Source organism: Bombina bombina, chromosome 5 (assembly GCF_027579735.1).
Source record: "Bombina bombina isolate aBomBom1 chromosome 5, aBomBom1.pri, whole genome shotgun sequence".
NCBI lineage: Eukaryota > Metazoa > Chordata > Amphibia > Anura > Bombinatoridae > Bombina > Bombina bombina.
In genome coordinates this window covers 300,136,554-300,208,642 of record NC_069503.1, presented here as the reverse complement: position 1 = coordinate 300,208,642, position 72,089 = coordinate 300,136,554, and positions in this window count along the sequence as shown.

The window sequence follows — 72,089 nt, the reverse complement described above, 5'->3', positions numbered from 1 at the left end:
TATAATGTAACTATTAGTTATATTGTAGCTATCTTAGGGTTTATTTTATTGGTAAGTATTTAGTTTTAAATAGGAATAATTTATTTAATTGTAGTAAATTTATTTTGTTTAATTTAAATTATATTTATGTTAGGGGGGGTTAGACTTAGGGTTAGACTTAGGTTTAGGGGTTAATAAATTTATTATAGTAGCGGCGACGTTGGGGTCGGCAAATTAAGGGTTAATAAATGTAGATAGGTGTTGGCGATGTTAGAGACGACAGATTAGGGGTTAATAAAATTTAACTAGTGTTTGCGAGGCGGGAGTGCGGCGGTTTAGGGGTTAATACATTTATTAAAGTGGCGGCGATGTCCGGTCAGCAGATTAGGGGTTAATAAGTGTAGTTAGGTTGCAGCGACGTTGGGGGTGGAAGATTAGGGGTTAATAAATATAATGTAGGTGTCGGCGATGTTAGGGGCAGCAGATTAGGGGTTCATAGGTATAATGTAGGTGGCAGCGATGTCGGTTGGCAGATTAGGGGTTAAACATTTTTATTATAGTGTTTGCGATGTGGGGGGGGGGGGCTCGGTTTAGGGGTTTATAGGTAGTTTATGGGTGTTAGTGCACTTTGTAGCACTTTAGTTAAGAGCTTTATGTTCCGGCGTTAGCCCATAAAACTCTTAACTACTGACTTTTAAATGCGGTAGGAGTCTTGACAGGAGAGGGTCTATAGCTCACTTCTTCCAAGACTCGTAATACCGGCGTTAGGCAAGTCCCATTAAAAAGATAGGATACGCAATTGACGTAAGGGGATTTGCGGTAGCCTCGAGTCGCGGAAGAAACGTGAGCGGTACACCTGTACCTGCCAGACTTGTAATACCAGCGGGCGTTAAAAAGCAGCGTTGGGACCTCTCAACGCTGCTTTTTATGGCTAACGCCAAACTCGTGATCTAGCTATTTAATTCTACAAAATTGACAAAGTCCATTAACTCCCCTTACCCTCCTCCTCAGGGGCGGAACTACCATTGGTGCAGCAGGCGCCAGTCTTTATATAAGCATGTGCAGACTCTGTAATTTCCTAATACTGGGCAGCAGTTACATCTATCTATCAATTTATCCTCAACATAATGTTAAAGAGCAGCATATATATTATTACTATTGTTTACTACTGAGTTACCTTGGGGGGGGGAGCACAAACATTTTTTGCACAAGGGCCAGGTCAGCTACTGCCTATTCCTGTTTGACTGCAACTGATTCCCTGTATGAGAACAAGCTGTGCGCATTAACTAGGTGTATACTCACTCTTATGGGGGTGAGCTGTCATTTCTGGTAATTCTACATTATGCTGCTGGGTCTTTGCAGAGCAACATCCATACAACTTACTCTTGGATGTAGGGTGAGTAGCCTCATAAGGGACATAAGCAGTTCTAGACCATCAATTTTGGGAGGACTGATACTGACAAATGCATGTATATATAAATACTGTATTTATATTTTATATATATATATATATATATATATATATATATATATATATATATATATATATATATATATATATATATATATATATATATATATACACAGTCACATATACTATATATATATATATATATATATATATATATAGTCCAGAGCAAAAAAGCAATACTGAGCCCAAGCTTGATGCTAGAAGCAGTTTATTCAACTATTCCAAGTGGTGGAGAAGGAACATTCAAACAAACGGCTGAAGCCTTTTCAAACAAACTGAAGCCTTTTGTTTAATCAATCCCTAATTGGTGCAGACCGTCTGAGAATACCCATTCCCACCTCCTACGCCTATTGCAGGCATGGCACGCACTGACGTCACTGATCCAGAAACCCACGACGGAGACATCACGCCCACGGTGGCGGAGGATCCGAGCAGCTTACTTGAGACATTAACTGCGGACAAGACTTGAGGGCTCCCTCGCCTGACAGGCTTCACCGGTAGAAATTGTTCCACTTGATACGCTCGCTAGTTTCTGATGGATATATATACTGTATATTATATACAGGAATACCTCGTTTTATTGCGCTTTGCAGATATTGCTCTTTTTACAAAATGAAGGCTTGTGGCAACCCTGTGTTAAGCAAGTCTATTGGTGCTATTTTCCCAACATATATACACACATAAATACACATGAACACACATATATACATACCTAAATATACACATCACCAGCAAAAAGATTATGATTCACTGAAGGCTCAGATGATGGTTAGCATTTTTTAGCGATGAAGTGTTTTTTAATTAAAGTGTGTAAAGTATTCTTTTTAAACATAATGCTATTTCACAATTAAAGGGACATGAAAGCCAACATTTTTCTTTCATTATTCAGATAGAGAATATTTTTTTTGTAACATGTGCTATTCGTTTTACTTATTTTGGCTACTTAGGTTATTCTGCTTGTTTGTTGGTTATATGATTACTGTATCAATGTAATTGCAGTGCATTTCCATTTTTAACATTGCTTTTAGTTTTTTGTCCTAGTGCGGCCACTTGTAGTTGTCTCTGCGCATGTGCAGTTGCGCACGAGTGACGCTACAGGTGTTCCGCATTCACTGTACACTGTGGTGGGTATTTAAAGGGGGTAAGTAGCACCATATGTCTGAGGAAGGGGTTAACAACACCTAAACGTCACAGTTTGAGAATTTATAGCGGAGTGTGCCGGATCTGTTTATTTAATTTATCTTCTTTACCCAGAGCACCCCAGAAGTTGGATGATTCTTTGTGTGTGCAGATCCCCTGCCTGAAAGTCTAATATTGTTATTTCTGGGACCAGTGCATCACTCCATCTTTTGTCATCCCCTGTACTTGGACATATATGCTGACTACATGGTAAGCCAGTCATTATTATTTTTTGCATTTCTTGTGTTTTTATAAGTATGGAATAATGCACCTTAAAGTGATTTGACACCTGAACAAACTGAAGAGGAAATACAGGGGTCTAATGTTTTTCAATTCTCTGATGATGATGATGCTGTTAGAATAAAGTTTGATGCAGTAGCTATCAAAGAAAAAATAGAACAACCAGCATATCTTTTTACACACTTGGTTAAACTGAAGAAGCTTTGTATTGATCTAAAACTACACGGGGGTACCTTTCAGAGTACCACCTTAAACGCTTTATTCCAAGGGGGTTCCGCATCAAAAACATCCCTACAGTTGGAAGAAACAATATTAGTTTTTGTAACAAGTGGTGCGGAATTTTAAATAAATGTTCCTTGGATTTAATATTGTTAGTTATAGAAGAAACCAAAAGCCAGCTTAATCTATGTAAAATAGAAATCTCTCAATTCGAGCAACAGAATTTACTGATCCTTGAATCTAATAAGGATGAGGACTGGCTGGGGAAGTTGAAAACCCAGCGAGTTGAATACGAGAAAGAATTGGTAACATTCACAGAACGTAAGTGGGAGGCGGTCATCTCTGATTACAGAGACAAAAGACTATATAAGTTGTCCTTGGGGCCTGAAGAGAGAAGATACACTAGACCCAGAAGACAACAGTTATTCAAACCTAGAACTCGACTAACCACAGACAGTTCTGACACTGGTTCAGAGGGGGAGACCAACTTGCATAGTGCACCCTCAGGTAATACACAGGGCATCACCACCAGATTGTCAAAAAACTACGGGGGAGAAGGATATGCTGAGGGAAACAGAGGAATAAGAAGGAGAGGGAGATGACCATGGAGGAAGTAGAGGATAACAGTATTAACCTGAGTAACCATACTTTGACCAATGAAGAACGTATGGTATTATGGAAAGGGTTTTCATTTATACCTACTACTAAAACTGATCCCTTTGAATTGGATATTGCAATCTATAAATCTCAAAGAAATTTAAGATTGAAATAATTCTTTAAAGACAGCAATATGGTGGGCAGCATGCTGAAAAAGAAGAGTGATTTGGATCCCAAGAGCCATAACGCTAGCATCAATACATTCTCAAGACTGATGAAACATGATCTTACAACAGCCATCCATTTAAATCAACCCCATTTGCATAAAAATCTTTCTGGAAAAGAATGGAAAGCATTGATGGACTTAAGGAACAATCCTAAACTGGTTTTCAGAGAAGCTGACAAGGGGGGTGCTCTGTTGGCTATGAACTATGATGATTACAGGTCTGATATTATGTTACAATTGAATGACAGCAATACCTATAGAGTCTTACCTGGGGATCCTATTAAGGGCTTTAATAAGGAGATTGATGTTTACATACAATCTTTGGAACAGCAAGGTTGGATTGAAAAAACCCTAGCCTCTTACTTACACACTGATTGTCCAATAACTCCTATCCTCTATACCTTATCTAAGGTCTACAAAGATCCATTGAAGCCCCCAGGGTGGCCATTTGTCTCTACTCGTGGATCAGTATTACAATCCCTTGCCATTTATGTGGATTCTATACTACAGCCTATAGTGAAAAACATCCCATTGTTTCTATTAGATTCTATCAAAATGATAAGAATTCTAAAACAAGATGACATGACAATCACAGACACTGATTTCCTGGTGACACTGGACGCCACCAGTTTGTACACTGCTATTCTTCATACAGGTGGCCTGGATGCCACAAGACAACATTTGAATTGATACCCTTATGTAGGTCCACCTGTTGAGGTAATATTACGCCTTCTTGAATTTTGTCTGGAATTTAACTATTTTTGTTTTGAACGGAAATATTATTTGCAGACCTCTGACATGGTGATGGGGTCGAATATGGCCCCATCTTATGCCAACATCTTTATGGCTGAATTTGAGCTATTTGACACTGAGCTCTTTAGGAACGCGAACATCAGGATGTTCAAGAGATATTTAGATGACTTGTGCATCATATGGACAGGAAATAGACAAGAATTGGACAACTGTTTTATCCAACTAAATGGATCAAGTGAACATCTAAAATTCAAAATGAATGCTTCTGATACCTGCATAGAGTTTTTAGATTTATTAATCTTTAAGAATAGAAATCGCCTGGAAACTACTCTATATACCAAGGAGACTGATAGGAACTCCATTTTACGAGCCAAGAGTTGCCATCCACCAGCCCTAAAGAGGGTATTGCCCATCTCCCGAGTTTTACGGAACATCAGCATGGAAAGCAAAAAGCTGGAACAACTCTAGGAGAACATGTCTATACAGAGGGGATATAAACGTAAAACTCTCCAAGATATCAAATCTACCATGTTTAAATTAACACAGGCTGAAGCATTGATCAAAAGAACCGGTGATGGCATACATGATGCAATTCCAAGGATGACTTTTGTCACAACGTATTCTCCTGACAAATAGTAGGTACCTGGTATCCTACAAGAGAATTGGCATATCATCAACACATATGAACGCTTACCTTTCAAGAATATGACCCATCCCAGGGTTGGATATAAACGTTCAAGATCATTGAGGGATTATTTGATGCGCCCTGATAATGTCCAAAGTTATAACAACAAGACTTAGTTAGGGAATCATAAACAGGGTTGTTTCAAGTAAGACACCAATGTTAACCTAATTGTAACTTAGGACCCTCCCAACATCATGTGATACCAATTATGATTAATTAGATGTATGATATATATAGCAAGTGTTCCTCAAATGTTTTATGAAGCCTGATGAAACAGCTTGTTGCTGAGAAACGCGTCGTCTTGTTTTTATCATTTTAATAAAGCAATTTTTATCTGGAACACTTGCTACCATCTTCTTTGTCATATTTCCCCTCTGATAGAGAGGGAGATATATTTTATTGGGTCTTGTTTGACCATTGGTGTATCCTGGGTCTATTCTGAACTTTGGAATATCCGGAATCTTCATCTGTGTCCAGCTGGCCTTGATTAAGTCTGGTGGGTGACCACATTGATCCCATCCTGCCTCTATAGCATCAAAGGAGATGCTACAACTATTGTGAGTACCATTCATATCGTTTGCATTGGTTTACTTGTGCTAAGGCAATACTAGGCCATATAGGCACCTGTGTTTCTTTTTGTTGTTCTGATACAGACATTACATCAACACCATCAATACCGGCAGTTGGTCTTCTGGGTGACTGTTATAGATCCCAGACTGTCTCCATAGCACTGACTGAGGTGCTTTCACAAATGTGAGTTCACTCCCTTATATATTAAGTTGTTTGGACCAAATAATATTGGGCCATGTGGCGCTTCTGTCTTCTCTTTTCTTTGTAGATTGCTGCTTTGGATCCTGGCCTGGATCTCCACAGATAGCTGCCTTGATTCTCCTACCAGAGACTTTATATTCCCTCCTGAGACTCCTCACTTATCACTATTTGGTCATTGGTATTTGTATATGTATATGTATACCATTGTTTGATTTGCTATTTTTACATACTGCATCATATATTGTTCTGCAATACTACACTGCAATTTAGGTCTTGGTATTACTAAATAATAGTTTGATATATTCATTGTTCCTCATACTCACCAGAAGTATTACTATTTGAGATATAGCTACATATATACCTTTTAGCATTATTACCATATCTTTCTCATTTGAGGTACATACACTTTTATCCGGCCACGTATTTACTATTTAGTATCCTACCACTTCTTTCTCGTTTGAGGTATAAGACTGGATTGGTTTAACTATCAGGTGTATTGATTAATCACAGTAGGGCGCCCCCTCCTTTGTTGTTGACATTTTTTGTCTGCCAAACATACTGTGACTGATCTGAGATATGTGATCAATGATCACGTTCCACCCCTACCGAGGGGTGGAAATAGGGCCAAATTGTTGTTGCAAAAAGAGACCAGGTGGATTTACACCTTGGATACTCTAATACCTAGAGGATTGAATACTCATTTTAACATGCAATGTTTCTTGTAATTGTCATGTTGCTTCCTGTTATATATATATAACAATTTATTGGGTAGTACAGTTAGTCTTATTATTACCCTGATCTGACAGTCATATTTGCAGCTTGTTTTTTATTAGATGGTATAGGGATAATTAATTAACAATTATTATGTCCTTTGACATATTCCTTCCTATTTAAAGCAAGGTTTGCGGTAGGTTGGTTTAATTTTCCCCATGTTATATCTAGTTACAAGATATCATCTTGTAGATATGTTCCTTTTTGATATCAGTACTCCAAATATATGTGTTACCTGTTGCTTGCAGTGAATGCCTTGTACTATTGTTGTCCAATATGTTTGACAATGATCTCTAGCCATTTGTTTTTGTGTTAGCCTATGGTTGATTTACTTTTTATTTTTGTAACATGTGCTTTTTGTTTTACTTATTTTGGCTACTTAGGTTATTCTGCTTGTTCGTTGGTTATATGATTACTGTATCAATGTAATTGCAGTGTATTTCCATTTTTAACATTGCTTTTAGTTTTTTGTCCTAGTGCAGCCACCATAGTTGTCTCTGCGCATGCGCAGTTGGGCACAAGTGATGCTACGGGTGTTCCGCATTCACTGTACATTGTGGTGGGTATTTAAAAGGGGTAAGTTGCACCATATTTGATGTCTGTCTGAGGAAGGGGTTAACAACCCCGAAACGTCACAGTTTGATTAAAGAAGTTTGTGAATTTACAGTGGAGAGTGCGGGATCTGTTTATATATATATATATATATTCTGTAGAGATAGGTGCACTCCTACTAACAAACTTCATATCCCAGGGTGCAAGGAGTGGTAAATAGAGCTAATAGATGAAGCACTCTCTGGTCTTATCAAGTGTATAACACAATTTTATTACAGTGATGTTTCGGGGGAATTCACCCCTTCATCAGACCAACAAGAGTGAGGAAAAAAATTTTTGTAACTGTTTTGTAACTATTTTGTAACTTGCATTTGACTTCTGTTACAATTGATCAATGTCTGATAACAAGCACTTTGGTATTCTCACATATCAACAATGATTGTTTGTATTTTGGTGGGTGAAGTTTTGTATCAACATTTGCATCACTATGGTAACCCCTTTTTTGGCGCAATTTGTTTTGGGGGAGGGATCTAATTGTGTTTATAAGCTTGCATGTTTTTCCTCACTCTTGTTGGTCTGATGAAGGGGTGATTACCCCGAAAAGTCACTGTAATAAAATTGTGTTATACAGGGAGTGCAGAATTATTAGGCAAGTTGTATTTTTGATGATTAATTTTATTATTGAACAACAACCATGTTCTCAATGAACCCAAAAAACTCATTAATATGAAAGCTGAATATTTTTGGAAGTAGTTTTTAGTTTGTTTTTAGTTTTAGCTATTTTAGGGGGATATCTGTGTGTGCAGGTGACTATTACTGTGCATAATTATTAGGCAACTTAACAAAAAACAAATATATACCCATTTCAAATATTTATTTTTACCAGTGAAACCAATATAACATCTCAACATTCACAAATATACATTTCTGACATTCAAAAACAAAACAAAAACAAATCAGTGACCAATATAGCCCCCTTTCTTTGCAAGGACACTCAAAAGCCTGCCATCCATGGATTCTGCCAGTGTTTTGATCTGTTCACCATCAACCTCCTTGTAAATCTCACATTTGATGATGGACCACAGGTTCTCAATGGGGTTCAGATCAGGTGAACAAGGAGGCCATGTCATTAGATTTTCTTCTTTTATACCCTTTCTTGCCAGCCACGCTGTGGAGTACTTGGACGCGTGTGATGGAGCATTGTCCTGCATGAAAATCATGTTTTTCTTGAAGGATGCAGACTTCTTCCTGTACCACTGCTTGAAGAAGGTGTCTTCCAGAAACTGGCAGTAGGACTGGGAGTTGAGCTTGACTCCATCCTCAACCCGAAAAGGCCCCACAAGCTCATCTTTGATGATACCAGCCCAAACCAGTACTCCACCTCCACCTTGCTGGCGTCTGAGTCGGACTGGAGCTCTCTGCCCTTTACCAATCCAGCCACGGGCCCATCCATCTGGCCCATCAAGACTCACTCTCATTTCATCAGTCCATAAAACCTTAGAAAAATCAGTCTTGAGATATTTCTTGGCCCAGTCTTGACGTTTCAGCTTGTGTGTCTTGTTCAGTGGTGGTCGTCTTTCAGCCTTTCTTACCTTGGTCATGTCTCTGAGTATTGCACACCTTGTGCTTTTGGGCACTCCAGTGATGTTGCAGCTCTGAAATATGGCCAAACTGGTGGCAAGTGGCATCTTGGCAGCTGCACACTTGACTTTTCTCAGTTCATGGGCAGTTATTTTGTGCCTTGGTTTTTCCACACGCTTCTTGCGACCCTGTTGACTATTTTGAATGAAACGCTTGATTGTTCGATGATCACGCTTCAGAAGCTTTGCAATTTTAAGAGTGCTGCATCCCTCTGCAAGATATCTCACTATTTTTGACTTTTCTGAGCCTGTCAAGTCCTTCTTTTGACCCATTTTGCCAAAGGAAAGGAAGTTGCCTAATAATTATGCACACCTGATATAGGGTGTTGATGTCATTAGACCACACCCCTTCTCATTACAGAGATGCACATCACCTAATATGCTTAATTGGTAGTAGGCTTTCGAGCCTATACAGCTTGGAGTAAGACAACATGCATAAAGAGGATGATGTGGTCAAAATACTCATTTGCCTAATAATTCTGCACTCCCTGTACACTTGATAAGACCAGAGAGTGTTTCGTCTATTAGCTATATATATATATATATATATATATATATATATATATATATATATATACAGTACACACACACAGAGGAATACCTCGTTTTATTGTGCTTCACAGATATTACTCTTTTTACAAATTGAAGACTTGTGGCAACCCTGTGCTAAGCAAATCTATTGGTGCTATTTTTCCAACATACAGTATATACACACACAAATACACATGAACACACATATATACACACCTAAATATACACATCACCAGCAAAAAGATTATGATTCACTGAACGCTCAGATGATGGTTAGCATTTTTTAGCGATGAAGCATTTTTTAATTAAGGTGTGTAAATTGTTCTTTTTAGACATAATGCTATTGCACAATTAAAGGGACATGAAAGCCAACATTTTTCTTTACAATTTTAAACGACTTTCCACTATAATTCTATTATAAAGATTCCTTCAATATTATAAGAAAAACAAAGAATAGGACCTACAACTGTTAGATAGTCCTATAAAAAGACAGGGAATACAGCACTCCTTTTAAAAGTCAATAAACACTTTTTAATTTAGTTAATACAGTTCTATACTCCTGAACTGAGACAAAGAGGCCTATTTATCAAGCCGTCAACCGCAAATATGCTGGAATTCCGCTACGTAATTGTGGCGAGCTTAATTCCCCTTATTTATCAAAGCCTACAGACTGGCAAAAGTTGAAATTTGTGACGTAACATATGATCCACCGGTCTCAGTCCGACATATATCGATGCTTACGTCACTACAGATGTTCAGCACTATCTGACTACTTTTGCTAGTTAACAAATATCTACCAGGTACGCTCGCCACTATTCTGGCCCAGCGTACCTGGTTTTCAATCCGCTGCCCTGGAGGCGGCGGATGCCATAGGAATCAATTGGAGTCTGAAAGCAGTGAAAGCTATGTTCACTGTTGCCTGATATCCCATTGATTCCTATGGTAGAATAAAAGTTATCTTTACACCTAACACCCTAATATAACCCCCGAGTCTAAACACCCCTAATCTGCTGCCCCGACATCGCTGCCACCTACATTATACTTATTAACCCCTAACCTGCCGCCCCTACACTGTCGCCACCTACATTATACTTATTAACCCCCAATCTGCCGCCCCCTACACCGCCGCCACCTACATTATGTTATTAACCCCTAATCTGCCGCCCTGACACCGCCACCACCTACATAAAAGTATTAACCCCTATCCCGCTGCTCCCGGAGCCCACCGCAACTAAATAAAGTTATTAACCCCTAAACCCCTGACCTCCCACATCAGTACCACTTACTAAACCTATTAACCCCTAAACCTAACAACCCGCTAACTTTATATTAAATATTAACTCATCCCTATCTTATAATAAATTTAAACTTACCTTTAGATTTAAATTAAACTATATTAAACTAATTATTAATCTATTCTAACTATTATACTAAAATTGCATTAAACTATATTAAACTAATAATTAATCTACCCTATCTATAATACTAAAATTACATTAAACTATATTAAACTAATAATTAATCTACCCTAACTATTATACTAAAATTACATTAAACTATATTAAACTAATAATTAATCTACCCTAACTGTTATACTAAAATTACATTAAACTATATTAAACTAATAATTAATCTACCCTGTTATACTTAAATTACATTAAACTATATTTTATATTTAAAAACCTAACCCTACTCAAATTATTTAAAACTACTATTACAAATTACAAAGTTACAAAAAAACTAACAACTAAGAAAAAAAAAATAAACACCAAGATACACAAAATAAAAAATAAATTATCTAAGATTTAAACTAATTACACCTAATCTAAGAGCCCTATGAAAATAAAAAAGCCCCCACAAAATAAAAAAAACCCCTAGCCTACAATAAACTACCAATGGCCCTTAAAAGGACCTTTTGCGGGGCATTGCCCCAAAGAAACCAGCTCTTTTACCTGTAATTAAAAAATGCAAACAACCCCCCAACAGTAAAACCCACCACCCACACAGCCAACCCCCCAAATAAAAACCTAATCTAAAAAAACCTAAGCTCCCCATTGCCCTGAAAAGGGCATTTGTATGGGCATTGCCCTTAAAAGGGCTTTTAGCTCTTTTTCAAAAGCCCAAACCCTAATCTAAAATTAAAACCCTTCCAATAAACCCTTAAAAAAGCCTAACACTAACCCCCGAAGATCCACTTACAGTTTCTGAAGAGCCGACATCCATCCTCAATGAAGCGGCAGAAGTCCTCATCGAAGCTGGCAGAAGTCTTCATCCAAGCGGGCCGACGTCTTCATCCAGCTGGGCAGAAGTCTTAATCCAGACGGCATCTTCTATCTTCATCCATCCAGCGCGGAGCGGCTCCATCTTCAAGACATCCGTCGCGGAGCATCCTCTTCATTCGACGTCTTCTTTAACAATGAATGTTCCTTTAAATGACGTCATCCAAGATGGCGTCCCTTAGATTCCGATTGGCTGATAGAATTCTATCAGCCAATTGGAATTAAGGTTGAAAAAATCCTATTTGCTGTTGCAATCAGCCAATAGGATTGAGCTTTCATCCTATTGGCTGATCCAATCAGCCAATAGGATTGAGCTTGCATTCCATTGGCTATTCCAATCAGCCTATAGAATGCAAGCTCAATAATATTGGCTGATTGGATCAGCCAATAGGATGAAAGCTCAATCCTATTGACTGACTGCAACAGCCAATAGGATTTTTTCAACCTTAATTCCGATTGGCTGATAGAATTCTATCAGCCAATCGGAATCTAAGGGACGCCATCTTGGATGACGTCATTTAAAGAAACATTCATTGTTGAAGAAGACGTCGAACAAAGAGGGTGCTCCGCGTTGGATGTCTTGAAGAAGGAGCAGCTCCGCACCAGATGGATGAAGATAGAAGATGCCGTCTGGATGAAGACTTCTGCCCGGTTGGATAAAGACGTCGGCCCGCTTGGATGAAGACTTCTGCCAACTTCGATGAGGACTTCTGCCGCTTCATTGAGGATGGATGTCGGCTCTTCAGAAACTGTAAGTGGATCTTCAGGGTTTAGTGTTAGGTTTTTTAAGGGTTTATTGGGTGGGTTTTAATTTTAGATTGGGTTTTTGAAAAAGAGCTAAATGCCCTTTTAAGGGCAATGCTCATACAAATGCTCTTTTCAGGGCAATGGGGAGCTTAGTTTTTTAAGATTAGGTTTTTATTTGGGGGTTGGTTGTGTGGGCGGTGGGTTTTACTGTTGGGAGGGGTATTTGTATTTTTTATTTACAGGTAAAAGAGCTAATTTCTTTGGGGCAATGCCCCGAAAAAGGCCCTTTTAAGGGCCATTGGTAGTTTATTGTAGGCTAGAGGGTTTTTTATTTTGGGGGGGGGCTTTTTATTTTCATAGGGCTCTTAGATTAGGTGTAATTAGTTTAAATATTGGATTTTTTTTGTGTGTAATTTAGTGTTTATTTTTTTTTTGTAACTTAGTGTTTGTTATTTTGTGTAACTTAGTTGTTAGTTGTTTGTAACTTTGTCATTTTTAATAGTAGATTTAAATTATTTGAGTAGGGTTAGGTTTTTAACTTTATATTTAATTTAATTTGTAGTTTAATGTAATTTTAGTATAACAGTTAAGGTAGATTAATTATTAGTTTAATATAGTTTAATGTAATTTTAGTATAACAGTTAGAGTAGATTAATTATTAGTTTGATATAGTTTAATGTAACTTTAGTCTAATAGTTAGGGTAGATTAATTATTAGTTTAATATAGTTTAATTTAAATCTAAAGGTAAGTTTAACTTTATTATAAGATAGGGATTAGTTAATATTTAATGTAAAGTTAGCGGGTTGTTAGGTTCAGGGGTTAATAGGTTAATAGGTTAATTTAGTTTATGGCGATGTGAGGGGCTGGCGGTTTAGGAGTTAAAAGGTTTAGTAAGTGGTAGTGATGTGGGAGGCCTGAGGTTTAGGGGTTAATACATTTAGTTAGTTGCAGCGGGGTCTGGGAGCGGCGGAATAGGGGTTAATAAGTTTATTAGAATTGCGGCGGTGTTGGGGAGCAGCAGGATATGGGTTAATAACTTTATTTAGTTGCGGCGGGTCCAGGAGCGGCAGGATAGGGGTTAAACAGTTTAGTATAGTGGCGGCGTTTAGTGACAGGGTATAAATAAAGCTGTGAAAAAGCCGAATAGCAGCGAGATCGATGACTGTTAGTTAACAACAGTCTGCTGCTCATCGCCCCGTACTTGGTGCGCGGCTTTTTGACAGGTTTTTTGTTAAATATGGAGAGCGTTTTCAGGTCCGCGGCCGGGATGTTAGGCGATGTCAGGCAAGCATATTGGTGCCGTTGAATGCAAGTAAGTTGACGGCTTGATAAGTAGGCCTCAAAGTAAGCATAAACAGGTATAGTAAAAAGAATCATCATATTATATACAGAACTCAAACAACACCCAAAGCAGTTATTCTAAATGCAAGCACAGACCTCCTATATGCGTTCAAACACTTGAAATCACAAACCTAATTCAACAACAACTAGAGAGCATACTAAATGGCCATATTGGAGATCATATTGGAGATTTATAGTGATCAGCACTGATACTAGGGATGGGCGCATGTTTCTAAAAATTCGAAATTTAAAACGTTTTTTGATACATTCGTTCGGTAAAATCGAATTTCGAATGTTTATATAACATTCTAACATTCTATTTTCGAATTTTCGTTTTCTAATTTTTCAATAAAATTCAAAAATATTCGTTCGAATAATAGAATGTTTAGCTATGTATTCATTCAATTTCGAAATGTAATATTCAAATTCGAATGTGATATTCGAATTCGAAATAGTATTTCTAGTCTACACCTGTGTTTAATAAATGTAATATTCTAATTTGAATGCTACAATTCGAATGTGATATTCGATTCTAATGTGACATTCAAATTCAAAATAGTATTTCTAGTCTAATACAGTGTTTTATAAATGTAATATTCGAATTTGAATGTGACATTCCATTCAAATGTGATATTCGTTTCAATGTGACATTCAAAAGTGTTTCTAGTCTACAATTGTGGTTTATAAATGTAATATTCGAATTCGAATGTGATATTCGAATGTAACATTCGAATTCGAATGTGACAATCGAATTCGAATGTGACATTCGAATTTGAATGTGACATTCGAAAACTGTAAATAACATTCGAAAATCGAATTTTTAAGAATATTCATTCTTATCAACATTCTATTATGTAAATCGAATTTCTACAATAACATTCGTTCTAACATTTGAATTCGGATATAAACACATTCGCCCATCCCTAGTTGATACTTGAAACAGAAAAAAAATAGCATGCTGTTTAGAAAAAATGGTAAGTCCAGTAACATTAAATAGGAGCCAGTTCAATAAGTATGTGCAGCAGTCTGTCAAGTTATCCTCCAGATTAATAACACACTGAGTCAGTGATGTCAGTTTAGCAAGTAGGCAGACAGGTACATTTTACAGCAAGCCAGTCCAAAGCCAGTCAGCTGTGTGAGTATCAGACTTTTTTTTAAATATATGCAGTTCATGCAGTACTGGTATGACATGTAAGGAACGTTACCTTCCGCAACTCGCTTCATATGTTACACCGCTTTAATCAAAAACGGGGCAGATACATCCTACCTGAAGCCTTTATTGCCTCCATTGACAGAGCTCGATCCACCGCAAGTTTCTTTAAGCCAGACCTTGGTACCTGAGTCGTCATGTATACTTGTCCAGAAGTTACTCACAAAGCAATATCGCTGTGCTTAATACAGCAACTTGCTTTTTTCCCGTGACACTCAGCGTGTTCCTTTCAATCTGGGAATATTGTGAATTAGTTCTTTCGAAATACGATCTACAATATGGCCATTTAGTACGCTCTCTAGTTGTTGTTGACTTAGGTTTGTGATTTCCAGTGTTTGAATGCATATAGGAGGTCTGTGCTTGCATTTAGAATGACTGCTTTGGGTGTTGTTGAGATTTGTATATAATATGATGATTCTTTTTACTACACCTGTTTATGCTTACTTTGTCTCAGTTCAGAAGTATAGAACTGTGTTAACTAAATTTAAAAGTATTTATTGACTTTTAAAAGAAGTGCTGTATTCCCTGTCTTTTTATAAGACTATCTAACAGTTGTAGGTCCTATTCTCTCTTTCTCTAGAATTGATGAAAAAAGTTTTAAGGGTTTGCACCATATAAGGTTATTATACCTATAATTTGAAAAGCACTTTCTATGAAGAATATTTATGTTTATGATTTATGATTTTTTCTGGCGCACCATTAAAATTACTCTGGTATTGAGAGTCCATATAATGTCAGCGTTAGGCTCCAAAAAAGGAGCGTAGAGCATATTTAACGCAACTACAACTCTCGATACCAGAGTTGCTTACGGACGCGGCCAGCCTCAAAAACGTGCTTGTGCACGATTCCCCCATAGGAAACAATGGGGCTGTTTGAGCTGAAAAAAAACCTAACACCTGCAAAAAAGCTGCGTTCAGCTCCTAACGCAGCCCCATTGTTTGCTATGGGGAAACACTTCCTACGTCTGCACCTAACACTCTAACATGTACCCCGAGTCTAAACACCCCTAATCTTACACTTATTAACTCCTATTCTGCCGCCCCCGCTATCGCTGACCCCTGTATATTATTTTTAACCCCTAATCTGCCGCTCCGTAAACTGCCGCTACTTACATTTTCCCTATGTACCCCTAATCTGCTGCCCATAACACCGCCGACCCCTATATTATATTTATTAACCCCTAACCTGCCCCCCACAACGTTGCCGCCACCTACCTACAATAATTAACCCCTAATCTGCCGACCGCAAAGAGCCTCCACCTACATTATAGCTATGTACCCCTAATCTGCTGCCCCTAACACCGCCGACCCCTATATTATATTTATTAACCCCTAATCTGCCCCCCTCAACGTCGCCTCCACCTGCCTACACTTATTAACCCCTAATCTGCCAAGCGGACCTGAGCGCTACTATAATAACGTTATTAAGCCCTTATCCGCCTCACTAACCCTATAATAAATAGTATTAACCCCTAATCTGCCCTCCCTAACATCGCCAACACCTAACTTCAATTATTAACCCCTAATCTGCCGACCGGAGCTCACCGCTATTCTAATAAATGTATTAACCCCTAAAGCTAAGTCTAACCCTAACACTAACACCCCCCTAAGTTAAATATAATTTAAATCTAACGAAATTAATTAACTCTTCTTAAATAAATTATTCCTATTTAAAGCTGCATACTTACCTGTAAAATAAATCCTAATATAGTTACAATATAAATTAAAATTATATTATAGCTATTTTAGGATTAATATTTATTTTACAGGTAACTTTGTATTTATTTTAACCAGGTACAATAGCTATTAAATAGTTAAGAACTATTTAATAGCTAAAATAGTTAAAATAATTACAAATTTACCTGTAAAATAAATCCTAACCTAAGTTACAATTAAACCTAACACTACACTATCAATAAATAAATTAAATACAATTCCTACAAATAACTACAATGAAATAAACTAACTAAAGTACAAAAAATAAAAAAGAACTAAGTTACAAAAAATAAAAAAATATTTACAAACATAAGAAAAATATTACAACAATTATAAACTAATTACACCTACTCTAAGCCCCCTAATAAAATAACAAAGCCCCCCAAAATAAAAAAAACATAATTTATGTAAGAACTTACCTGATAAATTCATTTCTTTCATATTAGCAAGAGTCCATGAGCTAGTGACGTATGGGATATACATTCCTACCATGAGGGGCAAAGTTTCCCAAACCTCAAAATGCCTATAAATACACCCCTCACCACACCCACAAATCAGTTTAACAAATAGCCAAGAAGTGGGGTGATAAGAAAAAAGTGCGAAGCATAAATATAAGGAATTGGAATAATTGTGCTTTATATAAAAAAACCATAACCACCACAAAAAAAGGGTGGGCCTCATGGACTCTTGCTAATATGAAAGAAATTAATTTATCAGGTAAGTTCTTACATAAATTATGTTTTCTTTCATGTAATTAGCAAGAGTCCATGAGCTAGTGACATATGGGATAATGACTACCCAAGATGTGGATCTTCCACGCAAGAGTCACTAGAGAGGGAGGGATAAAATAAAGACAGCCAATTCCGCTGAAAAAAATCCACACCCAAAAATAAAGTTTAAATCTTATAAAGAAAAAAACTGAAAATATAAGCAGAAGATTCAAACTGAAACAGCTGCCTGAAGTACTTTTCTACCAAAGACAGCTTCAGAAGAAGAAAACACATCAAAATGGTAGAATTTAGTAAAAGTATGCAAAGAAGACCAAGTTGCTGCTTTGCAAATCTGATCAACCGAAGCTTCATTCCTAAACGCCCAGGAAGTAGAAATTGACCTAGTAGAATGAGCTGTAATCCTTTTAGGCGGAGTTTTACCCGACTCGACATAAGCATGATGAATTAAAGATTTCAACCAAGATGCCAAAGAAATGGCAGAGGCCTTCTGACCTTTCCTAGAACCGGAAAAGATAACAAATAGACTAGAAGTCTTTCGGAAATTCTTAGTAGCTTCAACACAATATTTCAAAGCTCTAACTACATCCAAAGATTGCAATGATTTCTCCTTAGAATTCTTAGGATTAGGACATAATGAAGGAACCACAATTTCTCTACTAATGTTGTTGGAATTCACAACCTTAGGTAAAAATTTAAAACAAGTTCGCAACACCGCCTTATCCTGGTGAAAAATCAGAAAAGGAGACTCACAAGAAAGAGCAGATAATTCAGAAACTCTTCTGGCAGAAGAGATGGCCAAAAGGAACAAAACTTTCCAAGAAAGTAATTTAATGTCCAATGAATGCATAGGTTCAAACGGAGGAGCTTGAAGAGCCCTCAGAACCAAATTCAAACTCCAAGGAGGAGAAATTGACTTAATGACAGGTTTTATACGAACCAAAGCTTGTACAAAACAATGAATATCAGGAAGATTAGCAATCTTTCTGTGAAAAAGAACAGAAAGAGCAGAGATTTGTCCTTTCAAGGAACTTGCAGACAAACCTTTATCCAAACCATCCTGAAGAAACTGTAAAATTCTCGGAATTCTAAAAGAATGCCAGGAAAAATGATGAGAAAGACACCAAGAAATATAAGTCTTCCAGACTCTATAATATATCTCCCTAGATACAGATTTACGAGCCTGTAACATAGTATTAATCACAGAGTCAGAGAAACCTCTTTGACTAAGAATCAAGCGTTCAATCTCCATACCTTTAAATTTAAGGATTTGAGATCCTGATGGAAAAAAGGACCTTGCGACAGAAGGTCTGGCCTTAACGGAAGAGTCCACGGTTGGCAAGAGGCCATCCGGACAAGATCCGCATACCAAAACCTGTGAGGCCATGCTGGAGCTACCAGCAGAACAAACGAGCATTCCTTCAGAATCTTGGAGATTACTCTTGGAAGAAGAACTAGAGGCGGAAAGATATAGGCAGGATGATACTTCCAAGGAAGTGACAATGCATCCACTGCTACCGCTTGAGGATCCCTGGATCTGGACAGATACCTGGGAAGTTTCTTGTTTAGATGAGAGGCCATCAAATCTATTTCTGGAAGTCCCCACATTTGAACAATCTGAAGAAATACCTCTGGGTGAAGAGACCATTCGCCCGGATGTAACGTTTGGCGACTGAGATAATCCACTTCCCAATTGTCTATACCTGGGATATGAACCGCAGAAACTAGACAGGAGCTGGATTCCGCCCATACCAGAATTCGAGATACTTCTTTCATAGCCAGAGGACTGTGAGTCCCTCCTTGATGATTGATGTATGCCACAGTTGTGACATTGTCTGTCTGAAAACAAATGAACGATTCTCTCTTTAGAAGAGGCCAAGACTGAAGAGCTCTGAAAATTGCACGGAGTTCCAAAATATTGGGAATTAGCTGTGGGGAAGAGTAAAATTTGGCGTAGTGTGCTAGCACCGATAGTGTGCTCATAAACTGTAAAGGTATGATCAATTGACAGTTATGCAGTGCTCTCTTGAAGTAATCCTGAGCACATAAGTACATATAAATAGGAGGAGTGGGGTTCCGTCTGTTCCCTTATCAGACCGGTGCCCCTTAACCACTATCTCACCGCAGAATGAGTAAGGCATTCTGCTGAAACGCGTATACCTGTCTTTTTTGTAGTCTGCTTTCTAACAGTAGATTCTGTTTGTCATGTATTAGCCCCGGGGAGCATGTTTTTCTCCCCTCACACTGTTTGTTTTCTGTTTCACTCATTTGCGTTGTAACATTGCAAGCCGTTTCAAATAAACCTTTTTGTTGCAACTCATTCTCACCTGTGCTCCTCAATCACTTTCACATTGTTCCAAAATATTGATCGGTAATCTCACCTCCTGAGATTCCCAAACCCCTTGTGCTGTCAGAGACCCCCACACAGCTCCCCAACCTGTAGACTTGCATCTGATGAAATTACAGTCCAGGTCGGAAGAACAAAAGAAGCCCCCTGAACTAAACGATGGTGATCTGTCCACCACGTCAGAGAGTGTCGTACAATCGGTTTTAAAGATATTAATTGAGATATCTTTGTGTAATCCCTGCACCACTGGTTCAGCATACAGAGCTAAAGAGGCCGCATGTGAAAACGAGCAAAGGGGATCGCGTCCGATGCAGCAGTCATAAGACCTAGAATTTCCATGCATATGGCTACCGAAGGGAATGATTGTGACTGAAGGTTTCGATAAGCTGATATCAATTTTAGACGTCTCTTGTCTGTCAAAGATAGAGTCATGGACACTGAATCTATCTGGAAACCTAAAAAGGTTACCTGTGTCTGAGGAATCAATGAACTTTTTGGTAAATTGATCCTCCAACCATGATGTTGAAGAAACAACACAAGTCGATTCGTATGAGATTCTGCTAAATGTGAAGACTGAGCAAGTACCAAGATATCGTCCAAATAAGGAAATACCACAATACCCTGTTCTCTGATTACAGACAGAAGGGCACCGAGAACCTTCGTAAAAATTCTTGGAGCTGTAGCTAGGCCAAACGGCAGAGCCACAAACTGGTAATGCTTGTCTAGGAAAGAGAATCTCAGAAACTGATAGTGATCTGGATGAATCGGAATATGCAGATATGCATCCTGTAAATCTATTGTAGACATATAATGCCCTTGCTGAACAAAAGGCAGGATAGTCCTTACAGTTACCATTTTGAATGTTGGTATCCTTACATAACGATTCAATATTTTTAGATCCAGAACTGGTCTGAAGGAATTCTCCTTCTTTGGTACAATGAAGAGATTTGAATAAAACCCCAGTCCCTGTTCCAGAACTGGAACTGGCATAATTACTCCAGCCAACTCTAGATCTGAAACACATTTCAGAAATGCTTGAGCCTTCGCAGGGTTTACTGGGACACGGGAAAGAAAAAATCTCTTTGCAGGAGGCCTTATCTTGAAGTCAATTCTGTACCCTTCTGAAACAATGTTCTGAATCCAAAGATTGTGAACGGAATTGATCCAAATTTCTTTGAAAAAATATAATCTGCCCCCTACCAGCTGAGCTGGAATGAGGGCCGCACCTTCATGTGGACTTAGGAGCTGGCTTTGATTTTCTAAAAGGCTTGGATTTATTCCAGACTGGAGATGGTTTCCAAACTGATACCGCTCCTGAGGATGAAGGATCAGGTTTTTGTTCCTTGTTGTGACGAAAGGAACGAAAACGATTATTAGACCTAAATTTACCTTTAGATTTTTTATCCTGTGGTAAAAAAGTTCCTTTCCCTCCAGTAACAGTTGAGATAATAGAATCCAACTGAGAACCAAACAATTTATTACCCTGTAAAGAAAGGGAAAGCAGAGTAGACTTAGAAGACATATCAGCGTTCCAAGTTTAAGCCATAAAGCTCTTCTAGCTAAAATAGCTAGAGACATATACCTGACATCAACTCTAATGATATCAAAGATGGCATCACAAATAAAATTATTAGCATGTTGAAGAAGAATAATAATGCTATGAGAATTATGATCTGTTACTTGTTGCGCTAAAGCTTCTAACCAAAAAGTTGAAGCTGCAGCAACATCCGCTAAAGATATAGCAGGTCTAAGAAGATTACCTGAACACAAGTAAGCTTTTCTTAGAAAGGATTCAATTTTCCTATCTAAAGGATCCTTAAAGGAAGTACCATCTGCCGTAGGAATAGTAGTACGCTTAGCAAGAGTAGAGACAGCCCCATCAACCTTAGGGATTTTGTCCCAAAACTCTAATCTGTCAGATGGCACAGGATATAATTGCTTAAAACGTTTAGAAGGAGTAAATGAATTACCCAAATTATTCCATTCCCTGGAAATTACTTCAGAAATAGCACTAGGGACAGGAAAAACTTCTGGAATAACTACAGGAGATTTAAAAACCTTATCTAAACGTTTAGATTTAGTATCAAGAGGACCAGAATCCTCAATTTCTAATGCAATTAGGACTTCTTTAAGTAAAGAATGAATAAATTCCATTTTAAATAAATATGAAGATTTATCAGCATCAACCTCTGAGACAGAATCCTCTGAACCAGAAGAACCATTATCAGAATCAGAATGATGATGTTCATTTAAAAATTCATCTGAAAAATGAGAAGTTTTAAAAGACTTTTTACGTTTACTAGAAGGAGGAATAACAGACATAGGCCTAGATTTGGAGTTTGGCGGTAGCCATCAAAACCAGCGTTAGAGGCTCCTAACGCTGGTTTTGGCGTCAGTCATTAAAGGGTCTAACGCTCACTTTTCAGCCGCGACTTTTCCATACCGCAGATCCCCCTACGCCATTTGCGTATCCTATCTTTTCAATGGGATCTTTCTAACGCCGGTATTTAGAGTCGTTTCTGAAGTGAGCGTTAGAGCTCTAACGACAAAATTCCAGCCGCCTGAAAATAGCAGGAGTTAAGAGCTTTCTGGCTAATGCCGGTTCATAAAGCTCTTAACTACTGTACCCTAAAGTACACTAACACCCATAAACTACCTATGTACCCCTAAACCGAGCTCCCCCCACATCGCCGCCACTCGATTAAAATTTTTAACCCCTAATCTGCCGACCGCCACCTACGTTATACTTATGTACCCCTAATCTGCTGCCCCTAACCCCGCCGACCCCTGTATTACATTTATTAACCCCTAACCTGCCCCCCACAACGTCGCCGCCAGCTACTTAAAATAATTAACCCCTAATCTTCCGACCGCAAAGCGCCGCCACCTACGTTATCCCTATGTACCCCTAATCTGCTACCCCTAACACCGCCGACCCCTATATTATATTTATTAACCCCTAATCTGCCCCCCTCAACGTCGCCGACACCTGCCTACACTTATTAACCCCTAATCTGCCGAGCGGACCTGAGCGCTACTATAATAAAGTTATTAACCCCTAACCCGCCTCACTAACCCTATAATAAATAGTATTAACCCCCTAATCTGCCCTCCCTAACATCGCCGACACCTAACTTCAATTATTAACCCCTAATCTGACGACCGGAGCTCACCGCTATTCTAATAAATTGATTAACCCCTAAAGCTAAGTCTAACCCTAACACTAACACCCCCCTAACTTAAATATAATTTACATCTAACGAAATAAATTAACTCTTATTAAATAAATTATTCCTATTTAAAGCTAAATACTTACCTGTAAAATAAATCCTAATATAGCTACAATATAAATTATAATTATATTATAGCTATTTTAGGATTAATATTTATTTTACAGGCAACTTGGTATTTATTTTAACTAGGTACAATAGCTATTAAATAGTTAAGAACTATTTAATAGTTACCTAGTTAAAATAATAACAAATTTACCTGTAAAATAAATCCTAACCTAAGATATAATTAAACCTAACACTACCCTATCAATAAAATAATTAAATAAACTACCTACAATTACCTACAATTAACCTAACACTACACTATCAATAAATTAATTAAACACAATTGCTACAAATAAATACAATTAAATAAACTAGCTAAAGTACAAAAAATAAAAAAGAACTAAGTTACAAAAAATAAAAAAATATTTACAAACATAAGAAAAATATTACAACAATTTTAAACTAATTACACCTACTCTAAGCCCCCTAATAAAATAACAAAGCCCCCCAAAATAAAAAATTCCCTACCCTATTCTAAATTAAAAAAGTTACAAGCTCTTTTACCTTACCAGCCCTGAACAGGGCCCTTTGCGGGGCATGCCCCAAGAATTTCAGCTCTTTTGCCTGTAAAAGAATAAATACAATACCCCCCCCCAACATTACAACCCACCACCCACATACCCCTAATCTAACCCAAACCCCCCTTAAATAAACATCCGGTGCGGAGCGGGTCCATCTTGAAGCAGGCGACGCGGATCCATCCTCTTCTTCCGTTGTCTCCCGACTAATGACGGTTCCTTTAAGGGACGTCATCCAAGATGGCGTCCCTCGAATTCCGATTGGCTGATAGGATTCTATCAGCCAATCGGAATTAAGGTAGGAATTTTCTGATTGGCTGATGGAATCAGCCAATCAGAATCAAGTTCAATCCGATTGGCTGATCCAATCAGCCAATCAGATTGAGCTCGCATTCTATTGGCTGTTCCGATCAGCCAATAGAATGCGAGCTCAATCTGATTGGCTGATTGGATCAGCCAATCGGATTGAACTTGATTCTGATTGGCTGATTCCATCAGCCAATCAGAAAATTCCTACCTTAATTCCGATTGGCTGATAGAATCCTATCAGCCAATCGTAATTCGAGGGACGCCATCTTGGATGACGTCCCTTAAAGGAACCGTCATTAGTCAGGAGACAACGGAAGAAGAGGATGGATCCGCGTCGCCTGCTTCAAGATGGACCCGCTCCGCACCGGATGGAAGAAGATCGAAGATGCCGCTTGGAGAAGATGTTTGCCGGTCCGGATGTCCTCTTCTTGCCGGATAGGAGGAAGACTTTGGAGCCTCTTCTGGACCTCTTCAGCACCGGATGATGGATCGCCAACCCCCGCTTGGGTTGGATGAAGATGTTGGAGCCAGGACGGATCGGTGAACCTGGTATGGTGAAGACAAGGTAGGAAGATCTTCAGGGGCTTAGTGTTAGGTTTATTTAATGGGGGTTTGGGTTAGATTAGGGGTATGTGGGTGGTGGGTTGTAATGTTGGGGGGGGGGGTATTGTATTTATTCTTTTACAGGCAAAAGAGCTGAAATTCTTGGGGCATGCCCCGCAAAGGGCCCTGTTCAGGGCTGGTAAGGTAAAAGAGCTTGTAACTTTTTTAATTTAGAATAGGGTAGGGAATTTTTTATTTTGGGGGGCTTTGTTATTTTATTAGGGGGCTTAGAGTAGGTGTAATTAGTTTAAAATTGTTGTAATATTTTTCTTATGTTTGTAAATATTTTTTTATTTTTTGTAACTTAGTTCTTTTTTATTTTTTGTACTTTAGCTAGTTTATTTAATTGTATTTATTTGTAGCAATTGTGTTTAATTAATTTATTGATAGTGTAGTGTTAGGTTAATTGTAGGTAATTGTAGGTAGTTTATTTAATTATTTTATTGATAGGGTAGTGTTAGGTTTAATTATATCTTAGGTTAGGATTTATTTTACAGGTAAATTTGTTATTATTTTAACTAGGTAACTATTAAATAGTTCTTAACTATTTAATAGCTATTGTACCTGGTTAAAATAATTACAAAGTTGCCTGTAAAATAAATATTAATCCTAAAATAGCTACAATGTAATTATAATTTATATTGTAGCTATATTAGGATTTATTTTACAGGTAAGTATTTAGCTTTAAATAGGAATAAGTTATTTAATAAGAGTTAATTTATTTCGTTAGATGTAAATTATATTTAAGTTATGGGGGTGTTAGTGTTAGGGTTAGACTTAGCGTTAGGGGTTAATACATTTATTAGAATAGCGGTGAGCTCCGCTCGGAAGATTAGGGGTTAATAATTGAAGGTAGGTGTCGGCGATGTTAGGGAGGGCAGATTAGGGGTTAATAAGTGTAGGCAGGTGTCGGCGACGTTGAGGGGGGCAGATTAGGGGTTAATAAATATAATATAGGGGTCGGCGGTGTTAGGGGCAGCAGATTAGGGGTACATAGGGATAACGTAGGTTGCGGCGGTTTACGGAGCGGCAGATTAGGGGTTAAAAAAAATATGCAGGGGTCAGCGATAGCGGGGGCAGCAGATTAGGGGTTAATAAGTGTAAGGTTAGGGGTGTTTAGACTCGGGGTACATGTTAGAGTGTTAGGTGCAGACGTAGGAAGTGTTTCCCCATAGGAAACAATGGGGCTGCGTTAGGAGCTGAACGCTGCTTTTTTGCAGGTGTTAGGTTTTTTTTCAGCTCAAACAGTCCCATTGTTTCCTATGGGAGATTCGTGCACGAGCACGTTTTTGAGGCTGGCCGCGTCCGTAAGCAACTCTGGTATCGAGAGTTGCATTTGCGGTAAAAATGCTCTACGCTCCTTTTTTGGAGCCTAACGCAGCATTTGTTTGAACTCTCGATACCAGAGTTAATTTTATGGTGCGGCCAGAAAAAAGCCCGCGGAGCGTTAACAGCCCTTTTACCGCCAAACTCCAAATCTAGGCCATAGCCTTCTTAATGGATTTAGAAACAAAATCTCTTATGTTATCAGGAACACTCTGAGTATTAGATGTTGACAGAACAGCAACAGGTAATGTAACAGTACTGAAGGAAATATTATCTGCATTAACAAGTTTGTCATGACAAACAGTACAAACAACAGCTGGAGGAACAGATACCGTAAGTTTACAGCAGATACACTTAGCTTTGGTAGCTCCAGCACCAGACAGCGATTTTCCAGAAGTATCTTCTGACTCAGTTTCAACGTGGGACATCTTGCAATATGTAATAGAAAAAACAACATATAAAGCAAAATTGATCAAATTCCTTAAATGACAGTTTCAGGAATGGGAAAAAATGCCAGTGAACAAGCTTCTAGCAACCAGAAGCAATAAATAATGAGACTTAAATAATGTGGAGACAATAGTGACGCCCATATTTTTTTAGTGCCAAAAATGACGCCTACACTATTTGGCGCCTAAATGCTTTTGGCGCCAAAAATGACGCCACATCCGGAACGCCGACACCTTTGGCGCAAAAGAACGTCAAAAATGACGCAACTTCCGGCAACACGTATGACGCCGGAAACAGAAAAAAAAATTTTGCGCCAAAAAGTCCGCACCAAGAATGACGCAATAAAATGAAGCATTTTCAACCCCCGCGAGCCTAACAGCCCACAGGGGAAAAGTCAAATTTTAAGGTAAGAAAAAAATTGATTTATTCATATGCATTATCCCAAATATGAAACTGACTGTCTGAAATAAGGAATGTTGAACATCCTGAGTTAAGCCAAATAAATGTTTGAATACATATATTTAGAACTTTATAAAAAAGTGCCCAACCATAGCTTAGAGTGTCACAGAAAATAAGACTTACTTACCCCAGGACACTCATCTACATGTTGTAGAAAGCCAAACCAGTACTGAAACGAAAATCAGCAGAGGTAATGGTATATAAATAAGAGTATATCGTCGATCTGAAAAGGGAGGTAAGAGATGAATCTCTACGACCGATAACAGAGAACCTATGAAATAGACCCCGTAGAAGGAGATCATTGAATTCAAATAGGCAATACTCTCCTCACATCCCTCTGACATTCACTGCACGCTGAGAGGAAAACCGGGCTCCAACCTGCTGCGGAGCGCATATCAACGTAGAATCTAGCACAAACTTACTTCACCACCTCCATAGGAGGCAAAGTTTGTAAAACTGAATTGTGGGTGTGGTGAGGGGTGTATTTATAGGCATTTTGAGGTTTGGGAAACTTTGCCCCTCCTGGTAGGAATGTATATCCCATACGTCACTAGCTCATGGACTCTTGCTAATTACATGAAAGAAATGCCCTACCCTATTCTAAATTACTAAAGTTCAAAGCTCTTTTACCTTACCAGCCCTGAACAGGGCCCTTTGCGGGGCATGCCCCAAGAAGTTCAGCTCTTTTGCCTGTAAAAAAAACATACAATACCCCCCCCAACATTACAACCCACCACCCACATACCCCTAATCTAACCCAAACCCCCCTTAAATAAACCTAACACTAAGCCACTGAAGATCTTCCTACCTTATCTTCACCATACCAGGTTCACCGATCCGTCCTGAAGAGCTCCTCCGATGTCCTGATCCAAGCCCAAGCGGGGGGCTGAAGAGGTCCATGATCCGGCTGAAGTCTTTATCCAAGCGGGAGCTGAAGAGGTCCATGATCCGGATGAAGTCTTCATCCAAGCGGGAGCTGAAGAGGTCCATGATCCGGCATCTTCAATCTTCTTTCTTCGGGAGCCATCATCTTCCATCCGACGCGGAACATCCTCTTCTCCCGACGCCTACTAGCCGAATGACGGTTCCTTTAAATGACGTCATCCAAGATGGCGTCCCTCGAATTCCGATTGGCTGATAGGATTCTATCAGCCAATCGGAATTAAGGTAGGAATATTCTGATTGGCTGATGGAATCAGCCAATCAGAATCAAGTTCAATCCGTTTGACTGATTCGATCAGCCAATCAGATTGAGCTCGCATTCTATTGGCTGTTCCGATCAGCCAATAGAATGCGAGCTCAATCTGATTGGCTGATCGGATCAGCCAATCGGATTGAACTTGATTCTGATTGGCTGATTCCATCAGCCAATCAGAATATTCCTACCTTAATTCCGATTGGCTGATAGAATCCTATTAGCCAATCGGAATTCGAGGGACGCCATCTTGGATGACGTCATTTAAAGGAACCGTCATTCGGCTAGTAGGCGTCGGGAGAATAGGCCAATCAGATTGAGCTCGCATTCTATTGGCTGATCGGAACAGCCAATAGAATGCGAGCTCAATCTGATTGGCTGATCGAATCAGCCAATCGGATTGAACTTGATTCTGATTGGCTGATTCCATCAGCCAATCAGAATATTCCTACCTTAATTCCGATTGGCTGATAGAATCCTATCAGCCAATCGGAATTCGAGGGACGCCATCTTGGATGATGTCATTTAAAGGAACCGTCATTCGGCTAGTAGGCATCGGGAGAAGAGGATGTTCCGCGTCGGATGGAAGATGATGGCTCCCGAAGAAAGAAGATTGAAGATGCCGTTGATAGAAGACTTCATCCGGATCATGGACCTCTTCAGCTCCCGCTTGGATAAAGACTTCAGCCGGATCATGGACCTCTTCAGCCCCCCGCTTGGGCTTGGATCAGGACGTCGGAGGAGCTCTTCAGGACGGATCGGGTAACCTGGTATGGTGAAGATAAGGTAGGAAGATCTTCAGGGGCTTAGTGTTAGGTTTATTTAAGGGGGGTTTGGGTTAGATTAGGGGTATGTGGGTGGTGGGTTGTAATGTTGGGGGGGGTATTGTATGGTTTTTTTTTACAGGCAAAAGAGCTGAACTTCTTGGGGCATGCCCTGCAAAGGGCCCTGTTCAGGGCTGGTAAGGTAAAAGAGCTTTGAACTTTAGTAATTTAGAATAGGGTAGGGCATTTTTTTTATTTTGGGGGGCTTTGTTATTTTATTAGGGGGCTTAGAGTAGGTGTAATTAGTTTAAAATTGTTGTAAGATTTTTCTTATGTTTGTAAATATTTTTTTATTTTTTGTAACTTAGTTCTTTTTTATTTTTTGTACTTTAGTTAGTTTACTTCATTGTAGTTATTTGTAGGAATTGTATTTAATTTATTTATTGATAGTGTAGTGTTAGGTTTAATTGTAACTTAGGTTAGGATTTATTTTACAGGTAAATTTGTAATTATTTTAACTATTTTAGCTATTAAATAGTTCTTAACTATTTAATAGCTATTGTACCTGGTTAAAATAAATACAAAGTTACCTGTAAAATAAATATAAATCCTAAAATAGCTATAATATAATTATAATTTATATTGTAGCTATATTAGGATTTATTTTACAGGTAAGTATTTAGCTTTAAATAGGAATAATTTATTTAAGAAGAGTTAATTAATTTTGTTAGATTTCAATTATATTTAACTTAGGGGGGTGTTAGTGTTAGGGTTAGACTTAGCTTTAGGGGTTAATACATTTATTAGAATAGCGGTGAGCTCCGGTAGGCAGATTAGGGGTTAATAATTGAAGTTAAGTGTCGGCGATGTTAGGGAGGGCAGATTAGAGGTTAATACTATTTATTATAGGGTTAGTGAGGTGGATTAGGGGTTAATAACATTATAATAATAGCGGTGCGGTTCGCTCGGCAGATTAGGGGTTAATAAGTGTAGGCAGCTGGAGGCGACGTTGAGGGCGGCAGATTAGGGGTTAATAAATATAATATAGGGGTCGGCAGTGTTAGGGGCAGCAGATTAGGGGTACATAGCTATAATGTAGGTGGCGTCGCTTTGCGGTCAGCAGATTAGGGGTTAATTATTGTAGGTAGCTGGCAGCGACGTTGTGGGGGGCAGGTTAGGGGTTAATAAATATAATACAGGGGTCGGCGGTGTTAGGGGCAGCAGATTAGGGGTACATAAGTATAACGTAGGTGGCGGTCGGCAGATTAGGGGTTAAAAATATTTAATCGAGTGGCGGCGATGTGGGGGGACCTCGGTTTAGGGGTACATAGGTAGTTTATGGGTGTTAGTGTACTTTAGAGTACAGTAGTTAAGAGCTTTATGAACTGGCGTTAGCCCAGAAAGCTCTTAACTACTGACTTTTTTCTGCGGCTGGAGTTTGGTCGTTAGAATTCTAACGCTCACTTCAGACACGACTCTAAATACCGGAGTTAGAAAAATCCCATTGAAAAGATAGGATACGCAATTGACGTAAGGGGATCTGCGGTACGGAAAAGTCGCGACTGAAAAGTGAGCGTTAGACCCTTTTTTGACTGACTCCAAATACCGGAGGTAGCCTAAAACCAGCGTTAGGAGCCTCTAACGCTGGTTTTCACGGCTACCGCCAAACTCCAAATCTAGGCCTTGGTATCTTTTGTTGAAGAAGTAGTAATGCACTACTGGAAGATAGCAGAATGCACTTGGTGAGCCAATAGGATTAGGCATACATGTGCACCAACCAATCAACAGCTCCTGAGTCTACCTTGGTATCATTTTTAACTAAGGAAAAAAACAAATGAGATAATAGAAGTATATATATATAAATCATATAGAATAAAGAGTAATTATATAAGTCTATATGTAAAAATAATATTTATATATTCAATTTCTCTTATATCCAATTTCTCTTATATCCAATTTCTCTTATATCCAATTTGAATTGATGTAATAATGTATTTCTCTTACTGTTCATGGTGTCCCTTGAGTTTGATGGATTGGTGTATGCTGACCTTTTGCAAGACAATTCATTAAAGGCCTAGTAAAATGTGCATGCTGTGTATGCTGCAGAGTATTGCAGCACTGTGGAGCATGCATACTTCTCTCCCTTGTTTGAGAATAAATCTAACTGTGAGTTATGATATCATAAGTGACATCACATAGTATGTCAGAAAAGCCTTTATGTCATGCAGTACTGTGCAATATCACCTTTATAAAGGCGGCACACTCACCAGTAGTGACAACATGCATATGACCCCTAGTTTCCTTCTGTCGCTAGAACTGCAGAGCTTTTATTCAATGTTATAAAACTGGCATAGACTCAGTTCTCATGTTAATAAGCCTGATGATTTTTTGTTAATTAAAATCTAAAAATAAATTAAAATTACACGTTTTTAATTATGAAATATGTACACAAATTAAATATGATTATCTAAAAAATGATTTATGTTTGCAATGAAGTGTCTGGTGTTTTAAGCATGTTATTATATGAAATTATTAATTGCACACGTCATGCATAAAGAGTATACTATTGTTTAAGTGGGGAAAAAACTCCATTCAAACATACTAGGTAGTCATAATCAATGTTATCTGGCAATTCACTCTGGCAGTTTTGTTTATAAAAAACCTTCTTGAAAATCCTCTCATACCATTTTCTTCTAGTTTTCATTTGTTTGTTTCTTGTTTGTTTAAAGTATTATGAATTTCATGTAAAAGAGTATGAACACAATTCCTTATAATTAAAGTGATATGAAACCCAGAAATATTCTTTTTGTGATTCAGACGGAGCAAACAATTAAAAAAAAAAGTTTCCAATTTACTACTGTTATCAAATTTGCTTTGTTCCCATGATATTCTGTGTTGAAGAGATACCTAGGTAGTCATCTAGAGTACTACATGGCAGGAAAAAGTGCTACCATCTAGTGCTGTTGCAAAACTGCTGCATGCTCCTAATCAAACATCCATGCTTTTAAATAAAAGATACCAAGAGAAAGAAGAAACATTGATTATAGAAGTGCCTAGGTTGGCATATTTACATAGCCTAGTTTTAATAGGTTTATTGTTGTAATAAACGTGACCGTGACCGGTCTTTAGCCCAAAACCTTTTGTTGTGTGTTTATTGGTCGAATTATTCTAGGGTACAGAAAGACGTAATAGGAAGTTTATCTCTTATGGAAGTGGAGGGCCCTCTAGTGGGCCTGTAACAAAATTAAGGGATAACTGAGTTGAAGTCTGGAGGGTACTAGGTGTTACATTGTTGCAAGTGTAGGGGTGGGTGTTTCTGCTTACCTTTATAGGTCCTGACTGCAGTTGATCTGGCCCTCTTTGTTCCTGGTTCCAGACTTCAAGGAAGCTTTCTTTCTGTAGTAGAGATGGAGCGTTCCAAGAGGAAGTCAGTGCTGCCAAAGCGTTACAGATAGGTTGTGCAGGAGGTTCCAGGCATGCGGGGAGCTGCAAGAGAAAGCTGTGGATCAGGCTCTGAGGATGTGGTACCCCCTTCCCCTGTAGGTAGGCCCCGGGCAGCTCCCATGCTTAAAAATAGACCCACTGTGAGGAGGGGACTGGGCCTTGGAGCCTTGGCTTCAGGCACGGGGTCCCAGTCCTCTGCTGCATGTCACCCTCCCCAAATTCATGATGTCCCAAGTGCTCTAGGGGTTCCCATCACTTCTGATTTCCCACCTATGGTTTCAGACCATGTGGGTGGTTTGGGGCCTGCATTACGTGTGCACCCGGCCCCTGGGCTCTCCCACGAGGTCCCTCGTTCTAATTCACCATCCCTTCACTCTCCCTCCCTTAATCTTATCACCCCCTCCCAAGAGGACAGGCCGCAAATGAGCCCAGCTGCTGCCGTGGAATCGTCATGGCAGTAGCTGCAGGCTCTTCCCCCTGCGGCCTTGTCAGGCACGGCATCAGGGGCTGCTGTTCTAAGAAGGGATGCAGGGATGCATGTGGCACAGGAAGTGATACGAGAGACTAGTAGGGAAGGCATGAGTGGGCCTCAGGGCCAAGCTTCCAGTGTGACTGAAGAGGTGATAAGGAAGGCAGTTGCGGCTGCGTTAGGAATGTGTTTACAGGGGGATCAGGCTGGGAACCCCTCAGGGGTCCAATCATCTGTGCGGAGTACTCCCCAAAATGTTATGTTTCCTCAGGGTTTCGCAATGGAACAAGCTGTGCCGGCTATGGGATCTTCATCCAGACAAGGAGCTGCGGTTCATGCAGTGTCGACCCCAGCTGCGACAGATGATATGCTACAACCTCAGGCTGAGTACCTACTGCATACATCTGCACACGTAGATTTAGGTACATCTTCCAGTGGGTCAGGCTCTGAAAGTGAGGGTGACTTAGGTTTAGTGGGCAAAGGTCAGAAAGATATGTTTAAAATGATCAGTTAGTGGCGGCGCAGGTAAAGGGAAAGGGCACCCCAGCGGTGAGTAACCAGGTGGTCCCCTTATCGCAGGCTGCTAGCGTGGGACCGGCGGGTCTGGGGGTGGTTGCAGTGTCAAGGAAGGTACCATAGCATGGGGATAAATACCCATGTTTGGTGCACTCCTTGTACGGGCACTTGAAATCAAAGGTGGTGAAGAAGATTCAGAATGGACGTTATGTCAACATCTTTGAACTTTCACCTGAGGCATGCAGGGCCAGACAACGTGCGGCGGATGGCACTGGACCTAAAAAGGTGCATCGGCCAGAGACGTACGAGGAATGGCAGCGGTGCTTTCGGGTGCTGGCAACCTGTTATGTGGATAAATGGCACTCCCAGGGTCATAATATATTTAAGTACAAATGGCGTGAATACAACATGGCTTTCCACAGGAAGATGGTGGGCAACCCCCTCCTGCATTTCGGGATGCAGGATCTCCACCTGTGGTCCAAACTGGGGTTAGAGGGTGGGGTGCTCAGCTCCCCTGTGTCACGACAAGGGGCAAGCAGGCTGGCACCTCGGCCAAAACAAAGGGGCAGGGAATGTTGGAAATTCCAGGATAAACAATGCAACAGGGGGGCAAACTGCTCCTTTCGTCACATCTGCAAATTCTGTAGCAGACCACACTCTGGGGCAGATTGTAATAGGAGAAAGGAGACTGGCACGAGAAGCCAGCTTTGAAAGGGGACCTTTGATTTAACGGCCCCAACGCCACTTAATGTGGCAGCCATGGAGCCATGGCTGGCTCACTACCCCGACCTGGAGGCGGCTCAGCTGCTCAGGGGGGGTTGAGGGAGGGGTTTAGGATTCCCATGGGTGGGCACGTGGCAGGGTCCACGGTTCACCGTAACCTTAAATCAGCCTACGAATTCCCAGAGGTAGTCCAGGAAAAATTGGGCACGGAGGTGGCTTTGGGCAGGGTAGCTGGTCTATCTTGGGTGAAGCCTCTACCGGATCTGGTTGTGTCCCCATTGGGGGTAGTCCCCAAGAAGGACACAGGCAAGTTTAGGCTTATTCACCATCTGTTTCCAAAAGGGGCGTCAGTGAATGATGCCATTGACCCAGAAATGAGCTTGGTACATTATCAGTCATTTGACGATGCATTGGCGATCGTCAGGGGCAAGGGTCTAGGGGCACTGATGGCAAAACTGGACATAGAGTCAGCTTTTCATCTGCTGCCCCTGCACCCGTCTGCGTTCAGGCTCATGGGCATGAAGATGGACGGGGCATTCTATGTGGACAAATGTCTCCCCATGGGGTGCTCGCTATTGTGTGCTCTGTTCGAGAGTTTCAGTTACTTTCTCCACTGGGTAGTACAGAGGGCGTCCGGGGGTGGGACTTTCTGCTGGTGGGTGAGGCTGACTCGGATGAGTGTGCTCGCATGATGGCGATTATGCAGGATATGATGGGGGGATTCAGGGTGCCTTTGGCGGATGACAAGACGCAAGGCCCTGCACATGTCTTACCTTCCTAGGTATTGAAATAGATACGTGGGCTGCGGTTTGCAGGCTTCCTCGGGACAAGGTTGACCTCCTGCTGCAGGTGGTTTTGTCCGTGATCAGCGCTGACTCGAATTCCATTAAACAACTACAGTCCTTGCTGGGGTTGCTGAATTTCGCGGGTTGGGCGATACTTATGGGTAGAATATTCAATAGGAGGCTGGAGAGTCATCTGCAGGGTCCTAGGGGGAATAGAGATAGGATCATGGTGTCCTCCGAGATAAAGGAGGACCTCAGAGTTTGGGAAGAATTTCTGATGAAATTCAATGGTGTCTGCATTTGGAGGAAAGACCCTATTTCTAACCAAATGCTGCACCTCTTTACTGATGCGGGGGGGGGGGGCTTTGGGTATGGTGCTTACTTAAACGGCGAATGGAGCACTTTTTCCAGTCATAGTGGCAATCGAGCTATGGGGTCAGAAATTAGCCAATAGATAGGTAGTTTTCTGGTCAGACAACATGAGCATTGTCTACACCATAAATCGATTGTCGGCATCATCACCGAGAGTGGTCACATACTTGAGACACCTGGTGTTGCGCTGCTTGCAGTTGAACGTACGTTTTACAGCCCGGCACGTGCCTGGGGTAAAAAATGTTGTGGCAGATTCGCTGTCCAGATTTCAATGGTTTAGGAGGGTGGAGCAAACCGGTCTAACTTGCCCTCCTTTTCTTTGGCAGATGGCGGGGGCTGGGAAAGTGTCCTCCCCCTATTAGGGGAGTCCTTGGCCCCTAAGACATGGCGTACCTATGAAAATCACTGGAGGTCTTGGGTCTGCTTCGCCGGCCAACAGGGGTTCTTGGTCCAATCGGCTATGCAGGTACATGTGCTTGATTGGCTAGCGGGCTTGCATAGGCAAGGGGTGTCTAGGTTGGCTGCGCAGGGTAGGTTGTCTGTTGTCTCCTTCTTTAACAAAACATTTGGGATTGCTGACTATTCACGCTCGTTCCTAGTGAGACAGGTCCTAAAGGGGTGGGGGCGGATGTCTCCACACGACAAGGACCACAGGAAGCCCATCACACCGTTGAGATTGCGTGAACTTGTGAGGACACTGCAGTCAGTGTGCTCATCAAGGTATGAGGCTCTGCTCTTTAAGGTGGCTTTTTGATTTGCCCTGGCAGGGGCTTTGAGAGTAGGCAAACTAGTGGCTACTTCCAGGATTGGCGTGGAAGGTGGTGTCAAATGGGAGCATGTGCGACCTGCCGAAGGTGGTCTGTTGCTACTAGTCCCTAGGTCCAAGACGGACCCAGAGGGAAAGGGGGCATGGCTTCCACTGCACAGACATGAATTACCGGAATGTTGCCCGGTTAGGAGTTTCGAGGAATATTGTCTTGTGAGACCGCAGGGCTCCCCGCAGTTATTCATACACGAGGACGGGTCTTCTCTGTCTATATTTCAATTTAAAAAGGTGCTAGCTAAGGCGGCTGCTGCTGGGCTGGACACATCGAGAATAGCGTCCCATTCCTTTAGGATTGGGGCGGCCACGAGCGCGGCTAGCGGTGGGGTCTCCGAGGTTGATATTAAGAAGCTAGAGCTTTGGAAATCAGGCAGATTTAAGTTGTATATACGTCCTTTGGGGGCCAAGCCTCTTTAGGGCTGGGACCAAAATAGGGGGGTGGGGGCCACAGCACTACATTGGTTGGGGAGTAAGAGGTGTTGTAATTCTCTGCTTCCAAAGGTTTCGTGTTGGCTCAGCCTTGTATTATGTTATTTCAGGCAGGACTATCTCCCTGAGGCATGTCTGGATAGTGCATTGGGTGTCCATCAGGGCTTTGCAGCGGCCGGACAGGCAGCAGTTGGGATTTCCCGCATCCAGAGCTTGTATTCGGTGGCTAGGGCGCAGGGGTTTAACGTGGGACGAGTTGCCTACCCTTCTTCAGAATGCTCACAGGAGGTGGGGACAACCTCACATTATTGTACTGCACCTAGGGGGGAACGACATGGGGTCGGTTCCAGTTTTGGACCTAATTAGGAGAATGGCTTTGGATGTACGTTGGGTATGCGCTTGGCTTAAGGATGTCAAGATTGGGTGGTCCAACATGGTTGCATGACTGTGTTGGAGGTACATTGTAAATCAGAGGGCAGCGTACAATGTGAGGAAGAAGCTAAACAGGGAGATGGGGCGAACGGTCACGGCGTTATGCGGTTTTGCCATAAGGCGCGATACTCTAACGGCTGACAATAAGGCTCTCTATGTCCCTGATGGCGTGCATCTCACAGATGTGGGATTAGACATTTTCCTCGGGGATCTTCGCAAAGCTCTTTTATTGTTTGTTTAAAAAAAAAAAAAAAAAATATTATATATACAATTTTAATATATATATATGTCAAGGGAACTGGTCAGTTGTGCTGGCAAGAGCCACTGACTCTTGTGGCGGTCGGTCAGGGGCCCAGAGAGCGGCAGGGAGAGAGACGAGTGATGCCCTAGGATGGGGGAGGCGACGCCCACTAGGTGCCGACCTAGGGTTTACTCCCCTCTACGATTCGTAGGCCAAACACCTCTAACAGCTTACAGCTTTCTCTCTCTGCTTATTGGGCGCGCGCAATCCATGCTGCGCTGCAAACACCGTGTAGGGCCCTGGCCATCTGTTAGTAAGGGTTAAACTAGCTAATTCATTGCCGCCACCAGTTAAGAACTTTATATAGTTCTTGGTTATCATTATTAAATTTGCCTAGGTTGGCATATTTACATAGCCTAGTTTTAATAGGTTTATTGTTGTAATAAACGTGACCGTGACCGGTCTTTAGCCCAAAACCTTTTGTTGTGTGTTTATTGGTCGAATTATTCTAGGGTACAGAAAGACGTAATAGGAAGTTTATCTCTTATGGAAGTGGAGGGCCCTCTAGTGGGCCTGTAACAAAATTAAGGGATAACTGAGTTGAAGTCTGGAGGGTACTTGGTGTTACATTGTTGCAAGTGTAGGGGCGGGTGTTTCTGCTTACCTTTATAGGTCTTAACTGCAGTGGATCCGGCCCATCTTTGTTCCGGGTTCCAGACTTCAAGGAAGCTTTCCCCACCCACCCATCCCTCGATGAAGAGGTGGCGGCTCGTAGTGGTTATGGTTAGGGTTCACCCTGGCGGGGGTAGGTTTATTTGAATTAGCCCTTTAAGCCCAGGTTTTAATTTAGTCTTCCACCTGTTCGGGCGTGTTTATACGACTCGTTCGAAGGGGTCGCCTTACTAGGCTGGTTGTTTTATGCCCTAGCTGGTGGTCGGTCAGGGCCCAGAGAGCGGGCAGGGAGAGAGACGAGTGATGCCCTAGGATGGGGGAGGCGACGCCTGCTAGGTGTCGACCTAGGGGTTACTCCCCCCTACGAATCATAGGCCAAACACCTCTAACAGCTTACAGCTTTCTCTCTCTGCCAATTGGGCGCACGCAATCCATGTACACCGTGTAGGGCCCTGGCCGTCTGTTAGTAGGGTTTAAACTTGCTAATTCATTGCCTCCACCAGTTAAGAACTTTATACAGTTCTTGGTTATCATTATTAAAGTTGCCTAGGTTGGCATATTTACATAGCCTAGTTTTAAGAGGTTTATTGTTGTAATAAACGTGACCGTGACCGGTCTTTAGCCCAAAACCTGTTGTTGTGTGTTTATTGTTCGAATTATTCTAGGGTACAGAAAGACATAATAGGAAGTTTATCTCTTAAAGAAGTAAATTAGAAAGTTGTTTAAAATGTCATTCTCTGTCTTTAATGGATTCACAATAAAGAAAATAGCATGTACAGAATGCCTGATTGTCTGCCGTCCAAATAAATAACATGACAAAAACTCTGTGCACATTTGCAGTGGAAATGGTAAACAGTTGTGCAGGCGTGGGTATGTGCATGAGACCCAGAAGAGGAAATACTACTCCAACCAAAGTAGGGTTTGGAAACGAGCTGAATTTAAATAGACAATTGTGGTGAAAGTATAAAGAAGCTGTATAAGAAGATATTTAGAGCTAGGATTTATTTTTAACAAAGTATGCATTACTGAAAAACTATGTTTACGTTTCATATGTCTTTCATTATATTTTGCTGTTATGTTGTTTTCTAATTTAGTCAGCAGTACTGCTTATTAATTGGAATTAAAAACACCTGAACTGCTTTACAATGTTTTGTGTACAAATTCAAATGATTTGGAACAGGGGTTATAGAACTGTGTAATATCTGTCATCCACAGTTATATTGGACATCTTTTCTGTATTACTACAGCACTGATTTTATGTCCACATCCTACATCATAAAAATGGTAATAATAAAATGATGAATAATGTATGACTCTTGCATAATAATTCTAAATGTTTAATTTAAAAATCTCTCTCAATTCAAAATCACTGTCATTGAAAATGATATGCAAATATGTTGCTATACGTTTTCACCCTCTTCTGGAGATTTGCAGCAACTGCATAAGCAGTGTTGAAGACAGCAAAATGCCCAAAACGTTTTTAATACTGAATGGTCAGAAAATATGTCCAATAATAAACAATAGGTCATTTCTAAATATACTGACCTTTTAAATGCTGCATGAAAAAATAAAACAAATAAAGTTAATATTAAAATGTTTAAACAATCAATCAACATTTAACCTCGTCTTTCTACCCACTCACCCTCCAATGTCTTTTCAATTATGGCAGCAGAGCGCTATAAGGGGAACAAAAGTATACTTACGCTACGATCTCTCAACCTCCATTTAAGCGCTGGGCTTTGCAGGAACAACAATTTAGCAGAGCCTTAGAGAAGGCAGCTTGATAGCGTATTGTTTTTTTTCTATAGAAGCTGCTGCTACAGCTACTGAAGTAACACAAGGTTAAGAGTAGGTAATGTGAGTGTGCACCTATTCTCTCTATAGAAGCTAGTGCTACAGCTACTGATGTAACACAAGGTTAAGAGTAGGTAATGTGAGTGTGCACCTATTCTCTCTATAGAAGCTTGTGCTGCAACTACTGATGTAACACAAGGTTAAGAGTAGGTAATGTGAGTGTGCACCTATTCTCTCTATAGAAGCTAGTGCTACAGCTACTGATGTAACACAAGGTTAAGAGTAGGTAATGTGAGTGTGCACATATTCTCTCTATAGAAGCTAGTGCTACAGCTACTGATGTAACACAAGGTTAAGAGTAGGTAATTTGAGCGTGCACCTGTTCTCTCTATAGAAGCTAGTGCTACAGCTACTGATGTAACACAAGGTTAAGAGTAGGTAATGTGAGTGTGCACATATTCTCTCTATAGAAGCTAGTGCTACAGCTACTGATGTAACACAAGGTTAAGAGTAGGTACTGTGAGTGTGCACCTGTTCTCTCTATAGAAGCTAGTGCTACAGCTGCTGATGTAACACAAGGTAATAGGTAATGTGAGTGTGCACCTATTCACTCTATAGAAGCTAGTGTTACAGCTGCTGATATAACACAAGGTTAAGACTAGGTAATGTGAGTGTGCACCTATTCTCTCTATAGAAGCTAGAGCTACAGCTGCTGATGTAACACAAGGTTAAGAGTAGGTAATGTGAGTGTGCACCTATTCTCTCTATAGAATCTAGTGCTACAGCTACTGATGTAACACAAGGTTAAGAGTACGTAATGTGAGTGTGCACCTATTCTCTATATAGAAGCTGCTACTACAGCTACTGATGTAACACAAGGTTAAGAGTAGGTAATGTGAGTGTGCACCTATTCTCTATAGAAGCTAGTGCTACAACTACTGATGTAACACAAGGTTAAGAGTAGGTACTGTGAGTGTGCACCTATTCTCTGTATAGAAGCTAGTGCTACAGCTACTGATTTAACACAAGGTTAAGAGTAGGTAATGTGAGTGTGCACCTATTCTCTCTATAGAATCTAGTGCTACAGCTACTGATATAATACAAGGTTAAGAGTAGGTAATGTGAGTGTGCACCTGTTCTCTCTATAGAAGCTAGTGCTACAGCTGCTGATGTAACACAACGTTATGAGTAGGTAATGCGAGTGTGCACCTATTCTCTCTATAGAAGCTATTGCTACAGCTACTGATGTAACACAAGGTTAAGAGTAGGTAATGTGAGTGTGCACCTATTCTCTCTATAGAAGCTGCTACTACAGCTACTGATGTAACACAAGGTAGGTAATTTGAGTGTGCACCTATTCTCTTTATAGATGCTAGAGCAATAGCTACTGATGTAACATAAGGTAGGTAATGTGAGTGTGCACTTATTATCTCTTTAGTGGTTAGTGCTAGAACTTCTGATTGGTTGTAGCACTCTGCTTCTATAATGGAAAAGACAGGGGTAGACAAATCAGGAGGGGGACGAGCCAGGCAGTATGGTGAAATGTTCATGCCCCCCAACCACCCTACAACTTGCGGTATTATCACAGGCTGGAATGTCTGGTCTGTTTGTTGTTCTGGTTTTAGGAGACTGCCTGAGCCAAGCCCATGGCCTTTTTTAATACAACCTTTCTAGATATACCCATCATCTGCTTGTAACCCCACGCTCCTAATACAGCCCCTACTAAGCCCCACCCCTGGCCCCACCCATCGACATGGCCACAACCATAAAATGCCATTGGGCCACATCTTTCAGAATCCTGGAAAGTCTCTGGATAGTTTGGGGAGGTGTTTATATTGTTTGATTTTATAAACCTCTGCTATAACTTTTTTCTTGCATTGTTTAAAAGGTATGTATAAGTAGATAATATGACCTATGACATACACACATATATAATTGAAAACGTTTTATACATCAGAGACTGTTGTAAAATTAAGGGAGTATTGAAGTTATACCTTTTTATTTGACTAATATTCCATAATAAAGACATTTTAATTTGATTTTTTAAATTCATGAATACAAATTGCACAATTAAATAAAACACTTATTAACGTTCATGTTTAAACAAAACTGCCTCTTTTTTACAATGCCTTTTGTAGACAGGGCAACTAGATTATGCATCAAATACTTAAATACCAAATTGGTTTTAATATGTTACATTTTACAGTTAGATGCAGAATATCAAACCAGGAACAGGGCATTTGTCTTCAATCTCCCTTCAGCATGTGTACCCGAATAATTCTTCATTATCCAAAAATAATTCCGCTAGAAAAAACTTCACTCATGAGTTATGATTGACATACGGTCATCATTCTTGTCAATTTGATGTTTTGCAATTTCAAGTGGTTCTAAGCTAGTGCACCAGGAAAATTGCCTATTCTCTTGATTTATCAGTTTTGCTATGGTACCAAAACAAAGTTCAGAACAGCAATCACTATTCGCCACCTCTGAGAGGACACTGCATTGCAAGGTACAGGAAATGATTTTCTTTTTTTTACAGATTAGAATCAGGAGGCAAACACATAACTGCAATAGTGCATCATCAGTTGCAGTATTAACTTATTTATACTATATAGCATTGACTGATCATACATTTTACAAAAGCTGCAATGAAAAAATAAGAGTGATGAGACATAAATAAGTTTCAAAAGTCAATGTGAGCAAATTGTGTCTATACAGACAATTTTATGTGTATTTCTGGATAAAACCTTGTTATTGGCCAAGCAGGATCTTTTCTTTAGTTACTTACACTGTTTAGTCATTATTTGTGCTTTTATTTATTGACTAATATTTGTGTTAATCTTGACCCAAAGAAAAGGGGTTATTATTTTTGTTTTTAATAAATTATAAGTACGATTGGTATTCCAGGAAATGCAATGCCCAGCAAGTATTTTCTGTCCAAGGAAATGTAAACCTTATTTCTAGTTTAATACATTGGATACTACTGCCATATTAACCATTTCCTCTGGGGTTTTAACCCTCTCTGTAATCTCCCAGTGAAAGGAATCCTTTTATACCCATCTAATAAACCCCTGTCTCTTACCTGGTACAATTAAGGCCTATCCTTTCTGCTGTTTTAACTCCACATATTAACACTAGACCCCAGATGATTATCCCACTGAATTTAACCAATAAATATGTCTCCATCACATTAATGTCACATTCCCAGTTCCCCCCAGCAAAGTTAAGTCCTAGCTATCACATTTTATTAAGCCAAAATCCCTTTGACCACTCCATTGTTAGCCTCTATTAACCCAAAACCTGCTGAGCCCCACAAGCTTAATTGAACCCTACCCATCACCACCACAACATTTACCCCATATGCCCGATTACCTCCACTGCAACTGAATCCTAATGTGCTAACTCAGGGGTGCCAAAATGGTGGAACATTGTCTACATGTGGACTTCTGTACTAGTTATTACAGCCCATTGGAAAAAAAAAACAGAACTAAGAATATGTGCCATAGTTCATGTGGCCCCAGGACAAAGCTAAACTAAAATTGTATGCTTTGGGGACTTCTGGTGGGTTGGCATTCAAAGTGACCCTCTGGAGAGGTAACAGCAGATAGAAAATACCCACCAGCCATAATATGACCCTGTGCTACTCGACATTTTTAGGAAATATATTAATATTTGTGTTTATAAGTGACTCTTAAGGCTTCTAAAATATTGATCTGCCCCCCTGTGTCAGGAATTTGTCCATCACTGCTCTTACGTATATATACAACCTATATTCCATTTACCAAAGAACCCCTTCTCCACAGAACACTCAAGTTATAATCACAAAATGTGCTTTCCTCCCATGACACTTAATCCGTAAATGACTCCAACCAATCGAAACTTCAGCAACTGCAATATGACCCCTAGGTGACCCATAAGGATGTTTAGTTTTAGATCTGTTAAGCTCACTCACAATGAGAGGAAGAGTTAAAGGAACAATCTACACCACAATTGATATTGTTTAAAAAGATAGCTAATACCTTTATTACCCATTCTCTAGTTTTGCATAACCAACACAGTTATATTAACATACTTTTTACCTCTGCGATTACCTTGTAACTAAGCCTCTTCAGACTGCCCCTTATTTCAGTTCTTTTAACAGACTTGCATTTTAGCCAATCAGTGCTGACTCTCAGGTAACTCCACGGGTGTGAGCACAATTTTTATCTATATGGCTTACATAAACGAACGCCCTCTAGTTGTGACATTTTTTCATAATGCATTCAGATAAGAGGCGACCTTCAAGGGCTAAGAAATTAGAATATGAGCCTTCTAGGTTTAGCTTTAAACTAAGAATACCAAGAGAACAAAGCAAAATTGATGATACAAGTAAATTGGAAAGTTGTTTAAAATGACATGCCCTATCTGAACCATGAAAGTTTATTTTTGACGAGACTGTCCCTTTAATTCTTATAACTGTGTAAAAAAGAAATCTATTGGATTTTTAAATTACAGACAAAAATAACTATGGTGTTGTATTCAGAATATTAAATAATTACTGGAAGTTATAAGGTAATATTTTATTTTATTATCTTTGTGAAGTTAATATGTAAATATTAAGTGTAATTTTTGCTTTGCATATTATTATTATTATTAATATTATTAGTATTTGTTAATTGTGTATTAATTTAAAACAAACAAGTACTCCATGGTCAATAACACATTTGATGTAATCAGGAATAACCTTGTTTATAAATTAGTTTTATCCACTTTGGGCATACAGAAATAAATGCTTTTATGCGTTGCACTTGGTTCATTTATTCAGTGGCAAAAGTGTTAATGCAAGAGTTTAGATTCTAAATCAAAATCCTGGAAGTTCTGGACTTCTGATATTACACCCCCACCCCCCAAAAAAGTACTCATAACAATTAGTGCAGTGTTTTTTGTTTATTTATTTTTTCTCTGAGGTTGGGCTATCATTGAAAAGTGCCTTTTTTTAAAACCACTTAAAAGGGATATAATACTCATATGCTAAATCACTTGAAAGTGAGAATAACTGTAAAAAGTTGACAAGAAAATATCACCTGAACCTCTTTATGTAAAAAAGGAAGATATTTTACCTCAAAATGTATTCAGCTCACCAGAGTAAATGCTGTGCAAACAGTTTTACTTGAGCTAATGTCCAGCTGCAAGATGAAAAACAAAAAAACTTTAGCCAATTAGTATCAGCAGTGCTGAGGTAATGCTTTGCCTTTGCTGTGATATTTTATAAAATTGACTTAAACTGAATAGAAAAATAACATGACTGCACATGACAGATGCTCACTCCCTTGCAAGTCCTGGGACAAGCATCCTGACTAGCTGCTTAAAGCAGGGGTCAAGTCTTACAAATTAATATTTTCTTTCATGTAATTAGCAAGAGTCCATGAGCTAGTGACGTATGGGATATACGTTCCTACCAGGAGGGGCAAAGTTTCCCAAACCTCAAAATGCCTATAAATACACCCCTCACCACACCCACAATTCAGTTTTACAAACTTTGCCTTCCGTGGAGGTGGTGAAGTAAGTTTGTGCTAGATTCTACGTTGATATGCGCTTCGCAGCAGGCTGGAGCCCGGTTTTCCTCTCAGAATGCAGTGAATGTCAGAGGGATGTGAAGAGAGTATTGCCTATTTGAATTCAATGGTCTCCTTCTACGGGATCTATTTCATAGGTTCTCTGTTATCGGTCGTAGAGATTCATCTCTTACCTCCCTTTTCAGATCGATGATATACTCTTATATACCATTACCTCTACTGATTCTCGTTTCAGTACTGGTTTGGCTATCTACTATATGTAGATGAGTGTTCTGGGGTAAGTAAGTCTTACTTTTTGTGACACTCTAAGCTATGGTTGGGCACTTTTATATAAAGTTCTAAATATATGTCTTTAAACTTATATTTGCCTTGATTCAGGATGATCAATATTCCTTATTTCAGACAAGTCAGTTTCATTATTTGGGTTAATGCATATGAATAATCAATTTTTTCTTACCTTAAAAATTGTTTTCAAATTGACTTTTTTTCCCTGTGGGCTGTTAGGCTCGCGGGGGCTGAAAATGCTTCAATTTATTGCGTCATTCTTGGCGCTGACTTTTTTGGCGCAAAATTTTTTTTGTCATTTCCGGCGTCATACTTGACGCCGGAAGTTAATCGTGATTGCGTCATTTTTTTGACGTTTTGCGCCAAAAATGTCTGTGTTACCGGATGTGGCGTCATTCTTGGCGCCAAAAAATTTAAGGCGCCAATAATGTGGGCGTCTTTTTTGGTGCTAAAAAATGTGGGCGTCATTCTTGTCTACACCTTTTTTTCACATTATTTCAGTCTCATTTTTTCATTGCTTCTGGTTACTAGAGGCTTATTCATTGGCATTCTTTCCCATTCCTGAAACTGTCATTTAAGGAATTGATAATTTTGCTTTATATGTTGTTTTTTCTATTGCATATTGCAAGATGTCTCAGATTGACCCTGGATCAGAATCTACTTCTGGAAAGACGCTGTCTGATGCTGGTTCTACCAAAGTTAAGTGCATTTGTTGTAAACTTGTGGTAACTGTTCCTCCGGCTGTAGTTTGTGATGAATGTCATGATAAGCTTGCTAATGCAGATAGTATTTCCATTAGTAATATACCATTACCTGTTGCTGTTCCCTCAACATCTAATACTCAGGATGTTCCTGTTAATATAAGAGATTTTGTTTCTAAATCCATTAGGAAGGCTATGTCTGTTATTCCTCCTTCCAGTAAACGTAAAAGGTCTTTTAAAACTTCTCATTTTTCAGATGAAATTTTAAATGACCGTCATCATTCTGATTTGTCTGTTTCTGATGAGGATTTTTCTGGTTCAGAGGATTCTGTCTCAGATATTGACACTGATAAATCTTCATATTTATTTAAGATGGAATTTATTCGCTCTTTACTTAAAGAAGTTTTAATCGCTTTAGAGATGGAGGAATCTAGTCCTCTTGATACTAAATCTACTAAGCGTTTAAATTCGGTTTTTAAACCTCCTATGGTTATTCCAGAGGTTTTTCCTGTCCCTGATGCTATTTCTGAAGTAATTTCTAGGGAATGGAATAATATGGGTGCTTCATTTACTCCTTCTCAAAGGTTTAAGAAATTGTATCCTGTGCCATCTGACAGATTAGAGTTTTGGGACAAAATCCCTAAAGTTGATGAGGCTATCTCTACTCTTGCTAAACATACTACTATTCCTACAGCAGATAGTACTTCCTTTAAGGATCCTTTAGATAGGAAGATTGAATCCTTTCTAAGGAAAGCTTATTTATGTTCAGGTAATCTTCTTAGGCCTGCAATTTCTTTGGCTGATGTTGCTGCCGCTTCCACTTTTTGGTTGGAGGCTTTAGCACAACAAGTATCAGACCATAATACTCATAGCATTGTTAAACTCCTTCAACATGCTAATAACTTTATTTGTGATGCCATCTTTGATATCATTAGAGTTGATGTCAGGTATATGTCTTTTGCTATTTTAGCTAGAAGAGCTTTATGGCTTAAAACTTGGAATGCAGATATGTCTTCTAAGTCAACTTTGCTTTCTCTTTCTTTCCAAGGTAATAAATTATTTGGTTCCCAGTTGGATTCTATTATTTCAACTGTTACTGGGGGGAAAGGAACTTTTTTGCCTCAGGACAAAAAATCTAAAGGTAAATACAGGGCTGCTAATCGTTTTCGTTCCTTTCGTCAGAATAAGTAACAGAAGCCTGACCCTTCCCCTAAAGGAACGGTTTCTGTCTGGAAACCTTCTCCAATCTAGAATAAAACCAAGCCTTTTAGAAAGTCAAAAACCAGCTCCCAAGTCCACATGAAGGTGCGGCCCTCATTCCAGCACAGCTGGTAGGGGGCAGGTTATGATTTTTCAAAGACATTTGGATCAATTCGATTCACAGTCTTTGGATTCAGAACATTGTTTCACAAGGGTACAGAATAGGTTTCAAGGTAAGGCCGCCTGCGAGGAGATTTTTTCTCTCTCGCATTCCAATAAACCCAGTGAAGGCTCAGGCATTTCTGAAATGTGTTTCAGATGTCAAGGTATTTGAAATATTATTAAATAATATATAGAGGTATATTTGTCTTTATTTAATAGATCTGTGGATATGAACATGGTCTGTAGACAAAGGTTTGTTCCTAAGAGATCTCCCACATTCATTATGTAAAATTATGCTGAACACACAGGGGGAGACAATGGAACATTTGGCCTGCCAAATTTCAGAACAGTCACTTAGAGGAATGTTGGGGGAAGTAATTTTGAAAGAGAACAGGATGAGTCATAAAAGGCAAATTAAGAGGATAGATTGTCAGATAGGTAACACCACACAAAATATATGGAGACGAAATGTCTGAAATACCCATCTTGGAACTGATCAAAATCATAGAGAAACAGCTTTTGTACACATAGGTGTTAATCATCCTTAAACATCAAATACACATCTGCACTACTAGCTAAACAGGAAATATGCTGCATTAAGACTTTTACAACTACTCGTGGATTGACCCCATGTGGTGAGTATGAGACAAAAAGTCTGGCAACTGAAGTTACTGAAAAGTTAGAATGTTAGGATAATACAGTGAAGGCCCATGACTTACATTATGATTTCAAAGCAACTGTATATATTTTAATGGATATGAGATATATATATATATATATATATATATATATATATGTATATATATATGTGTATATATATGTGTATGTTTTGAAAGCATGAATATCTTAGCCTCTGTGTGTTTAAGAACATGAATAGATGTTTATGGACCTGAAGAGAAGTGATTATTAACATTTATTTTTATTTCAGATCTACATAGACAGGATTCACTTGGAATACAGTACAATACTGAATTAAAAATAAGCTATTATTCACATATAAATGCCAGGATACCGATAACATTGTAATGCATTTTAAACTAATAATTAGCAGTATTAAATTACCTAAATAAAATAAAATGTTAATAATATAACATATTTGGTATCAGAATAATCAGAAAAAAAATAACCTAATATTAACCATCTGTAATTGGGGTTATATATGATTAATGCAGAGAGTGTGATCTGATTAAATAACCATTTTATGAAAGAAATTTTTTTTTAACTTGCTTAAAAATGTTAGAGATGGTCTTGTTGTATTTGTTTGTTTGTACGTCTGCTGCCACCTAGTGTTATGATGCGGAATTGCAACCATGAGATGATTGGTTGTTGCAAAGAATGCATTTCCTTGACAACACATTTACCAAATAAACCAATCCATGTTCAGTTGCAAAGAACTAATCCAATACAAGGCCGTGGGCGTTTCCAATATTCACCAATGACTGATAAATAATCAAAAAGGGGAGGGGTGAGATCAGATGATTTAACCCCAGCATAGAGACTAAGAAAGGGTTGTGTTATTTTGATCCAGAAAGGAGTAACTGCGGCAGTTATTAATCAAAAGCACACACCTACCATATGGACTCCATATGCTTTACCCCAATTTTGAATTTCTGAGGTGAATTGGATCTGTTGCAAAACATTGGGAACCGGATTGCTGTTTATTTGGGTGATGTATATAAAAGTTTTATTATAAGATAAGTTATATGCATAGTCAATTTGTATTTAATAGATTTAAAGAAACAGTGTGTTTTAGTTAGCATTTCACAGCCTATATATATATTGTTTAAATCTGCGTCTGATTGACCAAGTAACTCATCTATGCAAGTTCTGATATTGTCAGTTAATTTTGTATTAGGATAAATTGCAGTTAAATAGCAGAATATATATATTATCCTATTGTTTTATAAACACTGTTTAGAATTGTATTGCTTGGATGTTAAAGGTTTTTAGTCCCATTGTGTTAAATAAATAAAAGGCTGAATTGTGAAGGTATATTTTTCTGGGTTTTGTAAGAAGGATAGCATATCTTAAGAGTTGGTTTTAACGCATATAAACTTTTATTTAGTTTCCTTTTACTGCAAATATAGTTCAATATGTTTATGGATATTAACTAAATAAAAGAATTCAGATATTTATATTAATTGTATGGTCTAGTAGGTGCATGGTTGATAAGGGTTTCTATTTCTTTGTATTGTGTTTATAACCCTGCCATAAACTTATATATATTATTTGGATAGCACTACTAAGATTTTCATAAATATACTGACATAATAATTGGAGGCACTTTTTCTGAGATTTATTAATATTCCATCATAATTGATATAATATATTTGTAAGTAAATAGAAATTATTATAAAGGAGAAAAAAAAATAAATTCATATTTCGATATTAATATTTTGAAGATATAATTTTTTTTGAAAAGTTGAAATATTAATTTTCATATTTCGAGATTGACATTAATATCTTGAAATATTATTAAAGATTAATTTTGAAAAATTAATAAAAATATTAATTTTTCATATTTCAAAATTAATCAAAAATATTGATTTTTCATATTTTCAAAGTTAATCAAAAATATTAATTTCTCATATTTTGGAATATTAATTTTTCATATTTCAAAATTAATAATATTTTTTTTGAAATATAAAAATTTTCCTTCTCTCTTTTTATTGGCAAAAATTGTATTAGCGTTTTAGTTTAACTAAGTACTAAACCAATATAATAATGTCTGTAGCCAGAAGTGACTCATTTAATTCTATACATAGCAATGAAATTGGTCCCATAACCATACCTATTACTAAAGGTCAGGTCCTTAAGAAAGATATCTTAAGTTACATTAAAGGGAAGTTAAATATTGCTGGTGAATTAAATGATTTTGTGGATATGCTTGAAACTAGGGCTAAAAATATTACCGTTAATAATAATATGTGGAATGAAGAGAATGAATTCTTCCAGGAATTATTAATGATTAATCAATGCAAAGATCCCAAAAAGCGAGAAAAACTAATACTAAAATCTTGGCCCCTTTTAATATGCATAATTGACGAAATGTCGTTTTGTGTCACAGACAAACGATTGCAAATACAGGAGCTAGAAAATAGTATTCGTTCCTCGCGCAGACGCGAAGAGGGTTTAAAAATAGCCAAAAATAAAATGGATGAATTTGCCCAAAACCTAGCCACCTTAGATAAGCACAATACGGACTTAATCGCGCAGATACAAGATTTAAATAAACAGCTTGCGCAAAGCCAGAGAGAATTAAGCAATTTAAAAAGGTCATATCGCCATAATGAAAACCCCTATATTAGCAATGAGAATAATACAGATAATGCTAACTCCTTTAGCGAACGCGTCAGGGACGAGGTACGAAAATATATAGAACAACATAGACAAATGACCCCTAACGGGTCAGAAGTAGATTTCCCAAATAGACAATCCCCTCAGGATGTAAATCCAGAGGACAGCTGTAGCGCAGCTGATGCGGGGGAGGGAAACTCTAACAGAGAGTCCCAAAATAAGTCTGATAAAGTCTATGATTCCCATAAAATAATCACCTTCGTACAACGCGCAGTACCTATATTCTCCAATAAGGGAACAACATCTGTAATTGATCATTTACAGGCTTTTGAAAATGCGTTAGCTATAATGAATGTTACAAGTGAGAAATTGAAAATTGAATTTCTACCTTGGGTATTTGACAGTAAGCATCACAAATTCTTTGCCTCACTAAAGGATATGAATATTCATTCCTGGAATGGGGTAAAACGACAATGCAGAAAAGAATTCGGGCAATATCGCACTAAAACTGCCGCGAAGATAGCGGTATATGGTTTAAAGTGTCGTGCGAATCAGAGTCCAATCGAATTCCTTTCTGTATTGAAAAATGCGTACAGTATGGCTGAAGATAATCCCAAATTTGATGGCTCAGAATTTGTAAATTTATTTTTTGAAGCATTGCCTACACCCATCAAAATCAACTTAGCTAGAGATTTTGATGAGGACTGCTCATTGGAATGGCTGATCAAAGAGAGTACGAAGTTATACTCTATTCAGCAGTCCAGTGAGCAGGGGGTTAAAAAGGAGTCAAAACCCAAAATTGTGGCAGAAACTAGGGTGTCACCTAGCCCCCTCAATTTGGAGTCTAACAAGAGGACTTATGCAGAGGTGGCCAGTCAAAACAGGCCATCTCCACAGAGGTTTAATTCTGCCCCTCCCCCTACACAGGTTGAGGCGCAGGGAGACTATAACCAAAGTGGGGGACATAATCAGGTGAATAATTACTCACAAAGAGAATACTCACCAAATAATTGGTATCCGCGCAAGGGTAGATACAATAAACGGCGAAGATATTCTCAGGGTAACCAGACACCCCAGGTATATAATGCTTCCCAAAATATTAATACTGAACAAGCTGAACCCCAGGGGCAACCACGCCAGAATAGAAATAGTGGCCCTGATTCTGAGGGAACCCAATGGTCCAGGAATCAGTACAATGGGGCACCAAGAGATAGGCCCAGGGGTAGAGGTAACTTGTACAATCAGGTAGATATGCTGTTTACCCAATTAAATCGGTTGAGCGAACAAATCGCTAATATGAGTCAAAAATCTACGGCTCAGCAACCGAACAATACTTTTTTAGGGGTACAGCCAGTGGTCAGCAGTGGACCACAGACACAGTCATAAATACTGCAGTATCACCTGAAGGGGAGGGGAGAGATATACAAAATGTAGTAATAAATATCAATGATACTAATCATGTTATCTCCCCACAGACCGGAAACGGACAAATTAGCTGTGACAATGAGCGACATCAGTCGGAAAAAGTTAACAAATCTCTTCCTTTGCAGCTCTCTCTTAACCTTGTTTCCACAGATGCAGTACAAAAGAATCCAGCCGACCCTGTCATAGAGGAAACAGGTAGGTATGAAGCTTCTTCTGCATCGGAAAGCATGGCAAACTCAGGTAATACGTGGCGAAGCCCACAAATGTATGAGAATGCAAATTTTATGTGTGAAATGATAGAAACTGCAGGAAGATATTATGTACTAGTTGAGCTGCAAGATTCAGTCTCCAACCCTATCAGGGGATTAATTGACACTGGGTCACAGGCAACTATCTTATCCCACAGATACTACACACAGCTAAATGAGCTAACACCCCACAAACCTAAAATAAAAGAATTTGACGGTTCTCTGATAGGTGTTGGGGGTGATTCCCTAAAAGTCTACGGTATTGCCTGGTTAAAATTTAAATTGGGGAACAGGGTCATAAGACACCCTGTCATTATAGTGGATCTGCCAACTGATCATTTAATTATTGGTAGTGATCTCCTGAAACGATTAAGCACCATAATTGATTGCATAAATAATGTAATTTGGTCGCAAGTTAAACGGCCTATCAATTATGAAAAATCTGGTATATCTCGCACCCGACACAGCTGTCACGTGGTGGAAGAGAAACCAGATGCTGTGGAGATTCATTTCAGGAATAACTCTACACCTGAAATCACTATTCTACAAATAGATGATCAGACTCCTTTTAGTGGCTCTGATGGTAATACTTTTAAAATATCGCCTGGAAAGATAGCGAATATTTCCCTAGATAGCGATGTATTAACCATATCACTCCACAAGGGGGATCATAAAATCCCTAAGGGGGGAGGCCACACTCAATACCTCACAGGGATTGAGAGAGTTAAAGAGGATCTATTTATCCCTATACAAGTGCATGACCTTGGTAAAACCAAGTATGCTAAAATAAATTTAAAACAGGAAGCTAGCTATATAAGCGAAGGTTTATTAGCGCAAATAGCTGAACCTAAAGTGATTAAATATCTTTCTCCCCAAGACCACTGTGTCAACGGCCTGGATGACAGGTCTGAAAGCTATAACATCACAGCTAAGTGCTTATTATCTATCTCTATTGGTAATAAGTCAGTGAAGCACCTGTTTTTAGTTTTAAATACTCCCCATAATCAAATATACATTGGCAATGATATCTTACATAGATATGCCATACAAATAGATTTGATTAATTCTTGCCTCTGGAGCAGGTTAAAGGGGGACCCTGAAGTATTTCAGGATGAAAATGCAGCCCTGAAATCAAACCAGCAATTGCCATATGCTGTGAATATGCAGGTATCTAGCGATGTTATAATTCCTGCTGGGGCTGATAAATTTCTTTTACCCTTACAGGTAAAGAGAGGTCAGAAATTAAAAACTTCTGAAACACTGATTTGCCTCTCCCATAGAATACAAAATCTGGGTGTCACAGTAACCTACACTCCTATGGTGAATATTGGAACTGTTCCAAAACATATTATTGTACATAACATGACCCCACAGGATATAACATTATCCAAGGGAACTACCATAGGATATGCACTGGAATCAAGTTATTACACTTTTGGATTCCAGAATAATGTAATTGGGCTAATACCTGAAGGATACCTAACTGAAGAACAATTAATAGAACAATCCTTTGCATCTATGCCAGAGGGTCTATTTAATATTCAGTCTATTTATCCCTTCAGCTCAGAGGAAGGCATCTGTAAAATTGAAGAAGCCTCTCTAGTGTTTGATCAGCCAATCAAACAGCAAGATTACCCCAATACCCAGAGTCATGGGAGCAATGTAAATTATAATCAAGGGGATCTCACCTCTAGACTGGAAGAAGCCTATGAAATAGGACAGCCTGAAATCTTTCCAGGATTTCAGCAAATAGTCGAAGAGCAAATATCCTTAGCTAATGGTTGTTCCAGCGATGATGAACGCCAACAGCTGCGAGAACTCCTAATGGAGTACAAGGATATTTTCGCTAAGGATTCTTATGACTGTGGTACCACAGACTTGCACATTGCAAGAATACAAACAGATCCTAATGCGCCACCTGTATTTGTCAAACAATACAGACTTCCCTTAGCCTCATATGATTCTCTTGCAGAGATCATAAGGAATTTGGAAGAAAGAGGTATTATCAGACAGGTGCACAGCTCTTATAATAATCCTATTCTAGGTGTCCTTAAGCCCAATGGACAATGGCGTTTGTGTGCTGACTTAAGACAGCTAAACAAACGAGTATACATGTCTGGCTGGCCTGTACCATACATTGACCAGTGTCTAGCACAAATGCAGGGATCCAAAATATTCACTGCCATTGATTGTGCACAGGGATATTGGACCATAAAGGTACATGAAGAGGACCAATATAAGCTAGCATTCTCCTTCCAAAAGATTCAGTATGCATTCCAGAGACTTCCATTTGGATACATAAATTCTGGACATGAATTTGCTGTATTCATGCATAAGGCTATGCCTGACGCACTGGAAAGGGGGACCTTATCTTATGTGGATGATGTTTTAATCAAAAGCACAGACTTTGAAAAACACATTGCAGAGCTTAAACACGTCCTCAGCCAACTTAAAAGGGCAGGTGTCAAATTATCCCTGCAAAAAGCTCAATGGTGCCGCACTCGTGTAAACTTCTTGGGACATGAAGTTACCTCTGACGGATTAAATCCCCAGAAGAAAAAGGTGGAAGCGATAGTGAATTCTAAAAACCCAACTAACTTAAAGGAATTGAGATCATTCCTGGGTATGACGAATTATTCTCGCAAATTCATTGATAATTATGCGGAATTAGCTAAACCACTACTACTTCTTCTAAAGAAGGATGTGAAATGGCACTGGAGTGAGTCTCAAGAGACAGCCATCAGAGAGCTGAAGAGAAAACTCACTCAAGCACCTTGCTTAGCGTACCCTGAAGGTGGTAAACCTTTCTACTTAGAAACAGGGTACACAGATGTAAGCATGAGTGCTGTGTTATACCAAAAGCATGATAATTTGAACAAAGCCATTGCTTATGCGAGCAAAAATCTATCCCCAGTAGAAATAAAGTTTAACGATTGCGAAAAAGCCCTCTTATCTACTGTATGGGCTCTACAAAATTTCCGCAGCTATATACAGGGCGAGAAAATTATTGTAGAAACGGCCCACCAGCCTTTGCTATATTTGCAAAGTGAGAGAATAAGAGATGGGAATTTGTCTAATAGCCGCATAACAGCGTGGACTCTTTCCTTACAAGGCTGGCCCTTAGAAATTCGCTACAAGCAGAATAAAAAGAATCCAGTCGCACAAGGGCTTGCTGAGCTCCACGACTGTACTGCTAGAGATCCTGGGGAAAAATTATCAGAAGATGATTTTCTGGAAGAACAATTGCTTTCCCCATATAAAATGTACAATGAGGACCATTGTCAAACATTACCTTGGGTATATGTTGATGGTTGTTCTTACCATGCCACTATTGATAATGAGCGCAGACTAGTCGCTGGCATTGGTATAACTGGGGCAAATGGATTCTCAAATATATCTGTAGGTTTCAACATTGGACCAAGATCCAGTCAAGTTGCAGAACTAACTGCTGTTTTCAAAACCATTGAAATGGCTATTGAACATGGTATTCATGAATTTGTGATCATAACTGACTCAAATTATGTGCGTGACAGTTTTGTTGAATACCTGCCAACTTGGAAAAGAAATGGCATGCAGAAAAGCAATAACAAACCAGTCAAGCATGGCAAATTGTTCTGCGAGATTGATAATCTGGTAGTATCCAATGATTTAACCATACACTGGAAAAAGACCAAGGGTCATTCCAGAGTTCTAGGTCCTGATAAGGAAGGCAATGACCTTGCGGATTCATTAGCCAAACAAGGAGCCATAACTGGAGAACTCCTTAATATTGACCACTTAATGGGTGCAATTCAGGTAGAAGCCATTACCAGAAACCAGGCAAAACAACAGAGTGAGCCTAACTTGGTACAATGGAGTCAGGATTCTCCTAGTGAGGACCTGATCACTAGTCAAAAGGAAGACCCCATTGTAGGCATCTTCTATAAACACATAGAAGATCCTGAAAGCAACCCCATCTCAAAAGATGATTATATTGGCAAAGAAGATCTGAGAATCTTAATAAGATCTAAATCACAATTCAAATTACAGGATGGTTTGTTAATTAGAACCTCCAAAACTGGCATCCAGCAGTGGGTAGTACCCACCAAGTTCAGAGGTCTAATGCTTCAACATGCCCATGATGCTCCCACATCTGGTCATCGTGGTGCCAAACTCACGTATGAAATATTACGTGATTATGCTTTTTGGCCACACATGTTGAAAGATGTTCAAACCTACTGTCAAGGGTGTTTAATCTGCCCACAGTTCCAACCCACTGCACCAACACATAGAGCGCCATTGCAGAAAAGGGGGATGGTAATGCCATGGTCAGATATACAAATTGATTTTATTGGTCCGGTAACAAGGTCATCAAGAGGTAACAAGTACATGTTAACAGTGACATGCCTGTTCACTAAATGGGTAGAGTGCATTAGTGCACCTAACAATAGTGCTGAAACATGTGCAGCATTGCTCATCAACCATATATTTTCCAGATTTGGTCTGCCCCAAAGAATCGAGTCAGATCGGGGGACCCACTTCACTAGCGAAGTGATGACAAAAATGGGGAAAATACTAGGGGTTAAAAGAAAGCTCCATATTGCTTATAGAGCTGCCTCAAGTGGTGGTGTAGAGCGTTACAACCAGTCCATTGTTAAAATCCTCAAAAAGTTTGTGAGTGAAACAGGTAAAGACTGGGATGTAAAACTACCTCTAGTCTTAATGGCATTAAGAGCAACTCCAAGTAGCGCTACCAAGATGTCACCTTTTGAACTGATGACTGGTAGAAGAATGGTTCTACCTCAGCATCTGCTATACCGTACATCAGACCAAAATTTGATAAACGCTGCCAATACACATCAATATGTGGAAAACCTAAGGAAACACCTGCAACATGCCTTTGCATTTGCTCAAAGGAATTTAGAAAGAGCCGCAACTGCCACTAAAACCTATTATGATCTCAAAACATCCAAAAAGGAATATGAAATAAATGATAAAGTTTATCTTTATAACTTTGGAAGAGATCAGGTTAGGGAGAAGAAATTTCTTCCCTCATGGAAAGGTCCTTTTGTCATTACTGACAAAATATCTCCAGTGGCCTATAAAATACGGATCCCCAAAAATGAAGGTTTCATAGATAAATGGGTCCATATCAATCAATTGCGAGCGTGTCATCCCAGATCCCAACTACAAGTCATAGAGGGAGAATGAAGTGTCATATCCCCAAATGAACTAAAGACATACTATAGTTTAAAGATGCCTAACTGATAAACATGAAGGTTCAAAATTGACAGACTATCTACATAGAAGACTGTCCATGATGTGTACGGTCAACATCCTCACCAAATACCACTAACTTTGATCCAATTCAAATACATGTGTCCTACATATTTTTGAATTGGAAAGGGGGATTTATGTCAAGGTATTTGAAATATTATTAAATAATATATAGAGGTATATTTGTCTTTATTTAATAGATCTGTGGATATGAACATGGTCTGTAGACAAAGGTTTGTTCCTAAGAGATCTCCCACATTCATTATGTAAAATTATGCTGAACACACAGGGGGAGACAATGGAACATTTGGCCTGCCAAATTTCAGAACAGTCACTTAGAGGAATGTTGGGGGAAGTAATTTTGAAAGAGAACAGGATGAGTCATAAAAGGCAAATTAAGAGGATAGATTGTCAGATAGGTAACACCACACAAAATATATGGAGACGAAATGTCTGAAATACCCATCTTGGAACTGATCAAAATCATAGAGAAACAGCTTTTGTACACATAGGTGTTAATCATCCTTAAACATCAAATACACATCTGCACTACTAGCTAAACAGGAAATATGCTGCATTAAGACTTTTACAACTACTCGTGGATTGACCCCATGTGGTGAGTATGAGACAAAAAGTCTGGCAACTGAAGTTACTGAAAAGTTAGAATGTTAGGATAATACAGTGAAGGCCCATGACTTACATTATGATTTCAAAGCAACTGTATATATTTTAATGGATATGAGATGTATATATATATATATATATATATATATATATATATATATATATATATATATATATGTATATATATGTGTATATATATGTGTATGTTTTGAAAGCATGAATATCTTAGCCTCTGTGTGTTTAAGAACATGAATAGATGTTTATGGACCTGAAGAGAAGTGATTATTAACATTTATTTTTATTTCAGATCTACATAGACAGGATTCACTTGGAATACAGTACAATACTGAATTAAAAATAAGCTATTATTCACATATAAATGCCAGGATACCGATAACATTGTAATGCATTTTAAACTAATAATTAGCAGTATTAAATTACCTAAATAAAATAAAATGTTAATAATATAACATATTTGGTATCAGAATAATCAGAAAAAAATAACCTAATATTAACCATCTGTAATTGGGGTTATATATGATTAATGCAGAGAGTGTGATCTGATTAAATAACCATTTTATGAAAGAATTTTTTTTTTAACTTGCTTAAAAATGTTAGAGATGGTCTTGTTGTATTTGTTTGTTTGTACGTCTGCTGCCACCTAGTGTTATGATGCGGAATTGCAACCATGAGATGATTGGTTGTTGCAAAGAATGCATTTCCTTGACAACACATTTACCAAATAAACCAATCCATGTTCAGTTGCAAAGAACTAATCCAATACAAGGCCGTGGGCGTTTCCAATATTCACCAATGACTGATAAATAATCAAAAAGGGGAGGGGTGAGATCAGATGATTTAACCCCAGCATAGAGACTAAGAAAGGGTTGTGTTATTTTGATCCAGAAAGGAGTAACTGCGGCAGTTATTAATCAAAAGCACACACCTACCATATGGACTCCATATGCTTTACCCCAATTTTGAATTTCTGAGGTGAATTGGATCTGTTGCAAAACATTGGGAACCGGATTGCTGTTTATTTGGGTGATGTATATAAAAGTTTTATTATAAGATAAGTTATATGCATAGTCAATTTGTATTTAATAGATTTAAAGAAACAGTGTGTTTTAGTTAGCATTTCACAGCCTATATATATATTGTTTAAATCTGCGTCTGATTGACCAAGTAACTCATCTATGCAAGTTCTGATATTGTCAGTTAATTTTGTATTAGGATAAATTGCAGTTAAATAGCAGAATATATATATTATCCTATTGTTTTATAAACACTGTTTAGAATTGTATTGCTTGGATGTTAAAGGTTTTTAGTCCCATTGTGTTAAATAAATAAAAGGCTGAATTGTGAAGGTATATTTTTCTGGGTTTTGTAAGAAGGATAGCATATCTTAAGAGTTGGTTTTAACGCATATAAACTTTTATTTAGTTTCCTTTTACTGCAAATATAGTTCAATATGTTTATGGATATTAACTAAATAAAAGAATTCAGATATTTATATTAATTGTATGGTCTAGTAGGTGCATGGTTGATAAGGGTTTCTATTTCTTTGTATTGTGTTTATAACCCTGCCATAAACTTATATATATTATTTGGATAGCACTACTAAGATTTTCATAAATATACTGACACAGATCTAGAGTTGGCTGGAGTAATTGTGCCAGTTCCAGTTCTGGAACAGGGTCTGGGGTTTTACTCAAATCTATTCATTGTACCAAAGAAGGAGAATTCCTTCAGACCAGTTCTGGATCTAAAGATATTGAATCGTTATGTAAGAATACCAACATTCAAAACGGTAACTATAAGGACTATTCTGCCTTTTGTTCAGCAAGGGCATTATATGTCCACAATAGATTTACAGGATGCATATCTTCATATTCCGATTCATCCAGATCACTTTCAGTTTCTGAGATTCTCTTTTCTAGACAAGCATTACCAGTTTGTGGCCCTTCCGTTTGGCCTAGCAACAGCTCCAAGGATCTTTTCAAAGGTTCTCGGTGCCCTTCTCTCTGTAATCAGAGAACAGGGTATTGCGGTATTTCCTTATTTGGACGATATCTTGGTACTTGCTCAGTCTTTACATTCTGCAGAATCTCACACGAATCAACTTGTGTTGTTTCTTCAAAAACATGGTTGGAGAATCAATTTACCAAAGAGTTCGTTGATTCCTCAGACAAAGGTAACCTTTTTGGGTTTTCAAATAGATTCAGTGTCCATGACCTTGTCTCTAACAGAAAAGAGACGTCTGAAATTGGTTTCAGCCTGTCGAAACCTTCAGTCTCAATCATTCCCTTCGGTAGCTTTGTGCATGGAAATTCTAGGTCTCATGACTGCTGCATTGGACGCGATCCCTTTTGCTCGTTTTCACATGCGACCTCTTCAGCTTTGTATGCTGAACCAGTGGTGCAGGGATTATAAAAAATATCACAATTAATATCCTTAAATCCCAATGTACGACACTCTCTGACGTGGTGGATAAATCACCATCGTTTAGTCCAAGGGGCTTCTTTTGTTTGTCCAACCTGGACTGTGATCTCAACAGATGCGAGTCTGTCAGGTTGGGGAGCTGTATGGGGATCTCTGACAGCGCAGGGGGTTTGGGAATCTCAGGAGGCGAAATTACCAATCAACATTTTGGAACTCCGTGCGATTTTCAGAGCTCTTCAGTTTTGGCCTCTTCTGAAGAGAGAATCGTTTATTTGTTTTCAGACAGACAATGTCACAACCGTGGCATATGTCAATCATCAAGGTGGGACTCACAGTCCTCAGGCTATGAAAGAAGTATCTTGGATACTTGTATGGGCGGAATCCAGCTCCTGTCTAATCTCTGCGGTTCACATCCCAGGTGTAGACAATTGGGAAGCGGATTATCTCAGTCGCCAGACGTTACATCCGGGCGAATGGTCCCTTCACCCAGAGGTATTTCTTCAGATTGTTCAAATCTGGGGACTTCCAGAAATAGATCTGATGGCCTCTCATCTAAACAAGAAACTTTCCAGGTATCTGTCCAGATCGGAGGCAGTGGACGCGTTGTCGCTCCTTGGAATTATCATCCTGCCTATATCTTTCCGCCTCTAGTTCTTCTTCCAAAGGTGATTTCCAAAATTCTAATGGAACGTTCGTTTGTGCTGCTGGTGGCTCCAGCATGGCCTCACAGGTTTTGGTATGCGGATCTCATTCGGATGGCCAGTTGCCAACCTTGGACTCTTCCGTTGAGACCAGACCTTCTATCTCAAGGCCCTTTTTTCCATCAGGATCTCAAATCATTAAATTTGAAGGTATGGAAATTGAACGCTTGATTCTTAGTCATAGAGGTTTCTCTGACTCAGTAATTAATACTATGTTACAGGCTCGTAAATATGTGTCTAGGAAGATTTATTATCGAGTCTGGAAGACTTACATTTCTTGGTGTTCTCATAAATTCTCCTGACATTCTTTCAGAATTCCTAGAATTTTACAGTTTCTTCAGTATGGTGTGGATAAAGGTTTGTCTGCAAGTTCTTTGAAAGGACAAATCTCTGCTCTTTCTGTTCTTTTTCACAGAAAGATTGATAATCTTCCTGATATTCATTGTTTTGTACAGGCTTTGGTTCGTATCAAACCTGTCATTAAGTCAATCTCTCCTCCTTGGAGTCTTAATTTGGTTCTGAGGGCTTTACAAGCTCCTCCGTTTGAACCTATGCATTCTCTGGACATTAAATTACTTTCTTGGAAAGTTCTGTTCCTTTTGGCCATCTCTTCTGCTAGAAGAGTTTCTGAATTATCTGCTCTTTCTTGTGAATCTCCTTTTCTGATTTTTCATCAGGATAAGGCAGTGTTGCGGACTTCATTTACATTTTTATCTAAGGTTGTGAATTCTAACAACATTAGTAGAGAAATTGTGGTTCCTTCATTGTGTCCTAATCCTAAGAATTCAAAGGAGAGATCTTTACATTCTTTGGATGTAGTAAGAGCTTTGAAATATTATATTGAAGCTACTAAAGATTTTAGAAAGACTTCTAGTCTATTTGTTATCTTTTCTGGGTCCAGAAAAGGTCAGAAGGCCTCCGCCATTTCTTTGGCGTCTTGGTTAAAGTCTTTGATTCATCATGCTTATGTAGAGTCTGGTAAATCCCCGCCTCAAAGAATTACGGCTCATTCTACTAGGTCAGTTTCTACTTCCTGGGCGTTTAGGAATGAAGCTTCTGTTGATCAGATTTGCAAAGCAGCAACTTGGTCTTCTTTGCATACTTTTACTAAATTCTACCATTTTGATGTGTTTTCTTCTTCTGAAGCAGTTTTTGGTAGAAAAGTACTTCAGGCAGCTGTTTCAGTTTGATTCTTCTGCTTATAATTTCAGTTTTTTTCATTATTAAGATTAAAACTTTTGTTTGGGTTGTGGATTATTATTATTTTTCAGCGGAATTGGCTGTCTTTATTTTATCCTTCCCTCTCTAGTGACTCTTGCGTGGAAGTTCCACATCTTGGGTATTTATTATCCCATACGTCACTAGCTCATGGACTCTTGCTAATTACATGAAAGAAAACATAATTTATGTAAGAACTTACTTGATAAATTAATTTCTTTCATATTAGCAAGAGTCCATGAGGCCCACCCTTTTTTGTGGTGGTTATGATTTTTTTTGTCCTATAAGATAGGGGGCGCCCTAAGGTAAATTTGTATATATATATAGTGAAATAATTAAACAAAATACAGGCTGTCAAATCAATAAGTGATATAAGTTAATACAATTAGTGCAACAAAATTAAGAAAAATAAGAACAATTCAAAAAAGTCTCTGAGGAGTAGATAGAAGGTACCAAGGCAGCAATCTGTAGAGAACCCGGCCAGGATCCTAAGAAGATGATCTATAAAACATAAGAGAGACAGATCCGCCACATGGCCCAATATTGTTTGTTCAGCAGAGTGGATGTGATATAATGATGCCAATGCAAACTCACAATTTTGGAAGCACTCCAGTTAGTGCAACAGAAGCAGTCTGGGGTCAATCACAGTCACCCAGCAGACCGACCTCTTGGATAGAGTGGTATATTCTATGATAAAAAAATAAGGAGACACAGAGGTGCCTATATGGCCTAGTACAGTTTGGAACCAGAAGATGATGTTGTATATACTTGAAAATATACTCACATTTAGTAAAGCATCTCCATTGATGCTAATCAGGCAGGAAGGGATCAATACAGTCACCCAACAGACTATGGCAAGGTTCTCACAGGAGGCAGTCAGCAAAAATCCAGGGGACCAGAGTAGGTCCAAATAATACACAATAGCAAGTGTTTGCAAAAAAGGATAATACTTTACTTTGTAAAAGAATAAAAACAAGCAACGCGTTTCTCAGCAACAAGCTGTTTCATCAGGCTTATAAAATGTAACTAAAACACTTGCTATTTATAACCCACATTTGTATCAACTTAATTGAACACACATGTTTAGGGGAGTGGCAGAAGGCAAATCCCTATGGGTACATCCTATCAGCATTCACTGTGTTGAATGACATATACAATACAACAAAACATAACAGTCTAATATATAATTATTCTCAATGATCATGAAAATTTTTCACCATTGTTATCTCCTATGGGTATGTCATGCATGCACAGTAAAAAATCCTGTTGGGCACCACCAAACACAGTAGCAGTTTTATAGTTGGTTGCGTTAAGTGTATAGTATTATTTATATAAGTTCTCTCTACTAAGCAATATAAACTGAAATTGTATGTATTTGCAATTTAAACATATTTAATTAGACTTACAAGAGGTACATACTTTATGTCAAAGCACGGATCAGTCTGTTGTGTATTTTTATTTCCTTCGGCGTTCTCTAGTTGTAAATGCGCATGCGTGTTAACTCATCTGTCAATCATTACGTGACAAATGCGCATGCGTGTAATATAATCAGTGAATATTCATATTGCGTATATCCAGTTTAGTAGATACCAATTGTAATCCAATTAAGTAATAGATGTCTTACTACACTATGAACTATATGAAGTGCCCGGCTTTGCCTAGTCAGTCATTTAAAAGTTATAATAAATCGCAGCTTAGCAGGTCCGCTTATGTGCTGTGAGAGTGTAACCCCTGTTCGCTACCTATCAGAGACTATTTTCCACTGCAGGCGGTGTAATACTATGTGTCAAACTGTTCAGCTCAATGTAGCAGATAGATCGAAAAAAATTTTTTTTGTATAAAGCACAATTATTCCAATTCCTTATTTTGATGCTTTCGCTCCTTTCTTATCACCCCACTTCTTGGCTATTCATTAAACTGAATTGTGGGTGTGGTGAGGGGTGTATTTATAGGCATTTTGAGGTTTGGGAAACTTTGCCCCTCCTGGTAGGAATGTATATCCACATACGTCACTAGCTCATGGACTCTTGCTAATATGAAAGAAATGAATTTATCAGGCAAGTTCTTACATAAATTATGTTGTTTTATACACACAGACACACACAAGCACACATACTGTATTTATATGTATATACTCTATACACTTTGGTTAATGAAAGCAAATTACAACCAATGATGGTTGAATGGTTGCCTTTGGGACTGAGACTCCTCTCTGACACAAGTCTCACCCACTCAAGGCGCAATAGTCCAATTTTTGCTAAGGGGAGCTAAATAACCCCAGAGCAAGCCACACAGAAATGTAAGCACCGTGTGTTCCACACAGTGTGGGGTGATCACACAGCAGGACCGCTGACAGGCTTGCATTTAGTAAATTGTAGTAAGTGTTACTGCTCATTACTAGAGGATCTCACTATTCCTCTAACCAAACTGTTCTCCAGCTCCTCCCACCAGCAGCAGCAGTGTTTACCAAAGCATTTCTGTTCTCTGTCCAGAGGGAACTTACGCCTAGATTTAGAGTTCTGCGGCCAAAGGGGTGCGTTAGCTACGCATGCTTTTTTTCTGGCCGCACCTTTTAAATACCGCTGGTATTGAGAGTTCACAGAATGGCTGCGTTAGGCTCCAAAAAAGGAGCGTAGAGCATATTTAACACAACTTCAACTCTCGATACCAGCGGTGCTTACGGACGCGGCCAGCTTAAAAAACGTGCTCGTGCACGATTCCCCCATAGAAAACGATGGGGCTGTTTGAGCTGAAAAAAAACACCTGCAAAAAAGCCGCGTTCAGCTCCTAACGCAGCCCCATTGTTTGCTATGGGGAAACACTTCCTACGTCTGCACCTAACACTCTAACATGTACCCCGAGTCTAAACACCCCTAACCTTACACTTATTAACCCCTAATCTGCCGCCCCCGCTATCGCTGACCCCTGCATATTATTATTAACCCCTAATCTGCCGCTCCGTAAACCGCCGCTACTTACATTATCCCTATGTACCCCTAATCTGCTGCCCCTAACACCGCCGACCCCATATTATATTTATTAACCCCTAATCTGCCCCCCACAACGTCGCCTCCACCTGCCTACACTTATTAACCCCTAATCTGCCGAGCGGACCGCACCGCTATTATAATAAAGTTATTAACCCCTAATCCGCCTCACTCCCGCCTCAATAACCCTATAATAAATAGTATTAACCCCTAATCTGCCCTCCCTAACATCGCCGACACCTAACTTCAAACATTAACCCCTAATCTGCCGACTGGAGCTCACCGCTATTCTAATAAATGTATTAACCCCTAAAGCTAAGTCTAACCCTAACACTAACACCCCCCTAAGTTAAATATAATTTAAATCTAACGAAATAAATGAACTCTTATTAAATAAATTATTCCTATTTAAAGCTAAATACTTACCTGTAAAATAAATCCTAATATAGCTACAATATAAATTATAATTATATTATAGCTATTTTAGGATTTATATTTATTTTACAGGTAACTTTGTATTTATTTTAACCAGGTACAATAGCTATTAAATAGTTAAGAACTATTTAATAGCTAAAATAGTTAAAATAATTACAAATTTACCTGTAAAATAAATCCTAACCTAAGTTACAATTAAACCTAACACTACACTATCAATAAATAAATTAAATAAAATACCTACAATTACCTACAATTAAACCTAACACTACACTATCAATAAATGAATTAAATACAATACCTACAAATAACTACAATTAAATAAACTAACTAAAGTACAAAAATAAAAAAGAACTAAGTTACAAAAAATAAAAAAAATATTTACAAACATTAGAAAAATATTACAACAATTTTAAACTAATTACACCTACTCTAAGCCCCCTAATAAAATAACAAAGCCCCCCAAAATAAAAAAATGCCCTACCCTATTCTAAATTAAAAAAGTTCAAAGCTCTTTTACCTTACCAGCCCTGAACAGGGCCCTTTGCGGGGCATGCCCCAAGAAATTCAGCTCTTTTGCCTGTAAAAAAACACATACAATACCCCCCCCCAACATTACAACCCACCACCCACATACCCCTAATCTAACCCAAACCCCCCTTAAATAAACCTAACACTAAGCCCCTGAAGATCTTCCTACCTTATCTTCACCATACCAGGTTCACCGATCGATCCAGAAGAGCTCCTCCAATGTCTTGATCCAAGCCCAAGCGGGGGGCTGAAGATGTCCATGATCCGGCTGAAGTCTTCATCCAAGCGGGAGCTGAAGAGGTCCATGATCCGGCTGAAGTCTTCTATCAACGGCATCTTCAATCTTCTTTCTTCCGGATCCATGTTCATCCCGCCGACGCGGAACATCCATCTTCACCGACGACTTCCCGACGAATGACGGTTCCTTTAAGGGACGTCATCCAAGATAGCGTCCCTCGAATTCCGATTGGCTGATAGGATTCTATCAGCCAATCGGAATTAAGGTAGGAAAATTCTGATTGGCTGATGGAATCAGCCAATCAGAATCAAGTTCAATCCGATTGGCCGATCCAATCAGCCAATCAGATTGAGCTCACATTCTATTGGCTGATCGGAACAGCCAATAGAATGCGAGCTCAATCTAATTGGCTGATCGGATCAGCCAATCGGATTGAACTTGATTCTGATTGGCTGATTCCATCAGCCAATCAGAATTTTCCTACCTTAATTCCGATTGGCTGATAGAATCCTATCAGCCAATCGGAATTCGATTGGCTGGAGTTTTGGCGTTAGATTTCTAACGCTCACTTCAGCCACGACTCTAAATACCGGAGTATCCCATTGAAAAGATAGGATACGCAAATGGCGTAGGGGGATCTGCGGTATGGAAAAGTCGCGGCTGGAAAGTGAGCGTTAGACCCTTTCCTGACTGACTCCAAATACCGGCGGTAGCCTAAAACCAGCGTTAGGAGCCTCTAACGCTGGTTTTGACGGCTACCGCCAAACTCTAAATCTAGGCCTTAGTTCCTACTGCAAAAATAGTGCAGGAACTCCGTTCCCATGCGTTCCTGCTCGTTTTAACCCCTGGCTTAAAGTATCTTTACAGTGGGGTGTGAATACTTAGGAAATTTGAGGTAAAATATTTTCTTTTTTTACATAGATATCGTCAGGTGATATTTTCTAGTGAGTTTTTTACAGCTATGCTGCATCAGTTTCAAGTGCTTCAACATTTGTGTATCATGTCCCTTTAATAACACTTTATATGCAAAACCAATTTACTTCAAGTTTTAAATATCTGTAGCAACAATGTCCACAATTCAAAAGTAATTTGTTTATCCAATACAAAGTTATAAGCATGTGCAAAACAGGTTATAATTGCTATTCAGGAAAGTAAAGAAATACAAGTGCAAAAAAATAATGCTCTATTATGTCTGAATAATTTATTATAGCACTATAGCTTACATATACAAATGTGTTTAACCACTGCAGATACATTAAATACATAGTAAAAGACAACACCAGAGCAGCAATGTACTTCTAGGAGCTAGTGCATAGCAGCTGCTAAGAATATGTACATATGCTTTACATCAAAGAATACCAAGATAACACAGTAGATGTGTTAATAAAAGTACTTTTTAAAATTATTTTACCTTAAAATTACATGATTATCTGTATCATGAAAGTTTAATTTTTAAACTTAAAAAGGCTATAAAGTCAAAATTAAACTTTCATGATTGGGATAGAGCATGCAATTTTAAAAAACTTTCCAATTTACTTCTTTTTTCAAATTTGCTTTGTTCTCATGCACACTCCTGAGCTCTTATGAGCCTACTTAGTTTTACTCTTCAATAAAAGATACCAAGAGAACAAAGCAAATTTGATAACAGAAAGTAAATTAGAAAGTTTTTTAAAATTGCATGCTCTATCCCAATCATGAAAGTTTAAATTTAACTTTACTGTCCCTTTACATTATTTAAATGATAATAATAAAATAGATTTAGATCATGTAATCATATTTAGATGTTACTCTTGTGTTTATTTGAACACCTTGTAGTGTTTTTTTTATATAATAATTTTTATTGGTTTAGGTGGATCACAACACAAACACCTGAATATTATACGCATTACATAATGGTGTCATGAATAAAAAGAAAGAAATGCAACCTAATTTCCATATAACAAATAATGCAATAATTGTACAATGCTAAAAAAAAAGAGATACTAGATCCGAACCACAATATTAGATGCATGCATTTACATATAACAGCTTACATTCAGCCACATTATTACATTCCAAAATTAGAAAATTTTTACCCAAAATAAAAAAACTAACATTACATTAAAAAACTAACATTAAAAAAGCCAAGATTACAAAAAATAAAAAAACCTAACATTACAGAAAATAAAAAGGAAATTATCCAAAATAAAAAAAGTTATTCCATTGCCCTAAGTTTAAAAGCTCTTTGGCCAAAAAAATACAAAGTTCCACCTAACATTACAATCCCCCACCCCCCAAAATAAAAAACCTAACAAATAAACCTTATCTACTCACTCCCTTTAAAATGGCATTTGTATGGGCATTACCCTTAAAAGGGCATTCAGCTCTTTTTCAGCCCATTTAAAAAAACAAAAAACCCTAATCTATTAAAAAGCCACCCCAAAAATAAAAAAAAACCTAACACTAACGCCAATATAAGTACTCACCATTGCTGAAGTCTGGCAATCCATCTTCTTCACGGTGTTAAAAGGTCTTCATCCAGTCGGCTCCATCTTCATCCATCGCGGGTCCATCTTCTATCTTCTTGGCGGAGGCGAGGATCGGTCATCGAAGGCATGGATCCTGATTTAAACAGCTAATAGGATGTAAGCAGCTCTCATCCTATTGGCTAATTTGAATTTTTCAGCCAATATGAATGCAAGGGTACACCAATATAAAAGGGGTACCTTCTATTAAAGCTTCAGTGTACGATGGACGATCGTAAGAAGAGGACCTCCATGTTAGGGGGTACTTTGTATTTTTTTTTGGCAAAAGAGCTTTTAAAATTATGGCAATGCGCTACAAAAGGCCCTTTTAAGGGCTATTAGTTTTTTTATTTTTAGATTAGTTTTTTTTTGGGGGGGATGTTTTTTTTAAGGGGCTATTAGATTAGGAATAACTGAATAACTTTTTATTTTGGATAATTTCCTTTTTATTTTCTGTAATGTTATTTTTTTTTATTTTTTTTTTAATCTTAGCTTTTTTTTTGTAATGTTAGGTTTTTTAATGTATTGTTAGTTTTTTTATTTTGGATAATGTTAAGTTTTTTTTAGTAAATTTGTTTTTTTTATGTTTTGTAATTTTTAATACATTCTTAATGTAGTTAGTATTTTTTATTTTATGTAAGTGTATTTTAATTGGGGTTAAGTTAGGGGGTGTTAGGTTAGGGGGTTTAGTTATTAGGTTAATATTTTGCATTGTGGGGGGTTGGCAGTTTAGGGGTTAGCAGGTTAATTAGGTACTTTTCGTTGTGGGGGGTTGGCAGATTAGGGGTTAATTAGGTACTTTGCGTTGTGGGGATTGGCATATTAGGGGTTAATAGGTTAATTAGGTACTTTGCATTGTGGGGGGGTTGGTGGTTTAGGGGTTAATATGTTAATTTGGTACTTTGCTTTGTGGGAGGATGACGGTTTAAGGGTTAATAATTTTATTAGACATTGCGATGTGGGGGATGGCAGATTAGGGGTTAATACATTTTAATAGTCATTGTGATGTATGGGGATGGCGAATTAGGGGTTAATAACTTTTATTAGACATTGCCATGTGGGGGGATGGGGTTTAAGGGTTATATTGCGATTGCGCATGTGTTAGGTGTTTGTTAAGGCTTCCAGGGAGTTACGGTACTTTTATATTCAGCGCAAAGCTTGCTGAGCCTGCCTATGTGTGGTGAGGTGAAAATGAAGTAAAATATCTCAATTCACAGCAGTGTGAGCAGCCAGAAACCTAACCAGAGACTGACGGATGTGCTAAACAGTAGAAAAGACAAAAAAAGAAAATCTAGCTATTTTCACATTATTTTTTGTCTTTGAATATTTTTATATAATTTAAATGATGGAAATAATTACTATTCTTAATATGATTTATTTGTAGAGAGCTGGCAGATTCTGCCGATAATCACTGGTAATATCTGTGCAATTGCAATTTATGTACAAGGAGTGAGACTTACGGACATATCAACAAAGGTTTTCCTTTATCTCACCTATAATACAGAAGTTAATTATTCTATGAAGCTTATACATCAAAGTGTCAGAAAACATTTTCATCACATAACATTCATGGCAAGAGCAGGCACCAGAATACAGTCTGATGTATGTATCCTATTTAATGACTGAATGATCTTTGTATTCATACAAACTTACCTGAGGGAACACAGACATACACATAGATTGCTTTAAATTATTTACTAGTTTAATTAAGGCACAAAAGCTATTGCTAAAATGAACTTTGTATTCATGGACAACAGGTAATTCCTAGGAGATAACGCTAAACTAAAATCCATAGAGGCCAGCAAATGAACAACTGCTTTAGGGGGCAATATACTGGAAAATTATTATTGTTTAAAAAGATAGATAATGTCTTTTTTACCCATTCCCCAGTTTTGCATAACCAACATAGTTATATTATTATACTTTAAATCTCTATTATTACCTATATCTAAGCCCCATGCAGACTGCCCTTATCTTAGTGTTTTTTACAATCTTGCATTTTAGCCAACCAGTGCTGGTCCTTGCAAAACCATTATCATTCTCCACAGGAGTGAGCACAATGTTATCTATATGGCAAACATTAACTAGCACTATCTGGCTTTATTGAAATATTGTACAAAGCACTGAGATAAGAGGCAGCCTGCTGGGTTTAGAAACAGGCAAACTTACAGGTAATACAGTATATTAATATAACAGTGTTGGTTATGAAAAGCAGGGCAAAGGGTAATAAAGGGATTATCTGTCTTTTTAAACAATAACAATTTTCAAGTACACTGTCCCTTTAAAACTGTCATCATGCAGCAGTCTCACATGAAACTTAAAGGGACACTGAACCCAATTTTTTTCTTTCATGATTCAGATAGAGCACGCAATTTAAAGCAAATTTCTAATTTACTTCTATTATCAATTTTTCTTCATTCTCTTGCTATCTTTATTTGAAAAAGAAGGCATCTATGCTAAGGAGCCAGTAAATTGTTGGTTCAGAACCATGGACAGCACTTGTTTATTGGTGCTGTCCAATCAGCAAGGACAACCCAGGGTTTTCACCAAAAATGGGCCGGCATCTAAACTTACATTCTTGCTTTTCAAATAAAAATACCAAGAGAATGAAGAAAATTTGATACTAAGAGTAAATTAGA